Below are 58,909 nucleotides of genomic sequence, written 5' to 3'. Positions count from 1 at the left end.
ACTAAAACAGCAGCTGAAGTTGTATCTGCTTTTGAACGAATTTATCAGCCAGGACCCTTACGATGGCCACATTTATTACAGGTCGATCCTGGCAAGAATTTCTTGGTGCAGTATCATCTCTGATGAAAAAACATAACGTCAAAATCAGACAATGACATACTGCAATTCATCGTGAGCAGGCAATTGCTGAACGATTTAATCGAACACTTGCTGAGAGATTATTTGTATATCAATATGCAGAGGAAATAATTCAGAAAGATATTAGATCTCGTGGAAGGTTGCAGGACTACCAAGTGTGATAGCTGCGTTAAATAATGAAATTACTCGTGCGATCTCTATGAAACCTATCAATGCGATCACAAACAAACATATACCAATACAACGACATGTCCTTTCAAAACAACCAGTACTAGGTAATGTGACTGTGAGGTTTTTATATGAACCTGGTGAGCCTGAAGGTGGTATAAAAAAAAAAGAGCGACTGGACCTATTTGGAGTATTACGACACAAACAATTTCCAATGTGGTAAGATCCACGGGTAGACCTGCAATCTACAGACCAGATTCAACTGATCCTCAACGTGGATTTGTACGGGTGTAATTACAAGTAATTCCTGAACATACACAATTACCATCACGTTCGCTTTTGTAAGCTAGCACCTCGACGTCGATTACATTCAAGACAAATCAGCATCATATTTTCGCGTGTGTGACCAAAATTGTTATTAATTCTGTCTACGGTAAACTGTCATGTACTTTTATTTGAATATTGCCAGAGCATTACTGTGTTATAACTCGCACAATGATTATTTTGCTGCTGTTTCAGCGTCATGATAAATTCAACACGAGATTAAAGTCACGTTTTCTGTCACACTGTTTATAACCAACTAATTTTTTTCTTACTACATCATTATCAATAACATTATCGCTATTACCAGCAGTTTCTGTAAAGTCTACAATAACGCTCCGCAGCTGAAATATTCTTCTGGCTCGAGATATGCGAGATAAACTAAATTTGTCCATTCGATACGATCATCAACAATCCAAATATTACTATCAGAAATAGCTAATCCTTGAGATGAATGAATCGTTATAGCACATCATAGAGTCCACCGAGTTTCGTCCATCGTTGATGCATCCTCAACAACACTGACAGGAACTAAAACAATATCATTTAACACAAGATTTTGTTTCTCTGATGATCCAGGTATATCAACTTCAATATTCTGTCGTCGCGTATCTGCTGGTGATAACATAATGGTACAGGTAGATTTGAAATGCTTTCTTTATGTAACATAAATAATTGTTTTTGAAGTGTATCACAAACTATCTTTCTACTTGCAATTATCAAATCATCTGGTCTCCATAAATTCCAAAAATTGTTAATAGGAGTTTCTGAAATTATTTCACGCATTATTTCATACTGAATTTTATTTGCGTGCAGTCCCATTCATTTCTTAAACTCTCTTAATTCTGGATCAAGTGCTCTATGGTCATCATTTATTTCTTCATAATTATCCACGAAACGTTTAAGCCATTCCTGTGGAGACAATCCAACAAAAGGTGGTGGTTGACCATGATCGCCGCACATTATTACAGCAGTATTTTTTGTCAACAACCAATCAAGAAATAGTTTTAGTGTTGCTAGCGGCACTGTACATATTTCATCCCGAATAATAATCCTTGCAAAATATATTTAACCCACTCGTTCAGAAGTCCATGTATCTTCCTTCCACGGAAAGAAGATGTGATAAGTATGAGATTTAACTCCTCGTTCGTTCATTTCTCTGGCAGGTCTACGTGTAGGTGTTAAAAGAACTATATCAACATAGTTTGAAGAACTGACGAAATAATTCAATCGCACGTATTGTTTTACCAGAACCCCAGGCCCATTGAGATAAACAGTCTTATGTCTAGCTACAGGATCATATACCGATGGTGCTGATGACAGTTTTGATATTTTAATATTTTTGTAATAAATACTTTTGATTTCAACGTCGGCAGATTCAGAATAACTAAGTATCTTTTCTTGTTTTATTCTCCATTCGCCCCAAGATGCATAAGCGCCTATATGTAATTGCTCTAACAGTCTTGCATGGTTTTTTTTTTATTGACGTAAAATGAAACTGTAGCAACTCTAATGACAGCACCAGAAAATCTGTTTATCATTGATAATAAATTTATAGAAACATACGCAAGCATTGAAGATCTTAAATGAGTAAAGTGCGGTGACTGAACATCAATATAACTTACAATTGATCCTAATTTAGTTCCATTTGACAAGAAAACTGTTTTTCGACTTATAAACACAAACAAATCGCTCAAAATATTTCGAACACTCGCCCATTCCGAGAAAACTTCCCGGATAACATACAACCATATCAACCAAGATAACGTCCTTATAATCGTGTCTGGTATTCCATAATCAACCGTGTCCGTATTCGACACAACTCGATATTATATCATCGAGAAAATCAAACCTCGTAGAGTCCACGAATTTTTCTCTCCAGCAAAATGAGTCGCGACTGATGGAATTGTAAAACAATTACTGAGTAAATGTTCACAGCTGCTGGTATATTTTAACTCAAGATGTTTTATTTTCATGTGAAGATACTCTGTTCGATAAACATGACCATTAGATCTTACAAACTGATCAAATCTGCTTTTTTCTTCGATGCAAATATTTCCGTTAGGCATTAATATCAGATCACTATCATCTTCGGAGCCTTGGAACAACAATATAGATACAGGATCACTTTTACTTATTTTGATAATAAAATTGAATATATCACCGTTATAGAACTTAACAGTTCGATCTCGTGGAAATATTGTTATAGCAATAGTCCACGCATGAGCATTATGATCAATAATATTTATCGGAGCTCCTTTCGATTTATATTTCGATTCGTACAAAATCTCTCCTATTACTGTTCTTACATTTATTGGGAATTTTAATTTCTTTCCTAATTCAGCAACATCATTTAATGTAGTTCCATTATCCTTGACTGATTCAGTCCATTTGTTTATTTTTCACGTTGTAGGTCTGTTAGTTTATTTCCACGTATCGCGTTTGTAAAATGTTCCATTACTCGTTCGGATACACAATTTATTTTCGAAAATATCATTGGTTTGAGATCACTAACACTGGGTTTATCATTCAACGGATATATTGCATCAGTAACTGCGGTCACAGGATACGCTCTTTCACAATACGGTTTGTCAATACCAGTCAACATTCCTGGTTTGGAATTTTTATTTAATTTTACAGTATCTCCAAAGTCGTGGTGTAATCGAACAGGGTCACGTTTGACACTGAAAATCCAAGCATTGTCTACTTCCTTAATAAATTTTACTCTGTAAAATATCTTTCATTGTCGAGATAATTTACAATCGTCGCCGCTCGTTGGTCGTTCATTGTAACATCGATGACTTCGTTATTGCGCATGATTCTAAATGTTGACCACACATGAGATGCGCCATCGTCGCGAAATTCTTCCTTAGCATCTCGAACAGTTTTATTTAAATTATTATTTGCTGGACTAGCTAAAGCTTGTCTTCGTGGGTCAGAGGTTCTTCTATCAAGATCGAATCTAGATTTAGAAGGTTCAATTGCAGATAATCTTTCAAACTCCATATTATAATTAAGACAAATATACATTTAAATTGATATATATATATAATGAAGAATAAATGCAAATGGCTTATGATAGGTTATACAACTACCTGCAACAAAGCTTGCGTAAACGAATTCTGTGGACTTCACTTACAAAGTGTACGAAAAGGGAGTTTAAGACCAAAATCGTGTTTGAGGTGTGGTGTTGGGGGTTAGAGGAGAAACGCATTTGTGTGTGTAATGTGGTGGTAAAAAATACAGAGACCTAAAACAATATTATAATAAAAAAGTAACACCGACAATAATGACAAGGTCATAAGAAACGCTGAAAATTATCTCGCCAGATTTTCAAAATAATTTTTTAGACAAATAATATTATTACATAAAATGGAGCAAAAATGAATTTGTAAAACATCCCATCATCAATAATTATGAGGAATCTGGAGATGGTGTAATCAGGCACTGTCGATTAAAAAAAACAATAGGTTCTATTAAGAATACTGTTTATCTCAAATTTTATGCTGGGGAAGAAAACTTATTTCTGTCATAAATTCATATACGAGTGTTATAATGGAGTGATTGATTATATCAACGGCAGTAAACTCGATGATTCCTTGGATAATCTACGAGATGTTACACAAAGTCAAAATAGCAAATTTGGAGATACTGGGGGCTGTACAATTTTGCAAATAGGGTGGTTAAATCTGCAAATACAGAGACTGGCGAAGAAATAATATTTACACCAATAAATACAGCTGGCAGACATTTTGATATTCACCTGCATTTGGTACAACATGTCACAGATAATATTACCGGATCAGTATTTTCGAAGAAATAAAAACAAAAAGTAATATTTCAGTATCTCCCGATTGTGTTAGATACAAACAGATGAAGAGAGATAACTTTGTCAAGCAAAGATCTATCCGGTAGAGTAATTACGTAGTTACCCCGCTTGTTACTGTGACTAATTAAGATTTTTTGTGTCGTCGTAGCTATTATATAAAATAATTTAAATGTATGTGTGATTGAACTAATATAATCTTGTTATAATTCAAATTAGTGGAAGGATATTTTATATCCTTTGACTTCGTCTCCGATAAATTCAGAAAATCAATTAGGAATGCCTGCTTATGTAATACAATAGTTATTTTGAGATTTCTAGGTAAACTGCATACATACCTACATGTATCTTAACCATCACAAAGTCGAAGACAGAAATATACGTTCCGATTATTTTAATACAGTGTGTTCTGAAAATGAAGATAAATACACGCTGTAGTTTATTTACTCGTATAATAATAATCATTTGTAGGAAATCCAGCATAGGGAACTTCATAATAATTTCTGAAACATATCAGCAAGATTGGTAACGAAAATTTGCAAATAGATATACACTACAAGCAAAAGTATAGATTCATTCAGCTGATCCAACAGTCTTTATTCCTATCCTTAGGGCCAGTCAAAGATACAAAAGTTGAAAAATTCGTATCTCTCTCGCGAGAAATTGAAAAAATTAGATCAGAATTAGCTAACGAATACGAAGCAAAAATTATTAACACGCGTGTGAGGCAATCGAGAAAGATTATGTCTGAAGGTAACAATGAAAGTAGTGTCAGTAATTGTGAAAGCGAAAGTTATGGCAGCGAGCGTTTCAGCTTTGTCTGGCGTAACGGATTGTGAAATGACATTCAGATTTTTTTTCTGATAATAATTTTTTTCTCTCACTTAGATTCATTTTATTCTCATTCAGATTTATTTATGATAATAATGTTTATTCTCATTCAGCCCAATTATTTTAAGTACCATATACCACATCAATTTATAAAATCAGCCCTACAATTATTATTTTAAGTACCATATACTCCATCAAATTATAAAATCAGTCCTGTAATTATTATTTTCAGTATCATTTATCCCAACAAATTCGTTAATCAGTGAAGAAAGATTTTTATTTGCATTCTGATAATAATATTTATTCGGATTATAATATTTATTCTGACAATAATATTTATTTGATTCTGAAAATAATAAATTTTTAATTCTGATAATAATATTTATTAATCACGCTGAATTTCTTATTAAAAAAATCAGAGATTCTGCTGAAATTTAGTCAAAAATCATCGTTTTTTCATTGATTTTAGTCTATTTGTAGGTAGAAAATCTGTTAAATTACTGATATATATACTCGTAATTGTGTTAGTGCTATTTTTTCGCTGGAATTGCAGTTGGAAAGCTGACACTAAATTCAGGATTAGTCGAACTTGCTGATATCATCGTTGTTTCTGACGAAGTGGTATTAACAACAATCTGTTGCAGTAATTCGTTCGGCGTTGACATTATTATTATTATTATTATTATTATTATTATTATTTAAATCAGGCGTGGATTACATCACAGTCATTGCTTCTTTCTAAATCTCAATCATCTAAGCAAATTCAGAATCTTATAGTTTTCCATCGTTCATATACGATGATATTAACGAAGATAATTTGGAATATGCTAGAGTCGATGTGTGTAATTTTATTATATACTCATGCAATCATGTATTTGTGCATGTACATATTTTTTCCAATGATATTAAAAATACCTGCTTTTGTTGTTGCAGCTGAAACACAAATTGTTACAACTGCTGGCGATGTCATTGTTACCATTGATAATAATACGCCGGTTCCAACGATAACAGCAGACGCTGAATAAACAATTATGTCAACAACTATACGTTTGCGATATTTTTTTATACTTTTACTGTATACTCGTCAACGATATTTTTTAGTTATTTTTGCCTATATCTAAAACGTTGAACGTTGATTGGAAGACTCATTGTATTTTAAGTAGGTGGTAATTTAGCGACTAATTCAAGACACCAATAGTAAATCAAGCCAAGGTTTTTTTCATCAGGTTCCACTACAAATGTTTCCTCGTCGTTTTGTTCCAACAACACTAACACATATCCAGGAATTCCACCGGACGGAGTCATTGGATAACGCCGTGAAATTGTGGGAGATATCGTAAATGTTGTAACGCAAAGTACTGAGAGCCTTTATATACCGATAACATCAGCGTAATGTTTAATAGATTTATTGAGTGGTGACCATAATGCTGGTCCAGATGCTACTGTATATACTACACTGTTGGTAACTTTTTATGTCAGAGAGTTTAACATCGATGGCTGCTGGACTTCCAAAAAATTCATTAATGTTTCTATTTATGTTTCTACGAAAACTCAAAAACAATTGTACATGATTAGAATAATCAGTTCTAAATTAGGTCATTTCATTATTAACTGAAACTAACTAGTTCATCATTGGAAGGTTCCTATTGTCGATGTATTTCTTCGTTACAGCGTCATTATCTGATTCTGGTTCTCCAAGATCAGTAATTTTATTATTAGACATATTGAGAGAACCAGTCATTGTATCACCGGATTTTTCTACTCGACCACGAATATTATCTGATATCTTTGACATAATAATACAGGGTTTCATATTTCAATTACTATCAAACACAGCTACGCTATTTTCAGTTACTCCGTTAATGCTGACGATAATATCATGCAATGAAAGATTACTCGTTTTTAATTTTCCTTGCTTATCCTGATATACAACTTCGTTTGGATCTACATTTGCAAGATTTAATAATTCAGATATTTCATCACTAATCAGTTTACTCACATTTTCATGAGTTATACCGTCGTTCTTTTTTGTTTTTGTTTAGAAGAAGATCTTTCGTAAATACCAACTATTATATTTTAAGATCTGTTTAAAACGACAGTGGATGGTTATACCGTCTATTTGTATACTCGTGCACGACTTTATGAGGTGCATCGAAAAATTTTGATATAGTGTCAAGTACAGAAATTGCTTCACGGCCACATATTGGCGGATCTGTTATTGTTTGTGTTGGTAACGTTGAATACCAGATTGGAATATTTTTTGTATCGTGTTTGCTGTCACAGGATGAAGCCGGGTTGGGACTGGTTTAGGGAAGACACCAAAAGCAACTGCGTTTGCAAGATGTTTATTTATAAACGCAATTTAAATATAAACAAATCTGACACCATTATAAAAAAAAGATAAGGAAAATTATAAAGTTCCTAACATGGAACTATCAACAAATAACTCAAACGAGAGAAAAACTGAACATTAATTTAACGAATGGAATTTCAAAACAAACGTGAAATCCTATCACCGATCAACAAAATAAAAGTGACCTACACCCCAATATAAAGAGTCTTGAATGTATCGTTCAAATAACGATTTAGAAAAGAATGTAATTATGTATCGTTCAAATAACGATTTAGAAAATAATGTAATTATGAATATATCGTTCAAATAACGATTTAGAAAAGCAGGTAAATTTGAACGTATCGTTCATAAAACGATATTGAAAAGCAGTGTAAATTACGAACCTATCGATCGTTCACATAACTATATAGCAATAGGAATGAATGAAATTATAAGCCTATCGATCGTTCACATAACGATATAGCAATACGTGTAATTATGAACCTATCGATCGTAAACCGATATTGATATAGGAATAGGAATGAATGAAATGAACCTATCGATCGTTCATATAACGACATAATAGGAATGAATAAAATTATGAACCTATCGATCGTTCATATAACGACATAATAGGAATGGATGAAATTATGAACCTATCGATCGTTCATATAACGATATAGCAATAGGGATGAATGAAATTATGAACCTATCGATCGTAAACCGATATTGAAATAGGAATAGGAATGAATGAACGGAACCTATCGATCGTTCATATAAGACATAATAGGAATGAATGAAATTATGAACCTATCGATCGTTCATATAACGACATAACAATAGGAATGAATGACATTATGAATCTATCGTTCATATAACGACATAATAGGAATGAATGACATTATGAAACTATCGATCGTTCATATAACGACATAGCAATAGGGATGAATGAAATTATGAACCTATCGATCGTTCATATAACGACATAGCAATAGGGATGAATGAAATTATGAACCTATCGATCATTCATATAACGACATAATAGGAATGAATGACATTATGAACCTATCGATCGTTCATATAAGACATAGCAATAGGGATGAATGAAATTATGACATAGCAATAGGGATGAATGAAATTATGAAATGCATTGTGGAAATAACATGGAACACTACAACTATCGTGGCGCCCATTTGCCGACCAAGATGTTAATTCCGGTTCCACGCGCTCTAGTAAATGGCCAGAGAAGCACCCACGCATGGTCCGCTCCTCTCAGTCTGCTGAAGGATCCCTCACATCACAGACCCGATGGTCGCGAAGACCTGGTTCCTCGCATCGAGAAAACCAGTCCACTCTTCCAATCCAACGTCACCAAAACACAGCGTATACGTCACAGGAAACCCCACAGAGTTATGTGACTCCACATCAAACGATGTACAAGGCATGGCAGGCATGTATAAAGCAGCTCTACAGCTGGTGACTCCACATCAAACCATATACAACGCATGGCATTTAGGCAGCTAAAATGATAACAACTAAACCGTATAGTACATATGACACGGTTAAGTACTTCTGCATTGATATATGTAGCGCATGCGCGTACATGAATTCGTTACCCATTACATTAATCGTTTAATGCATGCAGCGTATAATTAAATATCAATTTGTCTGTTCAGTTACAACAAATAGCTAACTCGAACCAGACTAAAGTATTTCTAATATGGCGTTGTATAACCTAGGTATTGACTCTCCGTAGAATTTAGAATAAATATACGTTTCCTGCTCGTTAGCTACTGCATTCAATGAATATGTTTGCAGATATAAGTCTTTTTGAAACATTAATTATGGTTCTAAAACATCTAAAGTATAAAAACAATTCTGTCATATAAACGAATAATAATAAAGTATTTCACTATCTCTACAGCTGGAGATTTGCTTCCGTAAAGGGGTAAGCTTCCTGATAAGACTTGGCGTAATGTGATTTGGTTATAGAGAATTTGCTCTCTAAGTACACTAGCTGTGACAGATATGCGCAGCTAGGTACTTAGTTTCCCCGCTGCAGGCAATTTGCTCGTGCAGCATGTCCTGAGTTTCGCCTAACTAAGCCAAAAAAAATATACCACCCTCGGGTGACGCTGTACGCGGCAACGAAACCCGAGTACATTTTTGACAACATATACATATTGATATAACTCAAACACAATTCCGTGACATTTGCATTTTTCAGAAATTCAACTGATGGTGCTAATCCATACAATCAAAATAAAAAATTCCACGTGGATCAAATGCGTATGCAACCCAATGAGTACCTGGACCAGAACATTTATCGAGATTAACGATACCGGTTTCAATATTGTTTGGTTGTTTTGGTAATTGGTCACGCATAAAAACACCTCTGAAATTTTTTAAATTTAATTTTTTTTTACCAGCATCGAGTAAATAAAAATTGGACATAGGATGAATAAACGAAGTGTTAAAGGAAGTCTCAGACTTTTTCTGTAGCAATGAGGGGTTCCTGGCAATCTTAGACCATTTCCTTTTTTAGAAGTCTTTGTTACTTTCCCTGTTGAGTTCCTTAATGCCATTCCAACAGCAGTTCTAACGGCACCAAGAGCAGCTGCTTTTGCAACAGCTGGGGCCTCAGCGGCTATTAACGCTGGTATAGCTGCAAGAAGTGGAGATGTACCGCCAGTTTTGATTGAATCTTTAATGGGGCTCGCAGAAAGATTAAGTTTAACGCCTGTTTTTGATTGTTTGGCGTTGACGTTCTGACAATGATAGTCTCTTTTGACCACCTGTGATCTGATAATTTTTAGTGATATTTTTATTCCAGTTTTTTTTTTTGCTGATTTCGATTAAAGCTTTTTAATCTGACCAGGAGTCAGAGTGACACTTACATGATGATAGGACATTATAAATATCATGAGCAATTTAATTACATCTTTTCTACTGGGGCATCAATAACTCCCATTCGTCCACCAGCACCTTGAAGTAGTATTGTTTTCTATGAAAGTATGGCAGCGATTGCTCTGTAATTAACACCACCACCTGTGTTTACGCGAGCTCGTCAGATTGTCTAATTAAATCCAGGTGTTCCAGCGAAACGTAATAAATCGGATACTGTGTTGTAAGATCCAGCTGTGATATTTGTAGACCGGAATCAACATTTTGATCACGTCCCATGAATGTCATCAAACAATGATATACCCGTGCAACATGATTATTCTCAAAATTTAATAGAACTTCTTGAGATGGTTCTTGATGTCCATTTATTCTTAGGGAAACTTCACTGACTCAAAGTTTGTCAAATATTGGACTGTGTTCTTGAGAGTTTAGTCGTATAACATTTTGAAAGGCAATAAATATATGTATTGGTGCAGAAACACCTTGCTGTGATACTATATGCCATGTAAATAAACCGTCAAATAACGCTTTGAACACTATCTGTTGTCATCGTCAACCATGATAAAAATTGATTTACCGCATGAATCCATAAAATAAAGTAATTTTTGTTCTTCAGCAATAGACGGAGTCATTACCGGCATCTACAACGAAAGTTTAAATAATATTACTTTGCCATCAGCAGCGCCACCACATTCGTGCCAGATAATAACATTATCATTTCCCTTTCTCACAAGTACAATTGTATGCTTGGCTCCGAAAATGACCTTTCTAACATTTCTGCAAAATCCAAAGATATGTGAAATGGAATTGAGTATGAAATTCTTTTACGATCACCTTTCAGCATTAATCGACGTGTTGTAAATCGTAAGTTGTAATCTGGGTTGACTCCAAATAATATCGAAAAATCAGCACCGGGTCTGGCTATCAATCCAGATAGTTGTGGATCACTCGGAGTATTTCGTGTTACTTATACCTGAAGATGTGGTCTGTCATCAGGTTGGTCAACATTATTCACGGACCAGCTGAATATCTTGCTAGAGCCAATATAGTTGTGGCAACGTCAACATTATCTTGAATTGATTCAATCTCTTTTCCATCAATCATGTATAAAGCACTTCTGAATAACTCCATGATGCCATTATTAACAAAAACAACTCTAACATCAGTTCCGTATCCTGTATTAGCGACGACGTCTGGTACAAGTTCTCCTTCTACTTCAGTAAATGCTTCAGCGGGTAAGAAATATCTGCTTGCTTCTGAACTTGCAGCTCAGTTCAACCACTCTGATTTGGATGTCGTGCTTCATAAGAATAATACTGATAATACGCAAAGATTCATCTTTGAGAACTGGTGCGTCCATGTCAAACGCTGGATCGGATACACGTTTAAACATTTTATTATAATTGCTATCGTCTAACACGAAGACCACTTCCTGCTATCAGACTTGTATTTATAAAAAAAAATCTTTCTGATATAGGTGCACCAGCCAACTCTGCTAGTTTTTGATTTGCAGCTTGATTTATTATTTTACTAACATTTGCAGGCATAACTTCAGTGCTGGGCAATTTTACTGGCTGAGGTTTTCTTCGTATTAATCGTGCTAGTCTGTGCTTGATTGCTGAGAATGTTTTACTAGCAACATCACCAACAGCACCAATACCTTTATCACGAACAACGTCAATAGCTTTCATTCCCAGTTGCTTTGCAATCGGTATTGCTTTTGGGGCTATCCTTCTAAACAACAGCGCCGAGTCCATCTCCGTAGGTAACTTTATATGTTGGTAATCGCGAATTTATCACCCTAACCATTACAGGTCCCCGTTGAGCATTATGTATAATCATCTTATTTTATTGTCACTGATCAAATTGTATAGCCTCAATCAATGTGATAATCATCAACGATTTCATCAATGAGAGATCGATAAACATTAATGTCCATGATACCACCTGTAAATAATCGTTGACAAATATCAGCTGCTTCATTAATGATTTCTGAGGAATTATTACCGGCTCGTTTTCTGCCAATCAGAATTTCTAATCGTTCAACATCGGCAAGGACCTTATTGGGACATGGAATAACAAGGTCACTTCCGGTTGTTTCTTCTGCTCCTTTCTTACTTGGTGAAGAATATAAGTTCTTCCATCGTCTAATTTTTTCAAATTCCAAATCATCTTCTTTTTGTTCTCCTGCTCGTTCAACCTGAAATTTCGACTTCACTTCTATTTCTCTGTTTCCTTTCTGCTTTCGCTTTAACAAGTTCCAGCTTCATTTCTTCTTCTTTTTGTCTCTTTCCAGAATTGATCGTCTAATACGCTCATCTACTATCTACTATCTGGTTAAAAATATTAACATCTTCCTCAGATCTGATTTGTTGAGTATTAGTAGCGACGGGAGATACATCCCTAATCCAATCAGAAGTTTTTAAAGTTTTAACATATTTGGGATTTATATATTTATCTTTATCATGATATCCAAATGCAGGTATATCAATTAGTTGGTCTGGGTCTTTGATAGCGGCAATACCTTCGGGCGTGAATTTATCTGTAATGTTAGTTCTAACTCTTGGAAGAGGTTGTGGTTGAACTTCAGGTTGTGGTTGAGGAAGTTGCTGGGGTTGTGGAAGGTGGCCAGCAATATCAACAGGCAATGTTTCAACAGCTTTTTGAACCGCCTCGGTTGCTGTAATAATTTAATTTTCTTTGTTGGTTCGACAATTGGTTTAAATGCCTGTTCTGTACCTTCTGCAAATTCCACCTGAGACTCCTGACGCGCTTGTTATTTTTGTCTGACAAAATCACGGACTGGAATATATTTTGTAATTGCCTCTATTCGCTCTCGAGCTAATTTAGCTGTGCGAGATTCCATTATTGATATAATAATGATTTAATTGCACACACAATACAGCAGCAGAAAGGGTGCGACCACAAATGAGTGTCACGGTGGGTAAACAAAACATATACAAATTTATAAAAACACGAACGACAAAGGCAGAGTAATAAAATAAACTAACCCAATTAGGGAAACTCTCGGTTTTGGTTTGAGGCTTCGGTTTGACGTTATTATACTTATATTTTTCGTTTATTTTTTGGGGGGTATGAGGTTTTATTTTTCGTAAATGGACTTTAAAGCAAGCGGTCTGTTTACGGTCTCTGATGCTGGGATTACTCTCATATAATTATACCCAGCAAGTTGTCAGAACGATGAAACCATTCCAAATGTTTCTTTTGTATTGTACCTGTTTTTTGTGTTTGTTTGTTTTCTTTTTTTTAATTATTTTCTTTTATTTCTTTATTATTTTCGTCTACTCCAATATTCCGCATTCAATACATGTCAAGGTTTTAGTACTGTTCCAAATTGTGTTGTACGCTTTACAAAGTCACGAGACAAACCATGTGACATGGTGCAGGTGACAAGGCTCAAGATGGCAATGCACTGGTTGAAGACTGCCGCCTTGTTGGCTTCCCTGGCAATCCATGTTTATGCTGATACTCCAGCAAACTGTACATATGAGGATGTTAGGGGAAAATGGGTCTTCATGATCGGCAGCAAAGGACACGACCGCACTCTGGATTGTTCTTCTTTTGGTATTCTCTCTCTCTCTCTCCTTTTGAATTTTGCTATATAGAAAATTATAAACCAAGGTTTTACAGTAATTGCTGAACTTTTTAAGGAGTGTAGCACAGAATACGCACAATTTCCCTCAGCTGTTGGGTGTAGAATTCTACCTGGAATATATACATATGTAATCATGATTTGAATTTATTTAAATTTATTACATGTCTGGTATACATTTCTTATGCTTACCTGTTTGATTGCGTCGCTAACGGTAGACCAACAAGTGGGTCTCCACTTTTTCATTGTTGACATTCCGCTACCAGTAATGTCAGAATTTTTATTTAAAAAAATTTAAAAGCGGCGATCTACTTGTTGTGACACAGCTCATGAAACCAATAGAACGTTGTGATGGGCAACTGGCCCACATTCCAACTCTCTCTCTCTCTCTCTCTCTCTCTGCAATTTTGGAGACAATAGCTGACATGAGTGGAAAGGGATAATTGTATTTGTTCCAGTTATTTTGAAATAGAAAGCCTTTTTGCTGCTGAGATATCGGCCTAGCGCGTGTGAGGGCGTATGAATATGTCAATTTCATTTTAAAACTAATATGTTGCATATGGCAGCGAAAGGAACACATTATTCTTTAACACTATTTCATATAAAGCACAAACACTAAAAAAAAAAAATTGTATTCATGATTCATTCAAATATGACATTGTGGTACGGATGAGTCATGCTCAACGGGTAGACTTGTTCGTACTCTGGCTCGTGTTTCACTGCTGCTTGTTGATGATTATCATATACATTTACCGCTTTGTAGTCATTCAAGGCATTCGACGTGTTCAAGGGCAGAAAAAAGTAGAAATTATACAGTTGTTATTATTAAGATACTAAAATTTATTATATGATTTAAGTTTTGCGCTTCACACTTATCAGAGATCTATTCAGACTATCCATGATGTAATAATGACAATGTGATGTACTGTTATTGTTATCAGAGGTCTTGTGATCACAATTGTCAAAGGGCACTGAGTTCAAGTTAAGCGAGGCTGACACAGATAATGTTTACAACCGTAGCAGCAGGTGATTAATCAGATGTCACCATTAATCGCTCATCGACAGTTAATTACACTGGACAACTAAATAATCTGACCTCATCGTTACGACTATTTAATTATACCATACTAATTTGGAATTTCTTTAGAACAAATTAAATACTGCATCAGCGGTACTCACTTACCAAATCTACCCCACCCCCAGAAAAGGGGGGGGGGGCAGGAATTTGTACAAACAAGTTTTTTCTTCTTCTTCGCATTTGATAATACAAAGATAAAACTGTTGTTGACACTCGGTATACGAAAGAACAATTTCATTCGTACAGCGTAATACTTACATTCAGTCTGTCCCTCAGCGGGTCAACGCCATGCAAGGAAGTACTTTGGTCGAGTCAAAAAAAAAGAAAAAATCATTCAGCTACACAAAGATAAAGATAATAATTTGATAGAACTTTGATGAAGTTCTTCAGAAGTTGAAATAGAAACTTTGACATTGTTAGTCATGGGAATAATCAGTTTCAAAACACCGATTATTGCACCACGTGCTTTCTCTTCACAATACTCGTGCGCTTCGAGAGTTGTCTCCCCCTAGATATTAACGACTTGAAAGAGCAGGGCTATCACGAGTCTAAAAATCCTCTAACATTAAGTCGATAAAGTTGTCAACAAAGTCTTAACGTAAACAAAATATGATACGAGATGGACGCTGCACGACTTGTTTTTATTGTTCCGTTTTCTCCTTTTCTTTACTTTCAACATGGGACCCCGAGTGGTCTAAAGCGCTCTGCGTTACGGATCACTGCCATCTCACTTCTGTCTGAGTGGGTTCGAATCTCGTGCTCGGCCAGTGTGGGTATGTGAGAAAAGCTTGCCAGTAGCTTCTCGTGGGTGGGTGGTTCTTTCCGGGGTTTTGCCGAGTTCTTCCTCCAGCATTTATTTTGTCCGCCATGTATAGCTTATATTGTGCTGAAAAACGGCGTTAAATCCTAGGACAACAACTTTCAAGAAATTTTGTACCTCATCGAACACAAGTCTATCGAATTTCCGAAAAGTCAGTTACTTTTGATAAATATGATCATACTTTATAGTGACTTCAATACTTGTGACTAAGATAAGCAACCGAGGTCTTTGACTTTTCAAAAGTGGGGTGTTTATATATTGACTTTTAGGAGAATATATAGAATGTAGTATTCTGATGGCTATAAGCCTACAGTAATTCTTGAAATCAATCTTACATAAAATGGACAAAGCTTATCTTTGACAAGCATTTAACCGCGTGTTTTTGACCGTTTTCGCGGGTACTTATAGCATCCGTAACGACATGATTATTCCATTGATTATAATAAAATAATTGGTGTGCTTCAGTGAAGAGTGATGTATAATTGGTATCCAACTGCAACCAACGTAGATCCTGACATATCCTTTTGTGCCTCGCTGGTGTTTTATGGTGATATTTTGGGTTAAATTATATTTATATTTATGGAGGTTTTGCGTTAATATTTAGTTCGATATTTAGATCGTCGTTGGTTTCGTCTGCAGTCTTTAAAAGTATTTTAATAGCAACAATACACTACCTGTTCTTATTACGCCGTATCACTTTTCCTGGCGCTAGTCCCCAATTCAATGTGAATTTCTTCCTCCAGTTAGTAATTGAATGCCATGAATAGAAATATACCCATGTCAACTCGGTCACTCGGCATATCGTTCTTCATTTTCTTGGAGTCCATGCGGTTGACACGTGTCTCTGGACGCTTGAAGATATCGCAACTGTTAGTGTCTATTGGCATTTTTCACTCAATCATATTCAATTCTCTCTTGCAGCTGAAATGTTTTTGGTCGTTATTTCATTTTTTTTAAAAAAGCACATCTATGTTTTCTTTGCTAATTTGAAGGTTTCAGTGAACCCGAACTTGCTACCTAAGGAGTGTTTCCATCTTCGCTAACCAAGGTTCCGATGTGTTAACGCTATCCACACCTTAGCGGGTCCATCAGATATTTAAGTACTTTGTCTTAGCGACATCCGTTGTATGTCATGAATTGTCTCCCATAATATGTAATGTCAACTAACCAATACGGTGTAACTGCGGTGCATTGTACATCAGTAGTTAAGTGGGGTACATTAGCGACAATGGGAATTAGCATTACAGAGACCCCTGGGTCAGATTAGCGACAAGGGAAATTTAACATGGTGAAAAATCGTGGGTCAGATTAGCGACAAGGGAAATTAACATGGAGAAAAATCGTGGGTCACTCTAGCGACAAAGGGAATTTAACATGGAACTATAGTGTGGGTCTGTCTAGCGACAAGGGGAAATTAACATGGGGAATAGAGTTTGGGCTTTTGGGATTTTTTAAAAAATTTTTAAATTTAAATTTAAATTTAAATTTAAATTTAAAAAAGGGTAGGCAATGGAAAGGTTATCTCTTTTCGAGAAATATGGCTGGCCCTGAAAAGGGCCTTTGGGTTTATGTTAATGTATTCATTAACATAAATGGTACCGCATTGGTCTTCTTCTTGTCCTTAGGCTACGTCTCACTGTTGGTCCGTAAATCAGCACTCTTTTCAGGCATCCTTGTCTTTCTACGTAGATCCTACGTATCCACAGGCTGGTGTTTGTCCTGTGGACAACGGTCCACTTGGCTCGGACATACATGAGCATGTCCGTCCGGAACATCATGGAAGACACAAGCGTAGAAGATTGCACATCGGTCCACATCTTGAAGCGACGAGAACAAGTGAATCAATGCAGTGAACTGCGTTTATTTATAGGTACAGGAAGGATTGAAACGGATTGAATTCATTTACCAATCCGAACACGCGTTACAAAATTCAGTCAGCTCGCATCCAATCCGAAGAGAGCAGTCTGTGACGTCACGTGGTCTATATAGATTCGTTAGCGCTTGTGTGCAGTCAATCTATGCGACAGTGATTCAACATGACGGAAACTCAGAAAACGATCCATTGGGGTGCACCAGCAGGGGAGACTGCCCAAGGGAACCCGGACTTACTTTCAGAAGAGGTACATTGGGATTTTGTGGATTTTCTTACCTCGCAAGAATTTGTTCCGGAACCTTCGTTACCTTCTTCATTACCGCAAGTGGAGAATTTTAGACAGAGACAGAAAGAAGAATTGGAGAAATTTATGCAACGACAAAAGGAAGCGGAACAAGCTTTTCTCCTACAGCAACAGCAACAGCAACAAGAAGAGGTAAGAAAAAAACAACAGCAACAACAGCAAGAAGAAGTAGCAGCAAAGAAACAAGAGGGTGAAAATCAAACGGCTACGGTACTGTTGGACATTTTAGCGGAGTTAAGAAGTCTGAAACAAATGTATCAGACTTCTTTATCACGACCGAAGAGAATACGACCTTCCCGAGCTAAACACGCCAACCCTGTGACTAAGCCTGTCGTACCACCCTTAGTGATTTCAACCCAATCATCAGAAGTAGGCCTTGGCCGTGGCAAAGGCTTAAGGCAGTTAAAGTTGATTGGTTAAACTCACCCCTACACCAAAATAAAAAGGCCCTTTTCAGGGCCACCCACATTTCTCGAAAAGAAATACAATTTCAATTTGCCAATAACTCAAGAATAAACCCCACCCATTTTACCTTATAATACGTGTCTGTGTATGAGTGCGTGAGTGTAGCTTCTTATTTTAAAATCAGAACTCAAAGACACTTACCTTATATCATTCATGTATTCTTTTATCCATTTTTTTTACAATCCAATTCACAATTCACCACAGAACACTTTAATTAAAAGTTCATTGACTTCTTCTTTCTCCTTGTTTAGTCTCTCTGTTTTTTTTAATTTCTTCACCGTTTTTTCCTCATTTTCTTCCCTTCTTCTTTTCTTCTCCTGTTTCTTTGCTTCTTGTAAATAGAATTGTCTTCTTTCTTCCTCTTCTTCCTCTGAAGAATCCCTCTCTTCTTTCGAGGAATCCCTCTCTTCTTCCGAAGAATCCCTCTCTTCTTCTGAAGAATCCTTCTTTTCTTCTGACTCCTCTTGTTTCTTTTTTGGGCAATCTGGAGACCAATGTCCTTTTTCTTGACAATAATAACAGGTATCTTGACTTTTGTCTTTTTTAGCCCCTGTTTTTTTCTTTTTTTGACGGTCTGGACACTCTGAAGACCAATGCCCTTTCTTCTGACAGATATAGCAAGTATCTTGACTTTTATCTCGAAAGGAAGGAGAGTAGTCCGTCGGCTGGTCTGAAGAGAATTTTCTAATGACCCCTCGCAAAGCTCTGACGAAACGTTCCATCTGGGTAGTCTCTTCCATTGTTGTGCTCAGCTTGAGAGTGAAATGAATAGTGAAAGGACAAGACACACACCCTTTTTATATACGCTGGTTTGCCAAGACTATAAATTAGTCTATGGTGTTTAAACTTGAGTCATTTGACGTTTTGCACTCAAGATGAAACGATCCCATTCATTCGAGAAGAAAGAAGAAGAAGAAAGTAAGAGGCAGAAACGTGATCTATCGCCTCCTACCAGGGCTGAAATCTTGGCACAAATTCATGCCAGTGATTTTGAAGAGGACATGAGTGAACCAGATTCCGAACCCTCTAAACCAAGTTCACCACCCTTAGTCAACCCTGAAAAGTACTATTCCATTCGAGAGACGGAAAAGCGCTTCTCTAGAAAATTTAGAACCACGGCTTACACCTACACGGTGAAGTTTAAAGATTTCAAGGCCGACGTACCCTTGGAGAAAGCAGAAGGGTTTATCACCGAGATGTGGGATTCTTTGCTCACCGCACTCAAGCGACAATGTCAAGCCAAAGAAGACGATCGCTTGACACTATCCATAGATCACGACGGTTTGAAATCCCCTGTTTGGATCGAGTTTAGCAGACCCGCAGAACTGACCCCTTCCAAAGTCATGGACAAGATACAACAGGTGCAACAATCTAATGACCATTTTGACATCACCGATGGTAAAGCCACACTGAAAATGGCCCACGTCTCTCCTCCTCAGGGAACTGGATGCAAAAAGATGTTATTGGTGGACGACCTTCGAAACACCAAAAAGAGTCTCGTCCGAATTAACAACCCTCAAGACCAGATGTGTTTAGCCCGTGCCATCGTTGTGGGACGAACCTATGCCAACAAGAACGACACGGTAGAATGGAAAAGAACCTGGAAAACTATTCAACGATGCGATCGAGCCAAACAACGAAATGAAGCAGAACTCCTGTTGCAACAAGCCGGACTGTCCAAAGACACACCCTGTGGCATTCCTGAGATGCAAAAATTGCAAGATGCCCTAGCTCCACGCTACACCTTGAAAGTGCACCCTCAAGAAATGCGTGGAACTCTGTTGTTTCGAGGCCAAGATTTTAAGGACGGAAAATACATTCATGTCTATCATCACGATGACCATTTCGATACCATTACCAGTATCACTGGATTCCTGGGATACAGTTATTATTGTGAGAAATGTGACTATAGTTATAACAATCGAGAGCAACACAAGCATTGTGGAATGAAATGCCCAGGATGTTTGGCCTCTCCACCCTGTCTGAGCGAAGGACCAGTGCCTTGTTCGACTTGTTTGCGCACGTTTGTCAGTCCTACCTGTTACCAACAACATTTGAAAACACAAGGTTCACAGAAGAAATGTGCTTGTCAACTCCTGAGATTGTGCCCTACCTGTGGACAAGGCATACTTACCAATAATGCCAAGGCACACGTATGTCGAGGAAAGAAAAAATGTCACATTTGTCACCACATCGTGGACTTGGAACACCAATGCTACGTGCAAAAATACCAACCCCCACCAGAGGAAGAGGACGGTCACAAGAAGAAAGGCAATTTCATCTTTTTCGATTTCGAATGCATGCAAGAGACCGGCATTCACATTCCTAATTTCTGCGTGGCTCATCGAGCGTGCGACAAGTGCATTCAAGAACCTATCTTCAGTCATTGCCCTCACTGCAGCAAGATTCCTGGAGGACGTGAAAAAATCTTTCGAGGACCAAACACGTTAGCCGATTTTGCCCGATGGGTCTTAAACCCCATCGACAAGACGTGGAGCCAAGAGGACATCGAACGTTACGGAGATTGTCATCGTCATGCCACGGTGATGGCTCACAATTTCTCCGGATACGATGGACAGTTTCTTTTGAGGTACTATACGGAACATGGCACCGAACGTCCTAAAGTGATTTTGAACGGAGCCAAAATCATTTTCATGCAAGTGGGACAAGTACAGTTTAAAGATTCGATGAGTTACTTAGCCATGCCTTTGAGTCGAATGCCTAAAACGTTTGGAATGACAGAAATGGCTAAAGGGTACTTTCCACACTTTTTCAATACGGAAGCCAATCAACATGCCGTTCTACCCCATTTGCCTGAGGCTCACTATTACGACCCCGACAACATGCGTACCGAACAACGAGAAGCTTTCTACGCTTGGTACCAGGCTCATGCCTCTGACCCCTTCGACTTTCAGGAAGAAATGTTAAAGTATTGTCGTTCCGACGTGGACATTTTACGGCGTTGCTGTGGAAAATTTCGAGAACTGTTCATGGAACACGGAGGGGTCGATCCTTTGAAAGAATCTTGCACCATTGCCAAAGCGTGTTCCTTAGTGTACCGCCAACGATTCATGCCTGAAAACACCGTGGCTGTCATCAGTCCTCAAACGACCCACTATGTCAAGCGTCAATACTCGTTCAAAGCCCTACGTTGGTTACATTACTTGTGCGACAAGGAAGACAAATGGATTCAGCATGCCCGCAACGGAGGAGGCGAAAAGACCATCGGAACGTATTCGGTCGATGGCTGGGACTTAGAAAACCCCAAGATCGTGTACGAGTTTAACGGTTGCTTATTTCACGGATGTCCCGTCTGCTACCCTGACCGTGACACTAAAAATCAGTTTTTGCAACGAACCATGGAAGACTTGTACCAGGACACTTGTCAGCGACGCCTAAAGTTAGAACAGCAAGGATACCAAGTGGTGGAAATGTGGGAACACGAGTACGATCACCGTTTGAAAACCGATCCCGAGTTTAAACGCCTCGTGGAAAGTTACCAGTTCATGGACCCGCTGAACCCGAGGGATAGTTTGTACGGAGGAAGGACCAATGCCACCTGTTTGCTGTACCAAGCCGACGAAGAGAAAGGAGAAGAAATCAAATACTTGGACGTGTGTTCGCTGTATCCCTACGTGTGCAAATATTGTCGCTTTCCTGTAGGGCACCCGCAATTGTTGACGGAACACATCGACCTGAAAAACATTCGACAATACGAAGGCTTGATCAAGTGTAAAGTTTTGCCTCCCACGAACCTATACCATCCCGTCTTACCTCACCATTGTCAAGGCAAACTGATGTTTCCCTTGTGCCGTACTTGTGCCGAAACGTGCAACCAGGACCAACCTTGCCATCACAGCCAGGAAGAACGTGCCTTGACGGGAACCTGGGTCAGCGTGGAATTGTTCAAAGCTCTGGACATGGGATACCAACTGTTAGAAGTGTACGAAATTTGCCACTTTCCCAAGACACAACAGTACCACAAGGGTGACCCTACTCAGAAAGGCATTTTCGCCGACTACGTGGATGCCTTTTTGAAACTGAAACAAGAAGCCAGCGGCTATCCTTCCTGGTGTCACACTCCCGAAGACCAAATACAATTCAAAGAGAAATACTATGCACAAGAAGGCATCTCTTTAGACCACATCGAAAAAAACGAAGGCAGGCGATCGTTTGCCAAAGTGATGTTAAATTGCTTGTGGGGTAAAATGGCACAACGACCGTGTTTACCCAAGACGGAATATTTGACAGAACCTTCCCGCTACTTCCAGATGATTCACGACAAAACCAAATACATGAAACACGTGGACGTCGTTCGAGAGGATTTGATCTTGGTCAATTACGAAGAAGATCTGGACTTTGTACAAGACGATCCTTTTGGAAATGTCATCATTGCGGCTTACGTGACAGCTCATGCTCGCTTAAAATTGTACGAAGCTTTAGAACTGTTAGAAGAACGCGTCCTGTACTTTGACACGGACAGTTGCATTTACATCCATCACCCGATTCAACAGCACCCTGACATCGAAGGAGACCGTTTAGGAGCCTGGACAGACGAGCATCCCGACGACAAGATTCTAAGTTTCGTCAGTGGTGGTCCCAAAAATTACGGCTACGAATACCGGGACAAACAAGGAGAAGTGCACACGACGTGCAAAGTGAAAGGACTGACTCTGAATCATCGTACCAGTCGAGTGGTCAACTTTGGGGTATTGAAAGAAGCCTTGCAATCGGGAGAGGATGGAAACTTTAAAGTGACCACCTATCAACCGAACAAGATTGTACGTTTACCCACTCACCACATCGTCAGTCGACCCTTGGAAAAAGTCTATCAAATTGTATACCAGAAGCGAGTGCGACTTCCCAATCACTTCACCTTACCGTACGGTCACGTCGGTATTGGTCTGTATATGAAAAGGAACCCTAGGCAAGATCGATAGTTCATTGTTCATTGAAGTAACTTACCATGTCGTTGACGAAGAAGAAACCAGATTCGTTAGGAGTCAAATGTTGGACATCACCGAGACCAGGGTTTTGAGGCTTGGACACAAGAGGTGGCCCAGTATGCACGAGAGTTATTCAAGGAAAAAAGTTACTTTTCAACCTGCGTTAGTGACGGTGCCAGAAGAACCCGTCACCCAGGACAGGACTGTCGTGGACAGGCCTGAAAGACCCTTTCGGGAGGACACTTGTGTGACCTTACCCCCTACTATAGAACTGGTTAGAACTTTACCCAAAACATGTTGTACAGACACTTGTGTTTATTCCACGTTCATGGTTATCATGTGCCTTTTATTCTTGTACTTAAGCCTTTGGCTTTTATGTATTTTTGTCTTTCGTATTCATGTTTGAAACATTCAATAAACGTGTTCTGAAAAAGTATATAAACTCTTGTCTTGTTTGTTTTTCGTGTCACAAGTGACATTTCTCACACCATGGCTACCTCTGCTGTCTCTGCTCCCTCTTCCTCTACTGTCAAAGTCATCGACGAACACTTAGATCGTGCCAGTTGGGAGGCTTTGTATCTTCGCCATCCCTTTAACATGCTCATTGCTGGACCTAGCGGTTCGGGCAAAACCGAATTCGTCAAACGTTTGATCGAACATAAACATCATTTGATCGATCGACCCCCTCAACAAATCGTGTGGTGTTACAAAGAGTGGCAATCGGCGTACAGCCTCTTGCGAGAAAGTCAAGGCGATTCCATCGTGTTTGTGGAAGGCATTCCTAAAGAAGACGACGGCATCGTCTCTGACTCCCGTCTAACCCATTTGGTCATTTTCGACGACATGTTAGGAGAAGACGAAGAAGAAATTAAACTGTGGTTCACGCGCAAAGGGCATCACCGTAATGCCAGTGTCGTTTACATCACCCAAAATTTGTTTCAACAAAGTAAAGCCCATCGCACCATCAGTCTCAATGCGCATTACGTGGTTTTGTTTAAAAGCCCTCGAGATAAATCGCAAGTGCAAGTCTTAGCCAAACAGTTAGGAACGCCTTGGCTGACTCAGGCATACGACGATGCCACTCAAACTCCACACGCCTATTTACTCGTCGATTTGAAACCTACGACCCCCGAGGATTTGCGATTTCGTACCCACTTGTTTCACCACTGGTGCCAAGACGGAGGGCCTGTCCTGTACACGTCTCCGTCCTCGACTTCATTTCACTCCCCATAAAAAATCTATAAAAACCTCAGACCCTTTTTCGTCTGTCTCACTCTCAGTGCGAACATGACGTCCCTTCAGTCGCATCTTCCCGTCAAATTGATTCGTGCCTTGTATGGCATCAGTCGAGAAAAAGATCCACAAACACGAGCTCGTGTCTTAGAAGCTAGTCTCAAAGAAGTCTTACGATGGTTCACGGTGACGGCACGTCAATTACTCCAAGGAATCATTCAGATTCCTCATCAAACCAAACGCTTTTTCGATCGAAACAAAGTCGCTTTTGTCCAACTGGCCGATCCCCGCATCGACACTCAAACCAAAAAACAAATCATTTTGAAACCTGGAGGGAGCGGTACTCTAGGAGGGGTCATCATTCGCTCACTCTTAAGATGGGATCCTAATGCCCCCAAAGTTATACCCAAGACAAAAGTCCAACGAAGCCCCAAGAAGAAAAAGACCAGGTCCCCAAGGAGAACTTCTCCAGTGGCAGGACCCTCCTCTGACCAGACACCACCCCGGAAAAAGAAAAGAAGCCCCCAGAAAAAGAAAAGTCCACAGAAAACTAGTCGCAAGAGAGGCACTTCGGCCAGGACGCAACCTTACACTCGCAAACCACGACCTGCCACGGCGGTGACTGCGTCTCCGGCAGCTTCACGTTTGTCCACTTCTCCGTTAATGACACCCAGAACTGAAGAGTACTTGGAGACGTTGATCACACCAAGAACTTCTCCGTTGATGACCCCCAAAAGAACTTCCCCAGTGGCAGGACCTTCCAATTTAGTGGCAGTGGCTGCTGCTCACAAAGTACCTTCTCCCAAAATCAAAGTTCAAGAAAGATCGGGCATGTTACAAAGTTTACTGGATTTGTCCAAGCAAGAACTGGCTCGATTTAGTCCGTTGCGTACCCCTGCACGACGTGTCATGCCTGTCCTCAAACTGATACGACGTAAAGACAATCAGTGGCGACGCGTTCCAGTATAAAAAAGGCCTGTGACCAAGTCGGGTATCAGTGTTTTTTCGGTGCTCCTGAAGACTCAAAGATGTCACCCTCCAGAAAACCCCAAGGAAAGAAAAGGAAAGGACTGCCACCACGTTTAGCCAAACATGGGGACATGTTATCTGTCCTGTCCAAAGCTTCTCCACCCCTACGAAAAAAAACTCATTCAAACGGCCTCCAAAGAGGTCATCGATACCGTGTGCGAATGTTGTTTGAACGTTTTGAAAGGCACGATCCCTTTGTCCAAACACCAGAAACAATGCTTAAGCAAACATCGTCACGTTCTTCGCCAAATGGTTCGAAAGAAAATTCCCATTCGTCAAAAAAAGAAGATGTTAGTGCAACGTGGAGGTATTTTACCTCTCTTGTTAGGCCCCATACTGAAAGGAGTCTTGGGAACCATGTTGGGAGGACTGGTGGGAGCAAGATAAAAAGGCCTTCGGAAGTCCCAAGATCTCAGAATCGACCCCTGACAACCCCATGGAAGGACGAAAACTAGCTTTAGTGCCTTACAAACGATGGATGGAATACCATCGGTGGCAAGAACAACGCACCCCGCATTTACCTCCCAATCCCCATTTGAGCGAGATGTCCCAGTTACAACACGAATTGCAGTCCTTGATGGATCGCCAAGATTTGTCCGAAACAGAAAAATCGCAAAAGTACGGTCAACTCTTGCAACGACTGCAACTCTTTCATCAGAAAGCTTTAGACGAAACAGCTCTACCCACTCTGAAAGATTTTAAGACCTTGATGAAAAGTCCAGCACCATCACCAGTACCAGTACCAGTACCAGTACCACCAGTACCCGTGACCAAGACAGAAAAAGGAGAAGAAGAGGAAGGGTTTCAAACTCCACCAGAAAAAGTACGCAAGTTAACAACACCACCTACCTCCAGAATTGGATGGATTAAAAAGATGATGGTCACCCCTTCTTCCTCACAAGAGAAAAAGAAAGTGAAGACAGAAGTGAAGACAGAAGTGAAACATGAACCGATATCCCCCGCTCAGACATCCTTCTCCTCTTCGACGCCTATTGCTGGCCGCACACGCAAAGCATTGCAATCCAAGAAAATACCCCAAGAGAAAAAGAGTAGCATCCTCCAAGAGTGGGTGTCTTATTAACACACCAACCAACACAAAAAAAATGGAAAAAGTCTTAGCCAGCATTTACTACGATCCCTCGCATCCTGCAGGTTACGCAGGAGTTCAAAAATTGTATCGTGCTGCCAAAACTCGACTGAAAAGTCTCCGTTTACCTCAAGTGCAACGATGGTTACAAGAACAAGCTACCTACACTTTACACAAATCCATTCGACGCAAGTTTGCCAGAAGTCGCACCCGAGTGGAAGGCATCGATCATCAATGGCAAGCCGATTTAGCCGATGTCTCTCATTTGGCCAGCTACAATCGTGGCTACAAATATTTGTTTTGTGTCATCGACGTCTTTTCCAAATTTGCCTGGGTCGTGCCTTGACTTCCAAATCGAGCAGCGAGTTAGTGCGAGCCCTGCAACGAGTGTTGAAACAAAGCGGTCGTCACCCTCTTCGATGGCAAACGGACAAAGGTACCGAATTTCTGAACCAAGCTTTCCAAAAAGAATTAAAGAAACGTGACATTCATTTTTTTACCACCGAGAATCCCGAAACCAAAGCCAGCATCGTGGAACGTTTTCAACGCACTTTGAAAGAACGCATGTGGAAATATTTTACGCATCACCACACTCTGAAGTACATCGACATCTTACCGCACCTGGTGCAAGCGTACAACCAATCTTACCATCGAAGCATCGGACGTGCCCCGCAAGACGTGACTCCCGAGAACGAAGTGTTGGTGTTTGAGCGCCTGTTTGGTACGTCCCCGACGAGGGCTGTCCCCAAGAAAAGTGGAGAGTTGGCCGTAGGAGATTGGGTGCGCATTGGCAAAACCAAACGCACTTTCGACAAAGGTTACTTACCTAACTGGACGACCGAATTGTTTCGCGTCACTGGACGAGTGCATGGCCGTCATCCTGCCGTCTATAAATTGGAAGACATGAACGGAGAAGTGCTCAAAGGAACGTTTTATTTGCCCGAGTTACAACGTGTGACCAAAAAAGAAGACGACGTGTACGACATCGAAAGCATTCTCGAACGCAGAACCCGTAAAATGGGCAAACGACGTGTCAAAGAAGTCAAAGTACGTTGGAAAGGATATCCACCCAGTTTTGATTGGATCGACGCTTCTTAAGTCATCGACTATAAAAAGAAGTGACCATCATGCCTTTTCACACAGCAGACGCAGCTACGTCGACCACTCCTCCTTCCCCTAGTTCTTCTGTGCAAGATTTACAAAAACAACCCTTGTGGGTGTGGTGTGGAGAACGTGTGCCTAAAACGCAAATCGTCTTTTTCTGCCAAATCTTCGTGGTGTATTGTGTCATCGGGGCAGCCATCGCCAATTTGAGTTTGCAACAAGGAGACAAACAATTGTGGACCATTTTATTGAGCAGTTGCATCGGTTACCTGCTTCCTAATCCCTCCCTGAAATTCACCTCGAACGGGAACCCCGGGAACCTTGTGTCCAGTGCCAGTGCCAGTCACCACTTCAATCACAACCAGAACCCCATTTTAGACGGAGACACGCCTCTGAGGTCCAGTAACCCCTCGGACAGCCACAGAACTCTGGAATTATGAGTCACCAAAACCAATTTTACTTAACTTTACCCAGTGACAGTTCCATGGAGGTGTTTCCCAAGAACACGTTGTGCTGTTACACGGCCAAATTACCTCAGGCCATCCAGTTAGATCACGAAGCCCATTGGGAAGTGGCTTTAGTAGAAATGATTCACCCGACCCAAGTCCTCAATGTCCTTCCGAATCAAAATTTTTTTGATGTGGAAGTTCATGACGAGCAAATGCAACAGTGGATGGATAGCAATGTCAAATATGACAAGAAAACCCGTACACAAAAGTACACCACCTATCACTTGTTCATTCCCCCAGGCTATTATTTTAGTGGTCAACATTTGGTCAGCACCATAGCCTCCAGGTTTAATGTCGTGTTTCTGAAAGCTTTGGAGCATGTCAACAAAAATGTCACCATGGAGTACCACAAAGCAGCTCGTCGCTTCTTGATGAAATTTGAACGAAGTAAAATCGTGTCCATTTTATTTTGTCCTGAATTGTTCGACATGTTGGGCGGAGACATGGACATGAGAAAGGCCATGCTCAAGAAAAACGAATTACCCATCGTTTACGACAACGAGTCTTTTAGCAAGTTATTTCGTGCCCCGGTAGTACTGAACCAAGGACTGAATTTGATGTTCGTGTATTCCCATGTGGTGGAGTACAACGTGGTGGAACACACCTCCGTACCGTTACTGCGTGTCATTCCTTTCAAAGTAGATTCTGCCACGGGCGCTGACGAGGAAGGTGGAAACACTTACCACGTCCACCGCGAATTTGTCCATCCTCACTATTTGCCTGTCAGCAAGTCGTATTTGGACACGGTCAACATTGCTATAAAAGGAGATCTGGGACAAAATATTCCATTCACCAAAGGAAAAGTCACGGTGAAACTCCATTTTCGAAAACGGTTCTCTCACGACTCGTAAGTAAGTCATGTATCCAGTGTACCGAGGGGTTGCTCGACAGCGAGGACACGGCTTAGGAGACATGTTAAAATCGGCCTTTCGTTCGGTGGCCCCAGTGTTGAAACCGATGGTGACACGCGGATTGCACGCCTTGAAAGATGCGGCACTGACGCAAGGCAAAGAATTTCTCCAAAATGTCATCATCGACAAACAAAACCCTAAAGAAGCCTTCATGAGGGCAGGCAAAAATGTCTTGCTGCAAACGGGCAAAGACATTTTAGGCCAACGAGAAACACCTATAAATGCCCTGCACGCTAACGAGTCAGGCATTCAGCAAGGACAAGGCAGAAAGAGACGACGAAGAAAACACCCTTTCACCAGACTTCAAGCGAGAAAGGCCAAGAAAAGAAGAACCGTTCGAGACTTCGACGTTTTCGATTATTGAGAAAAGAGACCAAAAAAAAAATGATGCACCGAGAATCTTGCGCTTGTTCCAAGACGGAACTGGATCTGTTTGCCATGCCCCCTACCATGATGACCATGCAAGAATCCCAGTGGGTGGAATTTCACCCCGTCTCCTTACTGACCGATTCCGCTCCCATCGAGTTTGAAATCAAAGGACAGCCCGAAGATTACATCGATCTGAATAGCAGTTACTTGTACCTGAAAGTCAAAATTCTAGATAAGACTGGAGGTGCTATAGACGATGAAGCAGTAGCTCCCGTCAACAATTTCATGCATTCCTTGTTCAGTGGAGTGGACTTGTACTTGAATAACAAACTGGTCAGTAGCAGCATGGATACTTACCCTTATCGTGCCTACCTGGAAAATCTCTTGACGTACGGAATAGATGCCAAGAACACTCATCTCAATGCCTGTGTGGTATGGGAAGCTGACGAACCTACCAAGTTTGAAATATTGGAAACTGATGAAAAGAAAGACAACAATGATGGATTTGTAGAACGAAGAAAGAGAATCACGGGAGCCGACACAAGTTTAGAACTGATGGATCGTTTGCATTTGGACATGTGGTTGCAAGAAAAGTATTTGCTGAACGGGGTGGATGTCCGCCTGAGACTGAATCGTAGCAGTGCCGCTTTCCATTTGATGGCTGATAGTGACGGTTACAAAACCAAAATCCTAGAAGCCAGACTCTACGTACGCCGTGTGGAAGTGTTACCTAAAGTGGGAAACGACATCAGTCAGACGTTGAGTAGAACGACCGCCAAGTATCCCATACGACGCGTGGAAGTGAAAACCTTCACCATTCCCAAGGGACAGCGATCCATGATCGAAGATCATCTGTTCCAAGGACAGTTACCCAAACGTTTGATCGTTGGTATCGTCGAGAATACAGCCTTCAACGGAGCTGCCGAAAAAAATCCTTTCTACTTTCAACACTTTGGCGTGTCCAAAATCGAAGTCAGTCGCGATGGCAAGACCTTGTGTACCCGACCTTTCGAACCTGACTTTACCAAGAAGAATTACTTGAGATCGTACTTGTCCCTGTACGAAGCCACCGGACAGTTAGGAACCAATACCATTCACGGTATTACGTACGAGGATTATGCAGGAGGCTACGCTTTGTGGGCTTTCGATTTCACTCCAGACCAAGGCAGCGACGAGGGACATTTCCACCCTATAAAATCCGGCCAGATTCGTGTGGAAATTCAGTTTAAAGGCCGAGACCCTGATGAAACGGTGAACGTCATCCTGTATGCAGAATTCGATAATACCATAGAAATCAACAGTTTGAGAGAAGTCATCCTAGATTACTAGAAACCATGGAAGACTGTTATCCCTCTTTACCTAGTGGAGAAACTTTTAGTGTTGGATTATTGTTAAAAAATGTTAGAGTTCTTGTTGTTTAGTGTTAAGTGATTTTTAAATAAAAAATGTTGTGTTTTGAAAAAAATTGTTTGATGTTATATTGTTGGATTATTGTTAAAAATGTTAGAGTTCTTGTTTAGTGTTAAGTGATTTTTGAATAAAAAATGTTGTGTTTTGAAAAAAAAAATGCCTTTGTCTTTTGTTTAGCTATAAGAATGTTGGATTGATGCTCTTTCATTTCTTACTATCCCTCTCATGACACTCACTAAACGTTGCGACTCAAAAACCGTGTGGGGGATGTTTTCCTTCACGTCCGCGCTTTAACTTTAAGAACCGGGTTGCTTCCAGTCTAACCATCCATTGTCGACTCATCCTCCTAAGAAGATGTGCTCCAAACTAGCTAAACTCAACGAAGCCTACGTGAATTTGCATAGGGTCAGACACAGTCTGATACCGAAGCCAGAAGAAATAGAGAATGTGAGAATGTTAAAAATCACTGAAGACCTGATAGAAGAGCTCTTCAGAGAAGAAATGAACAGGGAAAAGAAGAATGGACAGAGAAGTACAGACTTCAGAGATAGCAGCAACAACAACAACAAGAGCAGCAGCAGCAGCAACCTGAACCTGACAGAGGCTTTGTCGATTGCCGTATCGACACCAAAGAGTTCTTCTTTTCTTTCCGAAGAAGCAGACCTATCGCCAGAAAGTCTATCCTCAGAGGACATCGCATTCTTAGAAACTAAAAAAAAGAATGCCATAGCAAACAAAAAAACAGCCCTTTTCAGGGCTACCCCAATACTCTAGAAAAGAAATAACGATCGATTTGCCAATGTGTGTAGGTAGAGTAGTGTGAAAATAAACACTAACTCTTTTTTAAAAAATGTGAGGGTATGTGTTTGTGTGTTAGTAAGTGCTTAAGTAAGTTGGTATGAATAGTAGATTAAAATCATGTTTTTTTGGTGTTTGAGGTGTATATTTGGAGTTAGATTGGATTGCTTTGCGTATGTGGATAGTCTAATGAAGTGATTTATAAAAAATTTTAAAATAGTGATGGGTAGCATAAAAAAGTGAGTGAGTGTTTCTTTTAGGTCCGCGCGTTGTTGTTTTTGGTCATGATGTAGGTAACATCAATTTTATGTTTTTTTAGGGGGATGTTTTCCTTCACGTCCGCGCTTTCACTATAAATTGAAACTCGCTGGGCAGTCTAGCTACCCTTGTTGATTGATCAACACCAAAAATGAACACGAGACTGTCTAAACTATTGGAACTTCATGTGCATCTGGAATATGCCAGGCGCCTGTTGAATGAACTGGCCGCGGAAGCCATTGTGGAGGAGGGAAGGATAAGAGAGGAGGAGGAAAGAAGAAAAAAAGAAGAGGAGGAGAGAAGATATAAAGAAGAAGAGGAAAGAAGATACAAAGAGGAGGAGAGAAGAAACAAAGAAGAGGAGGAGGAGAAGGAAAAGAAGAGAAGAAGAATAAATTTCAGAATCCCAGAGAGCGAAAATTGGGATTCTGAAGCGACATATCCTGCCTCTGTTCTCTCCCCCAAAAAAGTAAAAAGTAACTGGGGGATAAGATGTGTATGTGGTGCCAGGCCTGGAAGGTGCCACCATTAACCAGGTGTCCATGAAGTTCCAAAAAAACAGCCCTTTTCAGGGCTACCCAATACTCTAGAAAAGAAATAATCATCAATTTGCCAATGTGTAGGTAGAGTAGTGTGAATATAAACACTAACTCTTTTTTAAGATAGTGTGAGGGTATGTGTTTGTGTGTTTGTGTTTGTGTGTTTGTGTTTGTACCCGCTCACGTACGATTGTGTGGATAGTAGATTATGGATTTGTTTATTGTTTCTTAGCGTATGTGTTTGTGTTTGTGTGTTTGTGTTTGTACCCGCTCACGTACGATTGTGTGAATAGTAGATTATGGATTTGTTTATTGTTTCTTAGCGTATGTGTTTGTGTTTGTGTGTTTGTGTTTGTACCCGCTCACGTACGATTGTGTGGATAGTAGATTATGGATTTGTTTATTGTTTCTTAGCGTATGTGTTTGTGTGTTTGTGTTTGTGTTTGTGTGTTTGTGTTTGTACCCGCTCACGTACGATTGTGTGAATAGTAGCTTATGGATTTGTTTATTGTTCTTAGCGTATGTGAAGAGTATAGTTTGGGTTTTGTAAGCGCTCACGTAAGATTGTGTGGATAGTAGATTATGGATTTTGTTTATTGTTTCTTAGCGTATGTGGAGAGTATAGTTTGGGTTTTTATTATATGAAATGAGAAAGTATAGTTTGGGTTTTATTATATGAAATGAAAAAGTAGGGGGATGTTTTCCTTCACGTTCGCGCGTTGTTTGGTCATGATCTAGGTAAGATCAATTTTACGTTTTAGGGGGATGTTTTCCTTCACGTACGCGCTTTAAGTATAAGAACCCACAGTATTCGTCGTTCAAACCATTCTGCAAAGAATAGAAAAAGAAGATGGCTTCTAACCAAATGGACAAAATACAAACATTACAAGACGTTTTAGACAACTTAGGAATGATGGAGCAGATGTTAATAAGACTGGTTGAAGACCATTATTCCTATAGTCCCCATCGTGTAAAGATGGAAATTAATAACTTAAAAAAGGTAAAGGACAAGATTAGTGGTGTCATGAAAGAGATAAAGGAGGAGAAGGAGGATGAAGAGGAAAGAATAAGAATAAGCAAATGGAACGAAAAGATTGAAAAAGAAGAAGAAAATGAGAAGAGGAAGAAAGAAGAGGAGGAAGAGAAGAAGAAGAAAGAAGAGCAGGAGAAAAAGAAAGAGAAGAAGAGAAAGAGTGTTGGAGATAAAATAAGAACTTGGTGGAGAAAAAGAAGAAATTAGAAGCAGAAGAAGAAGAAAACCCAAAGGCCCTTTTCAGGGCCAGCCATATTTCTCGAAAAGAGATAGCCTTTCCATTGCCTACCCTTTTTTAAAATTTAAATTTAAATTTAAATTTAAATTTAAAAAAATTTTAAAAAAATCCCAAAAGCCCAAACTCTATTCCCCATGTTAATTTCCCCTTGTCGCTAGACAGACCCACACTATAGTTCCATGTTAAATTCCCTTTGTCGCTAGAGTGACCCACGATTTTTCTCCATGTTAATTTCCCTTGTCGCTAATCTGACCCACGATTTTTCACCATGTTAAATTTCCCTTGTCGCTAATCTGACCCAGGGGTCTCTGTAATGCTAATTCCCATTGTCGCTAATGTACCCCACTTAACTACTTACATCGGCCGAAAATGGTGCAGGCAATTGACTTAAAAGTGATACTTTATAATTTTAACATTTAAAGTATGACAACATACCAGAGAAAAGCCATTACATGTGCATCTGACGTCAATGATATGTTGGTACCCGGCCCGGCAGTGGAAAATTGCTTATTTGTGAGTCCATTCCAAAAGTGTGTTCTCCTTGCCTCGATCATGTAGGAACAGTGTTCAAATTTGAACAACTTGATTCTGATTTGATGCGATGGCCTCCCGCCGCATCCAATGAAATTCACAGACCCGAAGCACTGAAATATCTGATCGATCCGTCAATGTATTGATTGGGTTAACCTTGGCTAGCGAAGATGCGGTGTTTCTGTATTTTTATAAACTCTTTTTCACCGACGTTATGGTTGGTATTACCCCATATAATTTGTTCCAGTTTTTATTTTGCTATTGTCGTTTCCTTGCAGGTTCTCAGCATGCCACAAGAACTTGGCAAATGTGACCGCAAGAAGTCTTCTAGGGACACTCTCTCCACCCAATTGGCGTGTGCTAAGTGCCTTCGCACGGGCAGATATCCTTTATATGCTTGTGACCAGAAGTGATTTTTAATCTGAGAGTTGCCACTCGTATAACGGCAAGAAGAAGGGTCCGCATCCTTTTCTTTTTCTCCGGTGGATTCCCTCAGTTTTCAAAAGGAAACCCGTTCATCTTCAACTCGCTTGGGTGGATATGTGCCTGGGAAAAAGGGGTCTAATTTTCGGACAAAATGTGTTCGTTGGACAGTTATTGAATGAGAAAGTCTTCATCGCCAATTGAGTTCGTTGGATAGTTATTGATCGAGAAAGTCGTCGCCTGACCGATCATCGGCTATGCAGGTACAGAACAGAGCGACGAATAGCAGGCCGAGTGTCTGACGTCTGTAACAGATCAAAGTCACCCAAAAGGACACCGGGCTCTGATCACAAGTGACCCACTACCGTTAACCATGCTTCTGCTACCTATCAGTAAGCATCAGACTTCGACCTTTGCTCAGCCGGACGTGCATGCGTCCCCGGATCGTGTATCTTTCAGTCACTGGGCATCGAGGTCCGTTATACTGTCGTCGTTTATCTTCCCCATCTAGGGTACGGGATTGCGTCGATACACCACTTGCCCTGGAATCTCATTCAAATCCTACTGGACTTGTGATCTCTCGCTACCCGTGGAGTGTTTTCTTCCCCCGTGATACCACTAATAAGTTTCCCATCGCCCCATTAATCAACGGATCAGAGAGACTAAATGATATAGGAGAACGAGTTGGCCTCCATTTATCTTTCTGCTGCATATAGAAGGAGTTGCCAATTCCTTTTCCCAGAGTGAGAGTATGAAGAGGACAGACCGGTCTTACCTTGTCAACAGAGACAGTATCGTGAACTCTCCAGACTAGTGGACACGAGTTCAAGGTTCATATCCGCTATGAACGTTTACCGCATTTTTTCCCCGCCAAAATAGATGTGTTACACTGGTCAACAGTGAAATCATTACTGACTTGAAAAGGCCCTAATCTGTAGTATTTTGGTGTGCCGAACACGAATATAACCGTGAAAAATTTGTATTGGCTCTCGTTTTGAAGATATTCATATACCTCATTTTCTATGTTTCACTGTGTAAATTTCTCCAGTAGGACTGCAGCAACATCCGGAATAATGATGTAACATTGCATAATACCATCATGCTCACATCATCCACAGTTGATTGCATCATTTTCTGATGCAATGCAATACTAATGCCATGCGGCTGCTGAAGTAAGTTGACGTCAGCAGTGTACTATACATGTGTAGGCCTATTATACTAATGCCAGGTGGCTGCTGAAGCTGACGTAAGCAGTGTACTATATAAAGCCCAATCAGATAGGTTCAGCATTTAAAATATTTTAGACGTTGTGCGAGACAGTTCAAGCTACTGTTACATAAAACTTATTATTTTATCCATTTACGTACAATAAAGAACAGTAATGCCTCGAAAGTGTGTTAATACCGCGGACAATTTTTGCTATATTTGTGGGGAAGTGACATTTGCCAACCAGAAGAAAAGTATCAATTCTCAAGTGAAGAAGGCATATCATCTTTACTTCGGATGCAAGGTTGGTGACCAAGACAAGCCTTGGGCTCCGCATATATGCTGTGCTACATGTACAACACAGCTTTCACAGTGGTTGAATTGCAAAAGGTCATCAATGCCGTTTGCAGTCCAAATGGTGTGGAGAGAGCCAAGCAACCACCTAAATGACTGTTACTTCTGCTTGGTTCCTCCTCTTTCCGGCGGAATAACGAAGCGAAAGAAGTCGAGAATAGTCTACCCAAACATTCCGTCTGCATTGAGACCAGTTCCACATGGTGAGGGACTTCCTATTCCAGAACCTCCAGCAGAATATTCTCTTGATTCATCTGACGAAGACAAAGGTGAGTCGACCTGTTCTTCTCCTGGTCCATCAGCATGCAGTGATCCAGATTTTCACTGTGGTGCATCATCAACCCCACACAGAATAACACAGGAAGAACTAAATGACCTGATTCGTGATTTGGACTTATCAAAGAACAAGGCAGAATTGCTAGGATCAAGACTCCAACAATGGAATCTTCTAGAAGAAGATGTCACAATTACTGCATATCGAAAGCGCCACCGGCAATTGGAGCCTTTCTTCAGAAAGGAAAGTAATCTGATATTCTGTTCCGATATTGAGGGCCTCATGAATGCTTTAAAAATCACTCATGACCCACAAGAATGGAGACTATTTGTGGACTCTTCGAAACTGAGTCTCAAGGCTGTGCTTTTGCACAATGGAAACATTCTTCCATCTATTCCAGTAGCGTATGCTGTCCACATGAAAGAGACATACGATAACTTAAGGCAGCTACTGAATTCCATTGAGTATAACAAGTACAGCTGGCACCTCTGTGGTGATTTGAAGGTAGTTGCCCTTTTAATGGGACTGCAGCAAGGATATACAAAATACATGTGTTTCTTATGCGAGTGGGATAGCCGAGCAAGGGAAATGCACTACATGAGGAAGGAATGGACTCACAGGCAGAATGTAGCCATTGGAGAGAAGAATATCCAACACCCAGCTCTGGTTGAGGCTCAGAAAATCTTGCTACCACCCCTTCACATCAAACTAGGTTTGATGAAGAACTTCGTGAAAGCCATTGACCGGACTTTGCCAGCATTCCGATACCTGCATGAAAAATTCCCTCGACTCAGCGAAGCAAAGATTAAAGAGGGAGTTTTTGTGGGTCCTCAGATTCGAGAGCTTTTCAAAGATGACCGGTTCAACAACTTGCTGGAAGGTGACGCGAAACAAGCATGGAATGCTTTTCGCCTAGTTTCTACAAACTTCCTCGGAAATGTTAGGGCAGAAAACTATAAGGAACTAGTAGAAGACATGTTGATGAAGTATAAGAAACTTGGCTGCAATATGTCTCTAAAGATTCACTTCCTTCATTCCCATTTGGATTTCTTTCCTAGCAACTGTGGTATTGTTAGTGATGAACACGGCGAACGTTTTCATCAAGATATCGCAACATTGGAACAAAGATACCAGGGAAAATGGTCCACTACAATGCTGGCTGACTACTGCTGGACACTCCTCAGAGATGCTCCCGAACAGCTGTACAAGAGACAGGCGAAGAAATCTAAGATGTAGTCAATGACTTGATTTTTTATAGGTAGGCTATTACAGTTGACCTTTTACTATTGGAATGCATTTCGTTATGTAAACATTAATTTCTTGCAGATTACAAAAAAACTAGAGCCAATTTTGCAATTTGACTGTCATATTCGTGTTCAGCACATAAAAATTGATAAGAATTGACTAATTTTATTTCAGTAACATGACTTTTGTAAAAATTTGTTGTCCAGTGTTATTCTTCTTCTTCCCCGCTCAAGTGGGCTGAATGGCATGGCGCATGGGTTGAAGCTATGGGGCATCCAGACAAAAGAATGGTTAAACAGCCCCCTCCTCCACTCTACAGCCGCACGTTTCAATGCCTTCAAGGTGAAAATGTCTTCTTGATCATTTAAGCATCATGTCAAGCATTTTGAAGTGTCCCATGTGGGAATATCAACGGGGACCTGGAGGCGTATCTCCGTAAAGTTGCTTGAAGCTAAGGAGCTTAAAGCTCGAACCCTGGTTACCGTACCTTAACAAACCTATATCTTGCAAGTTGCAGTGACCTCCTTCAGCCTTCTGAGGAAGTAGTTGCATTACAGAGAGTTATGAGACTGTCGCCAAAACAGTGAGACATTTGCTCTCGATGACCATGGCACTTTCGGGGGGAACTTGTCCACCACGAAGGTTTTGTTCATGCACAGCAAGGATCTTTTGCGAGCTTCTCCACTGGATTTGGGGTCTATATTTGGCAGCCTAATCTCTACAGTCATCTCCTGAGATATCAGCCATTAAATATATCAGTCGTTGCTGCGGTCACAGGCGAGGCTATACTGGCTAAGAAGCATCATCAGTCCGGTGGGTCTAGAGGTCCCCCGCCTGAACCTTTAAAGCAGAACCCCTTTAAAGCTCCATATTACCCTTCAATTGTAAAAGGGGTTGTCAGAAGGACTAGTGCTTGAAGTCTGATCCTACTTTTCCTGGTTGTGGATTAATCCCAAATGAGTTTCTGTCTTCCAACAATTTGAAAGTTCACTTAGTAAGGCAAGTCTGAGAAGAGGGAGCATCTACCAATCATCAAAATATTGGATGCTGGAACACTCAGAGGATCTCTAGTAAACCGCCATTACTCCCCTCACACTGATAAAGGCCCTTGGAGAGAAAGCTGAGACAAAAGACAATAGCCCCAAACTGACAGACCTTCCTGCAAATATATTTGTTCAATGGAGAAATATAGATAGTGAGGCCACATACATCCACACTCCCATTCCGCAACCCCCATCTTCGAAACCATGAAAATCCAGATATAATATCCGAACTTTCCCTCACTACTGTCACTTCTTTGGTAAAGTGCATGCCTCTTCCCTAAGGAATTCCAATTTGATCTGACGAAACAAAATCATGATGGAGGTGGGGGTCCCGAAAGCAATGCCAGTAACCCTCTTATTTTGCAGAGGATCCATACATCCTCTGTTAGGTCGGACTAGGTCTTTGATCTAGTCTGGAACCAACTGAGACATCAGATCCAGACTAGATCAAAGACCTAGTCCGACCTAACAGAGGATGTATGGGAAGAAGGGGATTTTTTCAGCAGTGGGTGCAAGTCCCACAGGCAGAATGCCTTCCTCCTCTGGAAATGGGGAAAACTCAGCAGACTCCTCAAACCTTCACTTTAGTGGGCATGAATTTATTCACAAACCAATAACAGTTCAGAATTACCCTAAACAAGGCTAAGCATATACTTCCCCTCCTAACAAGAGTGGTAGAGAAGATTTCATTGTCTCTTCACCTCTTTATCTCCGTTTGGGGAAACCTGAATGTGGCAGCAGATCTATTTCCTGTGGGAAGTCATAATACGCCTCTCCAGTTTATGCTATTTGCAAAATGGAGATCTTGGATTCCTTGGGAATTCCATTTTCTTCACCACCTGAGTTGCTAGTTAAATCAGGACAGGTTTCAGGCTGTACATGTCCAAGGACTTCATTTGTTTCTGCATACTGATGTCTTAGATTCAGGCTTGGGTGCTCATGCTCAGCCGGATGGGGTAGTCCTTCAGGTTTTTATTTTGGTGTCTAGAGGAATCTTTTCTTCACAAAGGACAGCCAAGTAATGTGGACCAATGTCCTAGCACTACAAGATCAACATCATATGACACCACTGTGTTGTGGTCACCACAGACATCAGTCTTGGCAAAGGTCAGACATCAAGCATGCATTCATGCCCTTGTCTTTTCTTGGAAGTCTGGAACTGCCTTAGGTGGACAGCATTGGAGTGGAACCTTCTCAGAGTCTGCCAAATTCCAAGTAAGAGAAATATCCTGGTGGACAGAAGGACTAAAAAGTGATGGTCAGTCCTCACAGTATGGTTTCTACACCACTGATTTGCCAAGAGAATTTTTCTGCTTTGATTTAGGTCTGTGGTTGACTCTTTTGCATCAAGTTTGAATGAGAAGCTATAACTTTGTATCTCTGAGGTCAGATCAACGCTATGCCTATGCTTTCCAACTTTCATACCTAGGTAGAAAATTTAGTGTGTTCTTGGGTTTTTATCTAGCTTATGAACTCAGGTGAGACTTCCTTTTTAGAAACTTACCTTGAAGATGAGTTTTCTTCTCTCTCTCTCTCTCTCGCATCAGCCAGAAATGGAGTGAAATTCAGGCTTTATCAGTGACAAAGGGTTGCCTGTAATGCAGTGGTAACTACAGTTTACTCTCCTTTCTTTCAGGTCAAGATTTAGCCACCTTTTCTTGCCTTGAACTTGTTGAAATCCTTAGTCTCAGTCAATTTTGTGCTACAAATGAGCAAGATAGACTTCCTTGCATGGTTATAGCCCTACCTTTCGTCTAGGCTAAATGAAAAGGGAAAAGAAATTGTCAAAAACATCTTTTTTTCTTTTTCTATGTTTTAAGGTATATCTGATATTTCGGTAGCAGTTATCCCAAGGCAGATTACTCTGTTTAAACAGTTTATCAATCTATCATTGAGATTGTTTGATAATCAAATCCCATGAGTTTTGGGGTTTTGAAGCACCTAAGGGCTTTTTGTGTCACTAAGTGATGTCATGAAAACTGCATTCTGGCAGTCTCACTCCATTTTCTTTTCATCCTACCTTAGTTTGATGTCATACCAGAGTGCATCTTTGCATTGGGCTTGATTGGTGTTGTCATGCGGTCATGTCATCAAGCAAGTTGTCATGTCATCAAGCAAGTTGTCGTGTCATCAAGTAAGTTCTCATGTTATCAAGTCTGCAGTAGATCACCTTAAAGATGCCAGATGTTCACTCTCACAGTTAGTCATGGGACTATCAGCCTCCCTCCATGTTTGAAAAAGCTGGAAAAGTGATAATAACAGATGTTGTAAATGTAATTGGGGTACATTATGCAATACTTATTTGTTACTGTTATCAATTTCCCAATCCCTCCTTGCTCTGATGTCCTTTCATTCTTGAAGAAGGATGGTAATGAAGATGATGGAAGTGGCTAGGGGTTTCAGTTACTTAATGGGGGATGGAATTGGACTGGAGATCAGTGCTAGGAAAATTAAAACTAACATAATAACGAAAACAGGTAAGTATTACATAATTAAAATTAGTTCCCCCCACCCACCAAATATTTTACTGCCACTGCTGCTGCTTACTTTAGGTGTTTTGTCATCAGGGAAAGGATATCATGTGATCTACATTTCATCATGCAAGTGGCATTTTTATAAAGATTATTCCAGTTTAATAGAGTTGTCTTTCCATCAAATCCCCAGCTGTAGACATGATGTTTTCATTGGACTTGGTCTGGGTGTCTCTGCATCACAAACATTGAGGCAGTAACCAGTGCTGTTTCATATATTGTTGAACGAGATTTCTAGCATCAAGATTTTGTCATACTGGCAAATCTCCAGTCTGATGTGCTTATGGACCTAGGTCTCAGTGTTATTTACATCATTTCAAACTACTCCTTGTGACAGTTGCTAATAGTGACATTTTCTTCATCTAGTGATTTGGTTATTTTTAGTTTAACTTTAGTTTAAATGTTTGGCCTCCTTCACAAATGACCTATTTTATTACACTTAAAATGTTGTTTTTACAGGTTGACCCCATAAAAGTTTTTCCTGCTGGCAAATATCCCTGTTGTTGGCATGGCATGTTAATGGAACAGGATCAGAATGTTTCATGTATCATTGTGAACCACCTTATGTCAGTGTTGGTCAATGACCTACATTTAAGTACACTGATGTTTCAATTTTACAACCAGTCCCAGAGTTGTGTCTTACTGGCATATCACCAACTGTACACATTGAAACTGTGTCAGTGTGTTCCTTATGCCATTCTCAATGCAAAAACAGAAGATTTGTCAGAGACTTACTTTTTTACACTGATGACATTGTTAATTATAGATTTACCTAGTTTGAAAGTTTTGTTTTCTAGCAAATCCCCAACTGTAGGCATAAAAATGGGTCAGGTTGTTCCTTGCGTAATTGTGTCCCATCACTTAGGGAGGATAGGTCACAGTAACATACATTTCTTCCACTCTTTGGTGTGTTGTATCCAGGTTATTGCCAGTGTCAGACAAACATTGATATTCAGCCAAGCTTAATTTCTGTTGTGTTATTGACTGAGCCAATGTAATGTCTGAACTTCTCTTTCAGATTCTCCTTTGATGGAACTACAGATTACCCTCGACTTCCCAGACTTGGCTGTTGACCAGTTTGGTAACACTGGCTTTTGGACTCTAATATACAATCAGGTAAAAAGTCTGTGCACTTCACAGAGAATTAGCAATATTCTTTTGACTGTCCTTGGACTGATGTCACCTGTAGTCAACAATTCTATTTTTACTACTGATTATATCTAAAGTAAACATAATTGAAAGTAATTTTCTGAAAATATTATAAACATTTTTGAACAGAAGTGCAAAAAAACTGGTTTTATGTGTTACAGTAGAAATTTATTTGTTGCTATTTTGGTTGAATTTTATTGGACTAACTGGTACTTAAAAGACCCACAGTCATCTGCTGGTGGGATTATTTCTGGGATGGGTCTGTAGGAGGGAGACATCAACCAGTTATTGGGGTCATGGCCTAAAGATTAAGTTCATGACTCAGTATTCTAATTTTTTCCATAACAGTTTGCCTTCTGTTTTATTACCTTGTGCTGTTTCAGAGCAAAGGATGAAACTTGGTTTACTTGTACATCATCACTAGCAGTTGTGTTACCTACCACATTGTTTGTCCTACCTTCAATGTAAATTTACTACTTAATATTTTTTACATTCTCCATTACACTTTCATTGCCTCATCATAAATTTAGAACCATTAGTGATTAAGAGATGCAGCTTGGTATACCCATATGTCATGATTGACAGGCATCACATGACACTTTTGGGTTGAAGGGTAATGTTATGCTGAATGATATGAAATTTCCATCACATTTTACTTTCCACCCAATAAGCCATGTGAGATAAGGAATAAATGTTTGTAGTCAGACTTACCTTATATGTATATAGTGGTTGAAGACAAAGATATAACATGTACCGGTCTCTGCAAAGATGAAATCTCTGATGTCAGATTTATACTACATCATTCAAGCATGTCTGCATGTAATAGACGTTGTTATAATAAGAACTAGATATTGGCATTTGAGGCCTTTGAGCATGTTTCCATTTCTATTTTATTTTTTATTTGGCAGGGTTTTGAAGTTGTTGTCAGTGGCGAAAAGTATTTTGCTTTCTCCTTGTACAAAAAAGATGGGAAGAACGTCACCAGTTTTTGTGATCAGACATTTCCAGGTTGGTCACATGACATCTTTGACAGGAACTGGGCCTGTTTTATTGGAAGAAAAGCAGAAGAACAGAGACCAAAACAGACTGTCCTTCCACATGAGGAACTAAGGTGTAAAGCTCTTTTGTTTACCAATATTACAGTAACTGTCAGCTAAGGTCTTTCATGCCTTTAAGAATCTGAAAAGCAAACTGCAGAAGATTGACTTAGAAAAGCTGTTTGGGATAAAATACTGTTGAATATTCTGTAGTAGATATGACCGAAAAGCTTTTCTCCAAACAGATATTAAATACAAATGATAAATATCCAGTGATATATCCCATGACTGTTATAATTTGGTGTGAGAAAAAATCTTATATACTTTTGGACTATCACACAGTCTTACAAAGTTCTATTTCTATTTTTCAATGAGTAATATATTTATTTGTTTATGGTGATATTTGGAATGAAAAGACTACTCTTTGCAACAGTTTTCATAATGAGTTTGTGTAAATGGAATGAAATAAGGCTCTTTTTGTCTGCATATTCCCAATGTCACAAGTCATGGGCAATAATCCACTACATTCCTTGATCAGGCATGGCTGCCTGTGGACATTTCCTCTTTCTTCAGGATTATGTATGAATGAAAAATATGTCATCAACAACACTGTAACAATCTACTATATACATGTATCGATAGAGTTCTCATTTTTTCTTGCCATGTGTTGTTGTGTTTGAAAGAGAACTTTGATTGGCTCATTCAGAAGGCATGAAAGGTCATGTTGGGTAATAATAGAAAAAAATAATTTATAAAGCAGTATTGTACATTGTCGCCTGTGGCTTGCAAATATGCATATTTGTTGCATTTTCAACTTAATAAGCACATTAAAAGTGAGCCAAAATGACTGTGATTTTATTTTGCATCGATGAACAAGGATGACATTGGATGACTGCACCAAAAAATTTGTGTTTGAAAGGGGTTCATTGAGGTGCATGTATATTTATGTGCTGACCATTCCACTCTTTCATTCTGGCTAATGAACATTTCAGTGGCCTATTGGATTTCATTACATATAGTCTCTCTATTGCTCTCATAGATGACAAATAGATTCAGCCGTATTTATATTACTTTGTTATATGGCAAATAGATTCAGCTGTATTTCTTTTGTTTTGTTAGATTGAAGATAATTAAATAGATTAACAAACTGGAAATAAAAAGCATTGATAGATAGATGGAAGGGCCATTCGGTGAATGGGTATTTAGGTAGGTAGGTACCCAGAAAGTAGCTAGATCAGCAGACACACAAGAACTTTTTGCTGAATTATATATTTTGTTGTTCAGAGTTGAGTCAAAAAGATTGTACAGACACAATGCCGAGTTCATTCATCAAATAAACCAGCAGCAGAAATCATGGCAGGCTACTCGATACCCACAATATGAGAACATGAGGATAGAGGATATGATAAAGATGAAAGGAGGAAGAAAGTCTACAATTGCGAGGTAAATAGATGTTCACAGTAATTATTACATGGTGCATGCTGGGGCATTTTCTTTGAGTCACTCAGAAAGAATATTTTACTGCTGATGTATACTATCTGTACTAGCTTCTAAGTCAGGTATAGCTGCAAACAAGATAGACCCTGATCTGCTGTTGCATGATGCACCAGCAGATCAGGCCTATGATGCTTGTTCTACTGACTACTAACAAATTACACAGACCCATATCTGCCTGTGCATTATGCAGCATCATGTCTGGGTCTGTGCAGTCCGTAGTTGTATTCAGTTTATACACGAGGACATTTAGAATTGTGATGGATAATCTGCCAGATAAGCAAATTAGTTTATCATCAGATAACGAGTTACTTTTTGATTTAGTAATTTACTTATTTCAAAGTAGCTGATATTACTATATCAAAATCAAAACATAAGTGGGTGCTGTGGTGGCTCATTGTTAAGCATGCTGGATTCAAGACCAAAATGGTTTGGGTTTGAAACCTGCCATCTGACCAGCTTGGGTCAGCTACCATGGTGTCCTTGGGCAGGGTAAGGCAAAGCAAGGCACTTTACATCAATTGCCATGGCACTAAATAAGCTACTTGTGTTGATGTGCTGCAGAGCGCCAAATCAAAACTCAACCTTTTCTTGATATGCCAGTGGCTTTTATATGTGACTATTCAAAATGTGCATGCCACAACTTGCGATTGTTTTGCTGTTGTACATCTTTTACCTCTCATTATGGCACAATTAGTTCTTAAGATGTCTTTGCTTAGTTGTTATGTTATAACATCATGATATTGTTTTGCACTGCTACATATATCTTCACAATAATAAAGTCAAGAATGCAACCAGATGTTCTGCCTGGCCATGCGCATATGAGGCTTTTTGTGGGAATTATGACGACTAAGAAACTGCAATGGCTTACAAACTTTAAAGTGAAAATCTTACTCATCAGAGGTTCTGTTAATGAAGGCAAATAATTTTAAAATATTTCTGTCATCAAGATCAATAAATCAATTTGCTGCTTGATGTGGGGTATAATCATTTCTCATCAACTTCATCCTTTTCCAAGTGATGCCACATTTAATGTGAACATTATCAGTACTTTAAGAAAAGAATTAATAGAAAAATACTAAATAATTGTCTCTTGCATAAATGTGAATTTATTGATTGGTAAACATTTACAAGTAGGAAACTAAACTAAGCCATTGACTCGTGTAAATGTTGCAGCCTTATATTTAACCATATCAAAATCAGAAAGTACATTTACTCTATATCCTTGCATTGACAATATTGGTTTAAATCACTAAGTCATTTTCGTAAATATTTATTGATACGTTTAGGTATTTAATTGCCTCAATATTTCATAAAAAGACAGTTTTGTTTTGATAGATTTTCCTCTTAGTAAGCTTGTAATGCAAATGAGGTGAAAATTATTTTTTGTTTATTTCAGTGATACCCAACTTCACTAGCTAAGGTTCTGATAACCCTATCTAAATCTACACCTTGGCAGATAGAACAGCTATATTGGTGCATTGTCCTAGTGACATCTCTTCGATTTCATGTCTTGTGCCATAGTATGTTATGCCAACTAACCAATAGCATTGTGCATTGTACATTGGTAGAAAACAGTGGAGGCAATTGACCTAAAAGGGATACTTTGTAAGTTTAACATTGAAAATATGATGGCTATGTACAAGAGGGAAGCCATTACAGGTGTGTTTGAGTGAAAGGTATTTGTGCAAAAACAGACCGGCAGTGGAAAATTGCTTATTTATCAGTCCATTCAAGTTGTGTGCCCCCCTTGACTTGATCACATAGGAACAGTGTTCTGATTTGAACAACTTAATTTTGATTGGATGCGGTGGCTTGCTACCGTAGACAATGAAATTGACAAGACCCGAAGCACAGAAATGTCTGTTCGGTATGCCAAGGTGTAGATAGAGTTATCAGAACCTTGGGTAGCGAAGATGAGTTATTACCATGAAAACTAAAAAGTTTCTTTCCATGCAAAATAATAAATTTACTCCCCTTTTAGCATACCTAAGCCAGCTCCAGTGACCCCAGAAGTTGCCAGAGTGGCTGAAACATTACCTGATAATTTTGATTGGAGAAACTACTATGGCATTAATTATGTTTCCCCTGTAAGGAACCAAGGTGAGTTATACAAAATTTGCATACTTGACATTGACAATTACCCATCCTGTGCAATCTTATTTTTTAAAACAGTAACTTAACTATTTTAATGTAAGTTGTGTTGCTTCATGATTTTATAGTAGGAGTGTGAGACAGACTGCATGACATGGCAATAAGGAAGTGATCTATAGGGTGGAGGATATGGAAAAATGTGCAGGAGGGACATTGAAGAATCTGGAGAAGAGGGCATGGAAAATTATCAAGAAGTAAACATGGAAGAACCTGGCTAACAGAACATTAAAAACCTTGGAAATGAGGGAACCTGAAGAGCCAGTCAGTAAAGAAGCTGGATAACAAGAAAGTGAAAAGTTGGATATTGAAGAATCTAGGGAAGAGGACCATGATAGAACCTGGTGATGTGGTCATGGAACTGCATTAAAGAATACGACAGAAAAATGATGAGAAGATGACATTGAAGAATATGGGAAAGAGAACATGGTAGAACCTGGGATAGAGGACATTTAAGATTATGAAAAGGAGGACATGGTGGAATCTAGAAAAGAGGACATGGCAGAACTTGGAGAATGGGACCAATAAAAAGCCTAGAAAACAGAACATTGAAAATTCTGGAAAAGAAAACATGGAAAGAACCTGTATAACAGGACAGTAAAAAAAATTGGAGTACTGGACATTGAAGAAACTGGAAAAGAGGGAACCTGAAGAACCAGTCATTAAAGAACCTGGATAAAAGGACATTTAAAAATAGCTGGATATTGAAACATCTGGAAAAGAATCATGGTAGAACCTAGGGAATAGGACATGGAACCTGGTGATGTGGTCATGGAACTGCATTAGAGAACAGGAGAGTAAAAGAAATAGAGAAGAAAACATTGAATAATATGGAGAAGAGGACCTGGAGAAATCTGGAAAAGAGGACAGGGGAGAACCAGGAAAACAGGTCATTGAAGAATCTGGAAAAGAGGATATTGATATAACCTGGAGAACAGGACAGTAAAAAAATGTGGAAAACAGGACATTGAAGAATCTGGGAAAGCGGACATGAAAAGAACTTGGATAACAAGATATTGAAGAATCTGGAAAAAAGACATGGAAAGAACCTGGAGAACAGACCAGTAAAGAACCTTGCTTACCACATCAGCTGAGCACATTTTCGAATGATTATGATGGTTATAACAATATAACAACAGTATTATAACAACAGTAACAACAATATGAACAACAGGAGAAAGTTATAATAATAATAATAATAATAATAATAATTTAAAAATAATAATAATAGTAATTATGAGGGGATGAATTTGGAAGAAATGGTGGATTTAATGCACATGCTAATTTTTTGTTTTAATGCATATAACATATTTCAAAAACAGTATTTTTGTAACAAATTCTTTTATGGCTTTAGATATTTCCTATTATTTATGTAAAGTTAAGGAATGTTTATTCATATAAAATTGGTAAAACAAAAATTACATAGATTAAATGAAACTAAAAGTTCTTATTTGAGGACTCAACTGTTTCATTTTTCTGTAGATTCATCTGGTCCATCTTGATGATGATAAGAATGGTATAAACTTCTCATTTTCAAAACCCATTTCTAGCTTCAGTTATCATTTTACAATTTGTATATGAGCTAGAATAATATATCTATTGGATTTCAGGTAATTGTGGAAGCTGTTATGCCTTTGGATCAATGGCAATGAACGAGGCTCGTATTCGTGTCAGGACGAATAACACTCTGACACCTATCTTTTCTACACAGGACATTGTCGAATGCAGCGAGTATTCACAAGGTAATTGATTCACAAATTTAATTATATTTCATTCTGTGACATCTGGCCTGATGCTGTGGTATACATGACATCATCTGGTCTTGAATATCAATCAAAGTCAATTTCATTATTGCCTGAATTTAATGCTGCATACATTTTTTCAGTAAGTTCTTATAAAGATTTTTAAAATTTCAGATAAGGTCATAAAGCTATGAATATGTCAAGTTTTTCTTGCTGTTTTCTTGAGAAAATAAACATGCATTAGCGTTTAGGAACACATAAGCACAATAATGACTCATGGCATTGATTAAAAGTAAAGTTCTAAACACATAATATTGAAGACAGCATTAAAAGATCATGGAAGGTGTGTTATACAAACTTTGAAGTTTTGTTTACTAACAAGAAGAATATTAATTCATTTCTGTTTGGGTGATAAGAACAAACATTTTGGTGATAAGAACACACATTTTGGTGATAACACATTTTGGTGATAAGAGCACACATTTTGGTGATAAGAACACACGTTTTGGTGGTAACACATGTTTTAGTGATAAGAACACACATTTTAGTGATAACACATTTTGGTGATAAGAGCACACATTTTGGGGGGCCCCGAGTGGCCGAGTGGTCTAAAGCGCTCTCCGTTACGGATCACTGCCATCTCACCTCTGTCTGCGTGGGTTCGAGTCCAGGATTCGGCCAATGTGGGTATGTGAGAAAGCTTGCCAGTAGCTTCTCGTGGGTCGGTGGTTCTTCCCGGGGGTTTCCCGGGTTCTTCCTCCACCATTAATACTGGCCGCCATACATAGCCTATCGTGTGCTGAAAAATGGCGTTAAACCCCACAACAACAACAACAACAACACATTTTGGTGATAAGAACACAAATTTTGGTGATAACACATGTTTTAGTGATAAGAATGCACATTTTGGTGATAACACATTTTGATGATAAGAGCACACATTTTGGTGATAAGAACACATATTTTGGTACTCATTCTAGTTTAGTGTTTTTGAAGGATTTGTTAGAGACCAGGCTCATTGTGCAGTGGTTACATTTGGTCCTGCCAATGTAGGTACATGAGAAAGCTTGCCAGTAGCTTCTCGTGGGTTTGTGGTTCTTTCCGGGGTTTTCCCCCCCGAGTTCTTCCTCCACCATTTATGCTGACCGCCATGTATAGCCTATTTTGTGCTGAAAAATGGTGTTAAACCCTATAACAATAACAACAACAACATTTGGTCCCTAAATGCACCAAAACAATAATTTGTAATTGCTTTTCAATTATATATGACCCGGCATTAAAGATACTTAATATGACCCTAATAATAGTAGTAGTAGTAGTAATAGTAATAGTAGTAGTAGTGTGCCTAAAAATAGTATAGTGTATTAGGAACTATTCTGTAAACTAACCATGTACACTCGTGTCATAGATGCTTTAGCTTTCATTTGATTAGATTTGTTTGAATGAACTCATCAAGCTTTTTCATCTAATGAAAGTAGAGATGATAAAGTTAACAATGGATGAGTTCACTGGGTCACAAACGAAACTTTCAAACAAGCAAATGAATGAATGTGATATTCACAAATTTCAGCAACAAACATGAAAAATGCAGTAATTGAAAATACTATTCTGATTATTTGAACAGTTATTTAGCAGAAATATTGCAACTTTTCACAAAGAATAGTTCTTACTATGACCATTGCTCTTTAGGGTCTATAAAAATAGCACAGAGAAGCACATTGAGGTCAAGGACTATCACATATCTATCAGAGACTTACCATTTTACAAGTTAGTCAAAACACTAAATTCAAGAAATAAATGCAACTGAAGGTAGGGAACTAAGAGCATCAGAATCAATGAAAAAGTTATTTCTGCTGGTTTTATGGAATGTCACACAAGAGCTGCTTTTCAATTTTAACCATTTAACTATTTTGATACAATGATAGGCTAGCAATACATACCTGGGGTCATTCCAACAATGAGCATGCAAGTGACATGGCATAAACATGTCTCCTCTAGCTGTTAAAAAGACTGGCAATATATATACTTACATTTATGCATCTTGAATTTCCTCAATGAAATATACTTTTTTAGTCAGTTCCACAAATCAGAATGACATGACCGAGGTCAAGGAAAACCTGATACACACCCAAATGTTACCATAATTTTTACTACATTTTTAACTGAAATCACTTTCTGCTTACTGCACTGAATTGACACAATAAACCTAGTCAGTCATAAGCAAAAAAGCAGAATTTTGTTACGTCCACAAAAAAACAAATAATCCATCCATTTCAGACCAACAGGAAAAGTTTTTTTTAATGTGCATTCATTCAAAATATTACTCTAAATTTCGATTTCATGTAGACCAAAATTATAAAAAAATTTAAACTAATGTCAAGCATGCGACAGAGGTCACTGGGTACATTAATATTTTTACCATGTATTGATGAATCTATTGTTGTATATTTATTTTGAAATACAGTGTAAATTCAGTTACTTTGTTTCTTGTAGTGTACTCCTTTAATATTAAGCCTTATGTAGGAAAATGAAATGAGTATATAATAAAAAGGTTACTGCATTTCTATGGGAAAATATTAATTTGTTATTTCGGACTAATACTGCACTCCCAAGGTCAAGAAAAAAAAGCGTTCACATTTTCCCATACCAATGCAGTAACATATATATATATATATATATATATATATATATATATATATATATATATATATATATATATATATATACACAAAACCATATTGTGCCAAATAGCAATATACAAGGTATAAGAATTGTGCCAAATACCAGTATACAGGATATAAGAATAGTGCAAATCATAGTATATAAGGTATAAGGATTGTGCCAAATGGTACCAGTATGCCAGATATAAGGATTGTGCCAAATATGAGTGTACAAGATATATGGATTGTGCCAAATGGTACCAGTATGCCAGATATAAGGATTGTGCCAAATACGAGTGTACAAGATATATGGATTGTGCCAAATGGTACCAGTATGCCAGATATAAGGATTGTGCCAAATACGAGTGTACAAGATATATGGATTGTGCCAAATGGTACCAGTATGCCAGATATAAGGATTGTGCCAAATACGAGTGTACAAGATATATGGATTGTGCCAAATGGTACCAGTATGCCAGATATAAGGATTGTGCCAAATACCCATGTACAAGATATAAGGATTGTGCCAAATAATGGCATAGAAGATAAATGGATTGTGCCAGATAATGGTATAAAAGATATAATGATTGTGCCATATACCGGTACACAGTAAACAAGATGTAATGATTGTATCAAATACCAGTACACTGTGTACAAGATATAAAAGACTGTTCCCAAAAAGTTCTGCTTTAAAGCCTCTTTCTAATTACTGACATTTATATTACTAAATTGACATTTATTTCATGACATTTGGTAAACAGGCTGTGATGGTGGTTTCCCGTACCTAATTGGTGGAAAATATGCAGAGGACTTTGGGGTTGTTGAGGAGGAATGTAATCCATACAAAGGGATTGATGGTAAATGTTCTACTAAACCATCCTGTGAGCGTCACTACTTCACCAACTATGAGTATATTGGAGGATTTTATGGAGCGTAAGTGTCTTTACATTTCTCGTTCTTTGCACTTGTTAGACTTTTCCAACCTGCTTGAAATTAAAGTTTAATTCATTGATGTATCATCCTCATGTATAATTTCCATGTTGCATTGTATCAGATTGATCACATTTAATGTATCATCATTAGAGCTTTAATATATCACTATTACACATATAATGCACCATTATTACCCATTTAATGCATCTTTATTACACATATAATGCACCATTATTAACCATTTAATGTATCTTTATTATACATTTAATGTATCATAATTACTCATTTAATGTATCTTTATTACACATATAATGCACCATTATTACCCATTTAATGTATAATTATTACCCATTTAATGTATCATAATTACCCATTTAATGTATCATTATTATACAGTTAATGCACCATTATTACACATTTTGCATGTGGTTATATATATATATTCACCAAGTTTGTTTTAGTGCAAAACTCAAGCTCTAACCTAAACTTACCTAAACAATCTGCAACTTTAATTAGAACAGAGTCTTAAAACTGCCAATTTGTGTGCGTTTGTGTGTGATTTGGATTTTTAATGTAACTTTAACAATTTTTCAGTCATATCACTATGATGTCTGCATTGTGGTAGTTTATAGTGATGTCTAGCACTGGGGCATCATGCCACAGACATTTAACGTGATGTCCCACCCAGTCACATGATCCTAACACCAGGCCAACCAGTCCTAACACTAACCTCTTAATGCTGAGCGCCAAGCGAGGCAGCTGTTAGTTCCATTTTTATAATCCTTTGATATGATGTGACCAGGGTCTGAACCCACAATCTCCTGCATCCAAGGCGGACACTCTAACCACTAGGCCACCAATTTGTACTAGCCTTGATTATAAAAAAATATCATATCCGATTTTGAAGTTTTATATTATGCTTTCAGTTCATTCTCAGAAAGTTTCCTCAACTACTAAGAGGCCTGTGTCTTTACAGTGAGATGGAAAACTAAGAAATAAATTATATCAGTCTTGATATCAAAAGCTTCTTTGTCACAAAAGATCTGAAATCATTTTGGAAGTTTTTATCAAGAGCCGATTGAAATAGCTGTTGGACGTATATTGATGGACTGATTGATATGCTCAACACTGCATTATGGATTGATAGGTCTAGTTGCCATATGTGATTGCAACAAACTATATCTGAGTGTTTTTGTGTTTTTGGATTTAACATAGCTGTAACAATTTGAGTCATATCACTACAATGCCTGCAGTGTGGAAGTTTATAGTCTAGTACTGGGGGCATCATGCCAAATACATGTAGCATCATGTCCACTCAGTCACATTATCCTAACACCAGGCTGACCAGTCCTAACACTAATGCTGAGTGTCAGGTTGGGCAGCTACTAGTACCATTTTTATAAGTCTATGGTATGATTCTGGTGAGGTTTGAACCTGCAACCTCCTGCATCGAAGGCAGCTGATCTAGCCACTTAGGCCACCGGAGTGATCAAACTCTATTTGAAGCTATTGTAATATTTGGTTGTGTTTGTGTAAGAAATTGTATAAGCTGTAACATTGAGCTGGACGTCAGAGGTTAGAATAAGAAATTATCACACTCTAAAAATCTTCAGTGATGCCAATTATTACCAACTAGACACCAGCAAAGTTTACAATATGGTGATAATGGGGCATTAATAATACATGAGATGATAATAATGGGGCCTCAATAATGCATGAAATGTTGATAATGGCTCATAAATAATGCATTAGAATATATTGATAATGAGGAATCATTAACACATGAAATGGTGATAATGGGGCATGAATGATACATGAGATGGTGATAATTGGGCATCAATAATACATGAGATGGTGTTAATTGGGCATCAATGATACATGACATGGTGATACTGGGGCATTAATGATACATGAAATGGTGATAATGGGGCATTAATGATACATGAGATGGTGATAATGGGGCACCAATGATACATGAGATGGTGATAATTGGGTATCAATAATACACGAGATGGTGTTAATTGGGCATCAGTGATACATGAAATGGTGATACTGGGGCATTAATGATACATGAGTTGGTGATAATGGGGCATTGATGATACATGAGATGGTGATAATAGGGCATTCATGATACATGAGTTGGTGATAATGGGGCATTCATGATACATGAGTTGGTGATAATGGGGCATTCATGATACATGAGATGGTGATAATGGGGCATCAATGATACATGAGATGGTGATAATTGGGCATCAGTAATACATGAGATGGTGATAATGGGGCCATCAATAATACATGAGATGGTGATAATTGGGCATCAATGATACATGAGTTGGTGATAATGGGGCATCAGTGATACATGAGATGGTGATAATGGGGCATCAATAATACATGAGATGGTGATTAGAGGCATCAATATTACATGAGATGGTGATAATGGGGCATCAATGATACATGAGATGGTGATAATTGGGCATCAATGATACATGAGATGGTAATAATGGGGCATCAATAATACATGAGATGGTGATTAGGGGCATCAATAATACATGAGATGGTGATAATTGGGCATCAATAATACATGAGATGGTGATAATGGGGCATCGATAATACATGAGATGGTGATAAAGGGGCATCAATAATACATGAGATGGCGATAATAGGGTATCAGTAATAACAGACCATACACTGTTCATCATCTCCAAACTAATCCATCTTAATAAGCATAATATGAAAACACTGAATTAAAATGTACAAGAGGTTATTTGTCTTGGCATAATATGAAAACACTGAATGTACAAGAGGTTATTTGTCTTGGCATAATATGAAAACACTGAATTAAAATGTACAAGAGGTTATTTGTCTTGGCATAATATGAAAACACTGAATTAAAATGTACAAGAGGTTATTTGTCTTGGCATAATATGAAAACACTGAATGAACAAGAGGTTATTTGTCTTGGCATAATATGAAAACACTGAATTAAAATGTACAAGAGGTTATTTGTCTTGGCATAATATGAAAACACTGAATTAAAATGTACAAGAGGTTATTTGTCTTGCCATAAATGATGTTTAGTCTAAGTTTCAGCTTTTCAGACCAGAGTTTTGTGATCTATTGTGTCAACAGACCTTAATTTAAACAACAAAGCTTATGTTTAAACTGATTGTGTGGAAGTAAAGTCTCTTGTTTTCTATATCTATATTATGTGTATTATTTTCATAAGAATGGTTTTGTAAAGGTTATTTAGTTAACGACATTCAAATGCTAATTTTCCACAGTGATCTAAGAACTTTAAAGATGAGTGATAATTTATAAAGTGCATAGATTCATTCTTAAACTTCCAATGTTAAGACATACAGAATGGTACAAATTTTGGCTGCCACAATAATAACACTATTGCTAGGGTTTCTGAAAAACAGCCATTTTTGAAAAACATTTGTTTACTGTTTTCAATTTTCAAAAAACAGCTGTTAACAGCTGTTTTTACTGTTTTTTCCATATTTTCACTAATTTTACAGTCAATAGCTTATTTTTGTGATGAACACCGTTTTATTATATATCTTTCGTGATAAGTTCTAAATCAATACATTTTTACTTCTTATAATAATATTTCAAGAATACAAGTGCATTAAGCGACTTGTCTGAGAGACACGATCTTAATTTTGTACAGAAATTCGTACAGACCGAAAAAACTCTTTCAACGTCTGTTGATGTTGGTTTAATGGATAGAATTGCGTTGTACAATTTCTGGAGATTTTCAGTGCGCTGGCCAGGTTCCTGAAGAGCATGAATTCGGACTTGAGCCATATGAAACTGTCTTGCCCTCCAACTGCAATTGATGATCCATCTTTTTGAAGCAACAAATTCAATTCATCTTGAAGAGACAAATTCACACTTTCAGCATCATTTGACAACTGTTCGACGACATCTTCTACATCATTGACTTCAAATAGATGAGACACTAGATTTCCTGTGAAATTTAGCGTAGTTTTTGACGGGGCGACAGATGGATCTTTGAGACTGCACAGGAGGTTCATGACATCATTGTTCAATCGCTCTTCAACGCAACACTTCACATTTTCCATGAACTTGGTACTAATGTCATTATTCAGGTTAGAGAGCTTGTTGAACATGAATTCTAAAATTGTGTCAGCACTCATCAACGTTGCGTCTTCTTGACTTAGATTCTCAACAGCAAGTTTCACAGGTTCCATTGCCTTCAGACGAGTTTTGAGAGCATCAAAATCCAATGTCTCAATGTTCGTTAGAAACGGTAAAACAGTTAGAAAAAAAACAGCTGTTTACTTTTTTTTTATTTTGGACGAAAAACAGCTGTTTTACTGTTACTGTTAAACAGTTACCAGAAACCCTAACTATTGCTCTCAGCTTACAAATGGCTGAAGAGTTCCTAGTGGCCAAGTGGTCTAAAGTGCTCACCATTTGAGATCAGTACCATCTCCCCTCTGTCTGCATGGGTTTGAGTCTTGGGCTCAGCTAATGTTGTACATGACAAAGCTTGCCAGTAGCTTCTTGTCGGTCATTGGTTCTTCCCTGGTTTTCCCAGGTTCTTTCTCCACCAGTTTTACTAGCCACCATGTATAGCCTATCTTGAGGTGACAAATGGCATTAAACCCTACAACAACAGCAGTAACAAGAACCACTACAAATGACTGAACCTACCTACTTGGATCTTCCATAACTTTGCTTTTGAATGACAATATAGTCTTTAATCCTAACATAGTTTTATGCTTCAGAGATTGGCTATGAGTTGTACATTTACAATGAAACACAAGTTCAAGCATTTTACCTACTTTTGTAAATTCAAAACCGTGTAATGAAACTTTGTATCTTTTTGTATCTTTTTGTTCTTCTTTTCAGCTGCAATGAGGAGCTCATGCGTATTAATTTGGTTAAGAATGGACCGATTGCTGTGTCATTTGAGGTGTACGATGATTTTGTCCACTACAAAGGGGGCATCTACATCCATACTGGCCTTAGAGATAAGTTTAACCCCTTTGAGATAACAAACCATGTTGTACTAGTAGTAGGCTATGGTGTAGAGCCAGCCACAGGACAGAAGTATTGGGTGGTCAAGAACAGCTGGGGAGAGGCCTGGGGAGAGATGGGTTTCTTCCGCATCCGGAGGGGCACAGATGAATGTTCAATTGAGAGCATTGCCGTACAGGTTGAGCCAATTCTGTGATGATATATATCAAACATGCCTTTAAATATTCAAAATAATAATATATTTCAAAACAAAAGTATGTCATTTATGTACTGAATTTAATGAACAATGCATTGATGTGAATGATATTTTCAAGTATTTCAACTTTTTTTCAACTTTTTATCTTTTGAAATCTATTTTTTAATATATTTGACTCAGTTAAGACTAGAAGTTTACTGCAAGTGCCATATTCATAAATCATCTTGTAAAGAGTTGTACTTCATGTTTTCATAACATATTTTTGTTTAAATTGCTCATGGTTGAAATGTGCAATGAAAAGACTGTACTCAAAATATAGCTGTAATGCAATTAATTAAATAAATAAAACACTTAAATCTTGTTTGTCTTTTCATCTTGTATTCCTTCTTTATGGAAAGAAAAGAGAAATTCTTTTTTTATAGACTCAGTTTCTTTTAAATTCAATTCTCCGATTGAATCTTCATTCAGATAGACCACTCTGGTGGCCTAAGTAGTTGGAGTGTCCACGTTGTATATGGGAGGTCATGGATTCGAGGAGCAGCTGAGTCATATCAAAGACTTATAAAAATGGTACTAGGAGCTGCCTCGCTAGGCGCTCAGTATTAACCCTTTACCTCATAGAGCATAGTTACAAAGTGCAGCGCACTATAAATAGAACACCTGTTACCTAGTCGACACCATATGCATAAGCCTGCCTGTTAACTGTTAAGCAATGTAGAGTATGTTAACGTTTAACTGCAATTTTAACCATTTTACATTTTTGATACACATCTATTATGTGTGGAAAAATTTA

At 38.6% G+C, this 58,909-nt stretch overlaps 1 protein-coding gene across 1 annotated transcript; it reads left to right on the top strand.

Annotated features, from left to right (window-relative positions):
- The first annotated feature begins 13,893 nt into the window (after nt 1-13,893).
- LOC149804151 (dipeptidyl peptidase 1-like) lies at nt 13,894-58,476 on the top strand. Its single transcript, XM_089954127.1, has 8 exons — nt 13,894-14,105; nt 42,763-42,860; nt 43,802-44,004; nt 45,215-45,373; nt 47,409-47,527; nt 49,186-49,317; nt 52,739-52,910; nt 57,792-58,476. The coding sequence occupies exons 1-8, from the start codon at nt 13,919-13,921 to the stop codon at nt 58,114-58,116; spliced, it is 1,395 nt and encodes a 464-aa protein (XP_089810253.1). The 5' UTR covers nt 13,894-13,918; the 3' UTR covers nt 58,117-58,476.
- Nucleotides 58,477-58,909: the final 433 nt, after the last annotated feature.

The sequence above is a fragment of the Sinohyriopsis cumingii genome, chromosome 3 (genome assembly GCF_028554795.1).
Source record: "Sinohyriopsis cumingii isolate HCF-2022 chromosome 3, ASM2855479v2, whole genome shotgun sequence".
Lineage (NCBI taxonomy): Eukaryota > Metazoa > Mollusca > Bivalvia > Unionida > Unionidae > Sinohyriopsis > Sinohyriopsis cumingii.
The sequence above is the reverse complement of the archived record's forward strand: the minus strand, read 5'-3'. Positions and strand labels throughout refer to the sequence as shown.

Excerpts from the sequence above, each read along its gene's own strand:
- LOC149804151 (XM_089954127.1), top strand. The coding sequence starts at position 13,919 with ATGGTGCAGGTGACAAGGCTCAAGATGGCAATGCACTGGTTGAAGACT. Across the intron at positions 14,106-42,762 it reads TCTGGATTGTTCTTCTTTTG|ATTCTCCTTTGATGGAACTA; the intron begins GTATTCTCTCTC and ends CTTCTCTTTCAG. Across the intron at positions 42,861-43,801 it reads GGACTCTAATATACAATCAG|GGTTTTGAAGTTGTTGTCAG; the intron begins GTAAAAAGTCTG and ends TTTATTTGGCAG.